This window comes from Nomascus leucogenys, chromosome 22a, assembly GCF_006542625.1.
Source record: "Nomascus leucogenys isolate Asia chromosome 22a, Asia_NLE_v1, whole genome shotgun sequence".
NCBI classification, from domain to species: domain Eukaryota; kingdom Metazoa; phylum Chordata; class Mammalia; order Primates; family Hylobatidae; genus Nomascus; species Nomascus leucogenys.
Window position 1 is genome coordinate 92,138,707 of NC_044402.1, and position 72,089 is coordinate 92,210,795.

At 38.2% G+C, this 72,089-nt stretch overlaps 1 protein-coding gene and 1 long non-coding RNA gene across 2 annotated transcripts in view; one reads left to right on the top strand and one right to left on the bottom strand.

Moving 5' to 3' along the window:
- The first annotated feature begins 22,424 nt into the window (after positions 1 to 22,424).
- LOC115832446 lies at positions 22,425 to 50,052 on the top strand. The gene is made up of 5 exons (XR_004027953.1): positions 22,425 to 22,506; positions 22,859 to 23,043; positions 41,376 to 41,493; positions 44,204 to 44,301; positions 49,782 to 50,052. It is a non-coding gene; the product is annotated as an uncharacterized LOC115832446 (long non-coding RNA).
- Positions 50,053 to 66,852: 16,800 nt separating this feature from the next.
- Positions 66,853 to 72,089, bottom strand: part of CAVIN2 (caveolae associated protein 2) — a 12,936-nt gene continuing 7,699 nt past the window's right edge. Inside the window, exon 2 of the mRNA XM_003253870.4 lies at positions 66,853 to 69,248. Within this exon, the coding sequence (XP_003253918.1) occupies positions 68,454 to 69,248 (795 nt within the window). The 3' untranslated portion in view covers positions 66,853 to 68,453. The remainder of the gene's footprint in view (positions 69,249 to 72,089) is intronic.

Consider the following 72,089-nt stretch of genomic DNA (forward strand, 5'->3'; position numbering starts at 1 on the left):
AATGTAGTTTCTCTTAAACACAGCATAATATTCTTTCTCTAGAAATCTTTCTTATTAGGCTCAATTTTGTTCTCTGATATGGTTTGGCTGTGTCCCCACCCAAATCTCATCTTGAATTTCCACGTGTTGTGGGAGGGACCCGGTGGGTTGTAATTGAATCATGGGGCAGGTCTTTCCTGTGCTGTTCTTGTGATAGCGAGTAAATCTCACAAGATTTGGTGGTTATTATAAGGGGAAGTTTTCCTGCACAAGCTCTCTTTGCCTGTTGAAATCCACGTAAGATGTGACTTGTTCCTCCTTGCCTTCTGCCGTTATTGTGAGGCCTCCTCAGCCATATGGAACGGTAAGTCCGATTAAACCTTTTTCTTTTGTAAATTGGACAGTCTTGGGTATATCTTTATCAGGAGCATGAAAAAGGACTAATACAGTAAATTGGCACGAGTAGAGTGGTGCGCTGCTGAAAAGATACCTGAAAATGTGGAAGCGATTTTGGAACTGGGTAACAGGCAGAGGTTGGAACAATTTGGAAGGCTCAGAAGAAGAGAGAAAAATGTGGGAAAGTTTGGAACTTCCTAGAGACTTGTTAAATGTCTTTGACCAAAAGCCTGATAGCAATATAGACAATAAAGTCCAGGCTGAGGTGGTCTCAGATGGAGATGAGGAACTTGTTGGGAAATAGAGCAAAGGTGACTCTTGTTATGTTTTAGCAAAGACACTGGCAGCATTTTGCCCCTGCCCTAGAGATTTGTGGAACTTTGAACTTGAGAGAGATGATTTAGGGTATCTGGCAGAAGAAATTTCTAAGCAGCAAAGCATTCAAGAAGTGACTTGGGCGCTGCTAAAGGCATTCAGTTTTATACGGGAATCAGAGCATCGAAGTTCGGAAAATTTGTAGCCTGAAAATGTGATAGAAAACAAAAACCCATTTTCTCAGGAGAAATTCAAGCTGGCTGCAGAAATTTGCGTAAGTAACAAGGAGCAAAATATTAATTGCCAAGACAATGTAGAAAATGTTTCCAGGGCATGTCAGAGGTCTTCATGGCAGCCCCTCCCATCACAGGTCCAGGGGCCTAGAAGAAAATGGTTTCATGGGCCCCGCCTAGGGTCCCCGTGCTGTGTGCAGTTTAGGGACTTGGTACTCTGTGTTCCAGCCACTCCAGCCATGACTAAAAGGGGCCAAGGTACAGCTTGGGCTGTTACTTCAGAGGTAGAAGCCCTAAGCCTTGGCAGCTTCCACATGGTGTTGAGCCTGCTGGTGCACAGAAGTCAAGAATGGAGGTTTGGGAACCTCCTCCTAGATTTCAGAAGATGTATGGAAATGCCTGGATGCCCAGACAAAAGTTTGCTGCAGGGGTGGGGCCCTCATGGAGAACCTCTTCTAGGGCAGTGCAGAAGGGAAATATGGGGTTGGAGCCCCCACACAGGGTTCCTACTGAGGTGCTGCCTAATGGAGCTGTGAGAAGAGGACCACTGTCCTCCAGACCCCAGAATGGTAGATCCACTGACAGCTTGCACCATGTGCCTGGAAAAGCTGCAGACACTCAATGAAAGCAGCTGGGAGAGAGGATGTACCCTGCACACCCACAGGGATGGAGCTGCCCAAGACCATGGGAACCAACCTCTTGCATCAGTGTGACCTGGATGTGAGACATGGAGTCAAAGATCATTTTGGAGCTTTAGGATTTGACAGCCCCAGTGGATTTTGGGCTTGCATGGGGCCTGTAACCTCTTTGTTTTGGCCAGTGTCTCCCATTTGGAATGGCTGTATTTTATCCAATGCCTGTACCCCCATTATATCTAGAAAGTAACTAACTTGCTTTTGATTTTACAGGCTTATAGGTGGAAGGTACTTGCCTTGTCTCAGATGAGACTTTGGACTGTGGACTTCTGAGTTAATGCTGAAATGAGTTAAGACTTTGGGGGATTGTTGGGAAGGCATGACTGGTTTTGAAATATGAGGACATGAGATTTGGGGGGGGCAAGGGGTGGAACGATATGGTTTGGCTCTGTCCCCACCCAAATCTCATCCTGAATTCCCATGTCTTGTGGGAGAGGCCTGGTGGGAGGTAATTGAATCATGGGGGCAGGTCTTTCCCATGATGTTCTCATGATAGTGAGTAAGTCGCATGAGATCTGATGGTTATTATAAAGAGGAGTTTTCCTGCACAAGCTCTCTTTGCCTGCTGCCATCCACAGAAGATGTGAATTGCTCCTCCTTGCCTTCTGCCATGATTGTGAGGCTTCTCCAGCCATGTGGAACTGTGAGTTCTCCATTAAACCTTTTTCTTTTGTAAATTGCCCAGTCTCAGCATGTCTTTATCAGTAGTGAGAAAATGGACTAATACACTCTCCAATCTGGAAATAGTCCTTACAGAAAAGAGTGATTTCATTGGGCCTGTCCAGATTCATTTTTTTTTCGTTTTCTCAGAGGAGCCCAGATTAAAACACAAGAGCCTGTCTCGATGCAGACTGGCTTCCTATGCTGCTGGAAGTTGTTTAGAATAAGACTGAGGAAACTTGGGGCATATATGCTATGCTGCTCCTCCATTTGTGGGATGTTCTCAAGTGAACCAAGTTTTGCGGTTCACTGCCAATGTAGTTCCCAAGGGTCATGTAGCAGAAGAGAAAGATGTTTTCTGTCACCTTTGAAATTTTGCAGTGAACTTTCTTCTATGGGCTTAGCAAATCCATTATCTTGACTGTGAAAAGACCTAGGCTTGCTTTAGGTAAATTAGATATTTTGGAAAAATTATAGAACAAACTGGAGAGGAAGGACAGTGAAATGGTTAGGGTGTGGAATCTGGAGTCAGACTAACTGGATTCACCTCCCAGAGCTACCACTAACCAGCTGGGTGACCTTGGACAAGGGCTGAACCTTTCTGTACCTCATTTCCTCATCCATTAAATGGAGATGATGATAATGTGATAATATCTATCCCATAATGTAATATATGATATTACTAAAATAATAATAAAATAGTAATAATATTTATAATTTTTTGGCTGATTAAATGAATTGGTATATGTACAAAAATCAGCTCAAGATGGATCAAAGACTTCAATGTAAAACCTAAGACTATAAAAACTCTGGAAGACAACCTAGGCAATACCAATCTGGACATAGGAATGGGCAAAGATTCCATGTCAGAGACACTAAAAGCAGTTGTAACTAAAGCAAAAATTGACAAATGAGATCTAATTAAAGGGCTTCTTCACAGTAAAATAAACTATCAACAGAGTAAACAGACAACCTACAGAATGGGAGAAAATTTTTGCAAACTATGCATCTGACAAAGGTCTAATATCCAGCATCTATAAGGAACTTAAATCTACAAGAAAACCCCAAACAACCCCATTAAAAAGTGGGCAAGGAAATGCACAGACAATTTTCAAAAGAAGAGATATGTGGCCAACAAGCATATAAAAAAAAGCTCAACATAATTGATCATTAGAGAAATGAAAATCAAAACCACAATGAGATACCATCTTACACTGATCAGAATGGCTATTATGAAAAAGTCAAAAAACAACAGATGCTGGCAAGGTTTCAGAGAAAAAGGAATGCTTATACACTGTTGGTGGAGTGTAAATTGGTTCAATCATTGTGGAAGACAGTGTGGCAATTCCTCAAAGTCCTAAAGACAGAATTACTCAAAGGAATATAAATCATTCTATTATAAAGACACATGCATATGCATGTTCATTGCAGCACTATTCACAATAGCAAAGACATGGAATCAACATATATGCCCATTAATGGTAGACTGGATAAAGAAAGTGTGACACATATACACCATGGAATACTATGCAGCTATAAAAAATTGAACTCATGTCCTTTGCAGGAACACTGATGGAGTTAGAGGCCATTATCCCTAGCAAACTAATGCAGTAAACAGAAAACCAAATACTGCATGTTCTCCCTTATAAGTAGGAGCTAAATAATGAAAATACATGAACACAGAAGATGGAGGATGGGAGGAGGGAGAGGATCAGGAAGAATGAATAATGGGTACTAGTCTTAATACCTGGGTGACAACAAACTCCCATGACATGAATTTACCTATAAAACAAACCCGCACATGCTGAACTTAAAATAAAAGTTAAAAAATAATGAATTGGTATATATAAAGAAGAACTTTGATCTGTGCCTGATGCATACAAAGCAATTCATAATTTAGTTGTTGTTATTATTAAATATTAAATTCAAAAGCATCAGAGACTGATTCCATACTTGCTGTTTTCTGTAACATGTGGTTTACATGAGGTCAACATTATCTTATAAAGTATTCCTCATTCCCCTAATATTTCCCATGTTTCTGTAGAAACCTAATTTTACTTTTCCTATTTGAAAATGACAACAATGTTGTTTACTTGCCATCTGGATATTGTGTTCCACATTTTTGTTCTTGTGCCAAGATAGAAATGAAGATCTTTGACTAACTACTTCAATATAGCTCAACTGATTTAGTCAGTAACTTGCTCCTGGCAACATTCACGCAGGCGGCTCTGCAAGTTGTTGTTGTTGTTGTTTATTGGCATTTCTGAGAGTCACTTGCTAATTTTTTTAAAAAGAATTTCTTTATTGGAGTTGGGACACAAAACTTGTTGGCTTCTAAGGGACTAAAAATTATGAATAAGATTACTAAAGTCAGTGATAGAAAAAATCTGAAGGAAATTGTTTATTTTCTCTGTCTTTCAAAAAACTGGTGATGATTGAACATCTTCAAAGACCATGAAGTTTAGGTACCTTTTTCATTTCTCATAGGGTTATGTCTCTAGGAGTAGAATTTATCCATCCATTCAACTTATTTATTATGAAACCTTTACTGAGTGTCTACTCTGAGTAAGGCAAACCACTGTCCTAGGTGCTAGGGATACAAAGATAAATGAGACAAATGGTTAAACATTTTGAGGTGGGAATAAAATGCTATATGCATAATTAAAATATATGACATAATTTACTAAATGGTACATCAAAAAGATAAGAGGAGTGCCATAAAGATTTAGAGAAGGGAGGCAGCAAAACTAGTTTAAAGAGTTAGCACAATTTTCATGAATTAAATGATATTTAAGTTAAGTCTTGAAGGACTCGAAGAATTTAGACAATGAGAGAAATTGGCAAAGGGAAGTTTTGGCTAATGGAGAAGCATGAGTAAATAAATGCAGAGAGATGGGAAATAGTAGGGAAATTTTTACGGAAAAAACATATTATTCAGTTTGGTGAACAAGGTGTAAGGTGCAAACTTTAAACAACGAGCATCTATTATATGCCTGGGCTGCTCTAGGCTCCGGAGATACAGAGCCGAACCAGCAGACTAGGCACCTAAGCCTAGCACGCATTTTAGAGAGTGGACACAGGTAATACGTAAGTACACAAATAAGATAATGGTGAGAGGTGCTATAAAATAAAAATGAAATAATGAATGAAATAAGAAGTGACAGGATTGGGAGAAGTTACCTTAAAATGGATAGGTCAGGGAAGATTTCTCTGAAGTGAAATTTGATGTGAAACCAGAAGAAGGAGAAGGATCTAGCCATGAGATGGCCTAGGAAGAGGGAGCTGCAAGGCCATTGATAAAACAGGCTTGCTGGATGGACAGGAAGGCCAGTGTGGCAGAATAGTCATGGCCAGCGGCGAGAATGATAATAGTTGAGGGCAGAGACAGATGGAAGTAAGATCACATGGGTAGTTGAAGACTATGGCTACATTTTGGATTTTATTCTAAATGCAGTGGGACACTATTGGGGGGTTTTATTATTATCTACATTACATTTCAGAAAGAACACCTAGGCTGCTGTGTGGAGAAGAACTGTTGAGTATGGAGGGAAAATACACAAATTCGGGAGAGCTTTTGGAATTTACTGCAGCTAATCAGGACTAGGATGGTAGCAGCGGAGATGGAAGTTAATTCTCGAGTGACAGCAAGTCACAGGTGAAGGGCTTTGCATTCCCTCAGTCTGAGGATTTGAAATTTATTCTGGAGGCTGAAAAGAAAGTAAAAAGTATTTACAGATTTAGATTTTTCCAGCATTCACCCCCTTTTTTCCCTGTGGAAGATGCATTTGTTTCAACATACATTAGCAAATGTTTGGTACATCACATAATAACTACTTCTGTGGTAATCCAGTGATTTGACAAAATAAGTGTGTGTTATTCAATCATCGTGGAAGACCTTGGGAAGGTCTTCAGAAAGGCAGAGTAGAGACAGGGATTTTTTAAAAAACATAATGAGTCCATATTATGCTAGGAGAGGGGGTCACTAATAATGAAGTTTTATTTATCTCACAGATGCTCTAGTCTGAGGAATCAAAAAAGCATATATCCATCTAAAGGTTAGCTGTCGACTTTCTTGTTGGAATGTGGATATTCTAATAAAAAAAGAAGCTGAATATTTCCTGATTTTTAAAGATGGCAACTAATTTAAAACAGTAACACACGGTGTAGGCCAACACAAAATGTATTAGCAGGCTGGTTTCATCCCTGGGGCCACCACCTTGCAACGTCTGAAATGAAGTATCCACCAGCAACCCACAGGAAGGCTTGCTTTGGCTAATCTATGGTCAAGACAGAAACAAAGTTTAATACCGTGAAAACTGGGACTCATTGGAGACGGCATAGAGGCAGAAAAGACTGAGCGAGTTGTGGAAAAGGCTGAGCAGGAAGAGGAAGCAGAAGAATGGAAGAAGGATGTTCAGTGAGGTACGTGGTATAGGCTGATGATGATGGGCTGAAAAAAGTAGAGAAACATTCTACACACTGTTATCGGGACCCCATGAGTGTTTGTGGTGATCTGACAGTAAGGCCATTTTCTTTCCGGTAACAAATTGTACCTGCATCTTTCCAAACACTACAGGTAAATCTAAGGGGTTGTACAATGTGGAAGTGATACAGATATAAGTTAACTTTGAAACTTAAAAAAAAAATTTAGTTTCCCAATTGAAATCTCTTCCTCATTTAAACTGGACTTCCCATTGGTCTGCTAGCCCATACTGCTGGACACATCAGTTTATAGTGGTGCTCCCATCAGCTGAGTATACAGTTTTGATTATGGATAATATTTAGAAATCAGTCTGTTAGGTGCTCTTTTGTGACATCTTTGCATTATAATATTTGACAACGATAAATTAACTTCAGTTTTTTATATATTTATTTTGTCTTCCTAAATACCGAGTAATCTTGAAGGCTGAAGGCCTTAGCATATTCTTCTTTTATCCGCAGAGTTTAGCATGAAACCTTGTAGCTACCCCTAAAATGTTTCCTATCTACAAGATAAAAAAACACAAAGTTGAAAAGGAAATAGTCAAAGGTAGCCAACTGCATTGTCGAGTCCAAAAACCTATTTGATTTTTTTCCCCTACTGGATTGAGAATTGATTTTTTTTTTTCAAAAACTTAATTGATGGCTGTTTTGTCATTGCACAGACACAGCTTCTGTGTTATGGAGACCAAGAATACCTCTATCCAAAACAGAAGATGGTAGTAATTCACAATCCTGAAATTAACCCGTGACACTTAATTAGCAAGTATTTAATGAAAACTTTTTTTTTTTTTTTCGCCAACCGATCTCTATAATTGTGGTTGCTTTGTGGCTCTGTGTCTACTATAGATGCAGCATCACCGTTTGGATCAAGGATCATCAGAGAGAGACATAGCCAAGGAAATATGCAGTTGCAGAGCACAGAGAAAAGAGACATTGTCTTTCTTTTTCTTCCTCACAGTACATTACTGGCTAAAAGAGAACTGCCTTGCAATCTAGTCAGAGAAATGATGAAAAAAACCTCTAGCAGGTGTTTGAAACTAAATCTTAATATGACATAGAAAACAATGATGTAGACTTTTTTAATCTTTTAATTTTTATTAATTTAATCTAAATTAAATAAGTATAAATTAATCTATTATAATTTAAGTTCTAGGGTACCTGTGCACAAACAGTAGTTTTGTTACATATATAAACATCTGCCATGTTGGTTTGCTGCACCCAACAACTTGACATTTACATCAGGTATTTCTCCTATTGCTATCCTTCCCCCAGACCCCCAACCCCCAGCAGGCCCCGGTGTGTGATGTTCCCTGCCCTGTGTCCATGTGCTCTCATTGTTCAACTCCCACCTATGAGTGAGAACATGCGGTGTTTGGCTTTTCTGTCCTTGTGATAGTTTACTGAGAATCATGGTTTCCAGCTTCATCCATGTCCCCGCAAAGGACATGAACTTGTCCTTTTTTTATGGCTGCATAGTATTCCATGGTGTATATGTGCCACGTTTTCTTTATCCAGTCTACCATTGATGGACATTTGGGTTAGTTCCAAGTCTTTGCTATTGTGAATAGTGCTGCAATAAACATACGTGTGCATGTGTCTTTATAGTAGAGTGATTTATAATCCTTTGGCTATATACCCAGTGATGGGATTGCTGGGTCAAATGGTATTTCTAGTTCTAGATCCTTGAGGAATTGCCACACTGTTTTCCACAATGGTCGAACTAATTTACACTCCCACCAAAAGTGTAAAAGCATTCCTATTTCTCCACAACAATGATGTAGAGTTTCAACAAGAATAGGCAACATACCAGGTACTACTTTGTCAAGGTCCTATTGGAAAGCATCTACTGTGTATCATAAATCTGTCTTGGGAGTTATTTAGTCATAAGCCTCTTGGAACCGTGGGAAACATAAGGAAAAAACCATGTAATCCCTACTCTTAAGGTCTTCAAAATTTAGTGGGGGAAAATGACTCCCTAAGTAATATAAGTAATAGTAATATAAGATGTTATGTAATATAAGTAATGTAAGTAATAGTAATAGAAGATGTTATGATTTCAATGACACTAAATACACAGTGAAGAAATGTGGGGGAGGATTAATCTAGTTGGGAAAATCTGAGAATCTAATAGAGAATTTAGGATTTGATCAGAGCTGGAAGAGTGAGTGCTCACAGGAAGGAGGTGGAGGGAAAAACTTCCAGATGAAGAGGACTAGATGAACGAAGGCGCAGAGTAGGAAAGTGCTGTGTACCTTTAAGGATTGCAGATTGGACCAGATGGCTTGAGGGGAGCATTTCTGTCTATGGTGTGTTGGGGACAAGAGGGTGGAATATAAGTGGGCATTAAGGCCAAGAGTAGAAGCAGCCTCTTCTTCGTGCTACTCCATGGTGCTCTACAGAATTTGTTATGTGTCTTCACTAAATTGTAGCATGGTGTTTGTTGATGTGTCTGCCTTCCAGCTAGGTGAGAACTTTTTCTGGGAAAATCATATTTTATTCTTTTTCCCCCTTAATACCAATAAATACTTAATATTCTTAGTACTTTTTGTAACCTTGGTATTTACATGAATGCCTAGAAAATGAGACCCTTTATAAATGTTAAATCTGATAAGCAGGGAACCCAGCTACGTACGGTTTTGTAAGCTAGGCAAGGGAGTTTGGGTTTGGTCCTGTATGCAGTGAGGAGCCTTTGAAACTTTTTAAGATGGGAAATTATATGATCAGAGCCGTGCTTTGTGAAGATAACATAAGCAACAGCATGGAGGAGAACAAATCAGAGAGAAGAAAAGCCCAAGGCAAGGACACCTGTCAGCAGTTGTCACGAGCATCTCAGTGAGGGGTGCAGAGCCTGGACAAAGAGGGCAGAGGCTGTGGGAGTAGAAAGGGGAATAAACTCATTTAGATCTGGCAACATTTGGATGCAGACAATGTAGAAAATGAAAGCGAGGGCTTGGAGTTGCAGTCATCTATCAAACTCAGGTTACTTGAAAACCTTTCAGCCAATTTGCCACTTCTATGTAATTAAATAGGCTGCCTTGATTCTCTGATATCTCTCTCGTTAATGAAGTCTGGCATGAAACGTGAGCCTTCAGAAAAAAAAGGTAGACAAAACCAACAGCTTGATATTATCCCCAAATTATTGTAATTAATAAAAACATTTTTTAAAACAGAGACAGGGTCTCTCTACATTGCCCAGTTTGAGGCTAGATTAAAACTCCTGGCTGAAGCAATCCTCTACCTCAGCCTTCCTTCCAGGTATCTGGGAATGCAGGCACGCGCTGCCACAGCCCGCTGATGAAAACTTATGAAGAATCTTGAATACTGGAGCCATTTGTATGAATAATGAAGGTCCCCAAAGAGAGGATTAGGGGTTAGTAAACACAATGGCTCCTGTCAAATTTTTCAGATAAGAAATTAAACTATCAATTATGTCTAGAAATTCTGCTTACTGGTTTGGGGTTTGTCTTCAAAATAACAAGTTCACACACCTAGATTCAATAATGTCTTTAAAGTATTTGCCTATTTGAGGTTTGTGATGATGAGGAGGCATATGCTGACTGCTTTAAAGGCATTCTATTTTTTTCTCGACTTGAAAAGTTTTGTATGAAATCAGTGAAATGTACTTCACAATAAATTGTTTTCCTCTAGTGAGGAAATATTTTGGCTGCTGTCATCAGCATCGTGCTTACATGAACTGAAAGGGAGCATTCATAGCACATATAAACTGTAACTTGTCAAATTGGGAATGACTTCCAAAATAATAAATATAAAGAAACTCAGGACTTTACCAAGGATTTCACATCTGTTCGTAAAATGGTAAAATTTCAAGAAAGCAACTCTGGCAGCCTTTGAAGGCTATGTAGGATTATTCAGTACCCACAGGTGAGCTATTATTTAAAGGAATTGCCCCAAATGTCAACATCCAAGGGATCAAAACAACAATATCAATTACTTATGGAGTGTCAGAATTCAGTGATGTCAGCAAAAGGGAATTATGCAATTTACCACTTACAAAGTGGTTAAAAAGGAAAATAAAAAGGATGAATTAAAATACATGTATGAGATGCATCATTGTGGACCCCTAAAATGAAATATACTGTAGCAAAGTAGCAGGCACTTTCTAACGAGTAGAGAAAAATATCTATTCCAAGTTCTTAGTGTTGTAGCAATAAGCCTGAAATGAGGATGTGACCACTCTCTTGGACTGAATATAAAGAAGATTGTGGAGGAGGAACTGGCATAAAAATGTTAAGAATCAATATCCATTAGATAAAAGATGTTTTATTATCAGATAAGCAATAGGAATTAATTTATTCAAATGACATCTACTGAACATTTACTTTGTAAAGAATTACAATAATACACAAAAGGAGTAAAACTTTCCGAGAGTCACCAGTAATAACTAAGTCATTATTGATTAGAGGTGGGGCCCTCCTTTGGCAAAATTGGGATGAGATGGCTTTCAATGCCCTTTGTTTCCTGCTGTTTTTCTCTGCTTATTCTTCTCTTTCGGATTTCCTCTTTTTCTTGGCCTGCACCTGTCTTCTTTCTCAGACCGTTTCTGTGCTGGAGGAATGTGAGAGGAGAAACTAAACCACCCTATGGCAGTGGTTCTTAACCCTGGCTGCCTGTTAATTTCATGAGGGTGGGCAGGATGGGGGAGGGTGTTGCTTCTGGAGATTCCCACTTCATTTTTCATGAAGTCTGGGGTCTGGGCATTCATGGCTTTGATTCAGGCAAGGTTGAGAACCAAGTGGTCTTCAAACTTTCCCCCTCGTATACACTCTAATGTAATTTAGAAAAATTCTGTTTCACTTTGCGCATTTTTAAGTTGACATCTAAAATGTTCCAACATAAGTTTAAGTGGTTTCAAATAATGTAATTTTCTACGTATTACATATATTGATACTTAAAATAAAGCTAGTAAATTATTAAATAAGTGCAATGAAACCAGAGACGATGGGACTTGATGCCTACCTACCATTATCCACTGAAGAAATAAACAAACTCTCTTCTAGCAGTTGGACATTTTACATTATTCCTTCTTCTTCTTGAACTCTTACTTTCATTTTATTTCTTTCACCTAATTTTAGGTTTATCGATTACCTTTTTATATTTTTCTGCAACAAAAGCATGTTTATTAATTAAAATTCAACATTTTGAAAAATTTCCATAAGGCTCCAAATTAAAATGACCCTCCCCTCCAGTGGAACTACCATTAAAAGTATTATTGTCATGGACTTGACATAAATATATTACAAATTTTGGTAACTATTAAACATAAACATTATAATTTTATTTGAAATGCATTTTAAAAGGAGATGTATGGGGCTTTAGTTTCTTTTAATGTATAGCACTTAATGGCAAAATGGCACAGGGTTTAGCATCAATAATACTCAATTTTTCACTTTATAGATGGAAATGCTGACAAACCTTGTTCACATAAACAAAGAGACTGGCATTGGAAAGAATATTGTTATGACAATGTCACTGAATTTTTTGAACAACTTTTGAATTATATGCAAAAAATTACTCAGTGATTTTTCCTTAAAAACATTTAAAAATAAATCCTCAGTGAGAAACAAGTTTTTCCTTCAATTTTGTTGGAAGCAAAAAAACCACCTGAACGATTTGCTAAGAAATGTCTTATCCATATATTGAATGAACCATTATCTTTCTCAACACCAGCACCAAATAGATTCATTATTAGATATCACCCTAATGCTACCACAGGAATGTACCATTGTAGTATCTGTGAAGGGTGAGAAATACCTCTTTTTAAAAAAGTGGCTGGAGAAATATCACAAAAAGAGAAGTGAGAACCTGACACTGGGTCAACATGTTGACTGTAGTTGGTCTTGGCCAGATGAATTTTTCCTTTTTTTATTTTTTATTTTTATTTTAGGAAAGGGAACAAATAAAAAACAGATCTTGGAAAGTCTTTTCTCATTCCCAGTTTATGTATACTTAATATATTAGTCTTCTTCTCATGAGTACATTTACATATTAGGTGAAGATAGTTAGGGAAATGTGGTTAATTTAAATATGTTAACTTTTGAAGGTAATAACTTGTGGATGGAGTGTTTTCCCACCAGAATCTCTCAGATCCTATGTCATGGGCACATAGACAACTGCAAATTTCACCTATATTTTTAAAAACTTGCCTGATTGGTATTTGAAAAACGTTTCATGAATTAATTGAAATAAATTTACAAATCAAAGACATAAACTATGAGTGCTGCTTAATAGAAATGTAGTGCAAATTACACATGTAATTTAAAATGTTCTAGTAGCCACGGTGAAAAGGTAAAAAGAACAAAGGTGAAATTAATTTTAATGATATAGTTTATTTAACTCAATAAATCACAATATTGTCATTTCAACATGTTATTAATATAGAAATCGTTAATGATGTCTCTGATAGTCTTATTTTTGTATTACGCCTTTGAAATCCAGTATGTATTTTATGCTTAGAGCAAGTCTCAGTTCATACTAGTTAGATTTCAAGTGCTCAGTAGCCATCTGTGCTTAGTGGCTACTGTATTGGGCAGCATAGCTATGGATGATTGGAAATTCAACTTTGTGCATTCTCTAATAATGTGTGGCAGAAGTAAAACTAATTCTTCATCAGTAGAGTGAGACACAAGACCACTAATTTGCATTTAACTAAATGACATTCTTTTTTCTTTTTTTTTTTTTCATTATACTTTAGGTTTTAGGGTACATGTGCACAATGTGCAGGTTTGTTACATGTGTATCCATGTGCCATGTTGATTTCCTGCACCCATTAACTCGTCATTTAGCATTAGGTATATCTCCTAATGCTGTCCCTCCCCCCTCCCCCCACCCCACAACAGTCCCTGGAGTGTGATGTTCCCCTTCCTGTGTCCATGAGTTCTCATTGTTCAATTCCCACCTACGAGTGAGAACATGCGGTATTTGGTTTTTTGTCCTTGCGATAGTTTACTGAGAATGATGTTTTCCAGTTTCATCCATGTCCCTACAAAGGACATGAACTCATCATTTTTTATGGCTGCATAGTATTCCATGTTGTATATGTGCCACATTTTCTTAATCCAGTCTATCATTGTTGGACATTTGGGTTGGTTCCAAGTCTTTGCTATTGTGAATAGTGCCGCAATAAACATACGTGTGCATGTCTTTATAGCAGCATGATTTATAGTCCTTTGGGTATATACCCAGTAATGAGATGGCTGGGTCAAATGGTATTTCTAGTTCTAGATCCCTGAGGAATTGCCACACTGACTTCCACAATGGTTGAACTAGTTTACAGTCCCACCAACAGTGTAAAGGTGTTCCTATTTCTCCACATCCTCTCAACTAAATGACATTCTTTACCCCACCTCATACTCACACTGTATGAAATCTGACACTTTACTGACGTTCTAACTAGCTACTGCTTTTTGAAAAGTTTATCACCTTTTGGTAAATGTGTTATGGTATAGTATTTATCATATTCTTAAATTACATTTGAAGTGAATAATCAAGTCTATTTTTCATTAGAACACTGATTTTCTCCAGCACTTTATTAGTTCCATTAGCTCCCTATAATCTGCAAAACTCAGCAATTTTTTAGATGTTCCTCAAGCAACAGGCTCAGATTGAGTTAAGATCTGCTTCTAGTTCCCATTACCATGATAATTTTGGCTCCCTCCTCCTATTTCTCTTTCTACTCTTGCTCCTTTTCTTTTTGTTTCACGGCCAGTCCTCACTGCTGCTCTCCTCTTCTCCCTTTATGGCCATCGAAAGCCCAATTTTAACTTAGGCAATAATGTGCCCAGTTCCACTGGGATGAATAATGATTGGTCCAAGCCAGTTATTATGATACGATTCTACTTTGTCAGAGATTGGGACAGAGGCTCTCAAAACTTAGTGTGCATCAGAATCACCTGGAGAACTTGTTGCAATCCAGAATTCTAGGCCCTAACTCTGGAGTCTCTAATTCAGTATGTTTGGGTCGGATCTGATAATTTGCATTTTAATCAAATTTCCAGGTGAGGATGATGCTGGTTTGGGAACCGCACTTTAACAACCACTGGTGTAGGGTATAGACATGTGGTTCATTTTGGTCAGTGAGTTGTAAGAGATACTTGGCAAAGTTTGTCCTTCCTGATAAGAAGGCATCTAGATAATAAAGACATTATTTCCTTCTCTCTCTCTCCTTCCTTCCTGCTTTAGATGTTGCCATGCAAGGGCAAGGTTATTAGAGCTGCTGCAGCCATCTTGTGAAAATAAAAGAGAACCAAGAGGATTTCAGAGATACCATCCCACATCCTGACATTATGTAGCTCCTGAACCATCTATCTCTATGGATCTTGCTATGTGAGGTAATTTGAAAAATCTTTTTTTTTAATTATTATACTTTAAGTTCTGGGGTAAATGTGCAGAACGTGAGGTTTGTTACATAGGTATACACGTGCCATGGTGGTTTGCTGCACCCATCAACCGTCATTTACATTAGGTATTTCTCCTAATGCTATCCCTCCCCTAGCCCCTCACTCCCCGACAGGCCCTCATGTGTGATATTCCCCTCCCTGTGTCCATGTGTTCTCATTGTTCAACTCCCACTTATGAGTGAGAACTTAGTGTGTTTGGTTTTCTCTTCTTGTGTTAATTTGCTGAGAATGATGGTTTCCAGCTTCATCTGTGTCCCTGCAAAGGACATGAACTCATCCTTTTTTATGGCTGCATAGTATTCCATGGTGTGTATGTGCCACATTTTCTTTATCCAGTCTTTCATTGATGGGCATTTGGGTTGGTTCCAAGTGTTTGCTATTGTGAATAGTGCCACGATAAACATACGTGTGCATGTGTCTTTATAGTAGAACGATTTGTAATCCTTTGGGTGGCCACCATGTCTTACTATTTTCTGTTGTTTGCAGCCAAAGTGTTCACTACAGATACAGTGACCAACTGTCTGAAACCACCATGCCACCTTCTTGCGTGATTGAAATGGTGACATAGACTTAATGTCTTCACAGAATTGTGGTACTTAAATCATAATGCCTTTCCTTAAAATAATGTGAAGTGTTTTTCTGATATACTGCCATATCTGTGTATGGTATACCAAGGCTAAGAAGTTACAGAAAGCTGTGTAAACAGAATGCTTCTGTGAGTGGGCTGAATCTCAGCAAGCTGACATAGTGTACCTAGATTGCTGTTTCATGGTCTAGAGTTAAAATATGGAGGACATGCTAATCACGTGTGCTGATGACACATAACTGGAAAGACTAGAGAATGTGTGAAGTATCCAGGATTCTCTAGTGGGACGGAAATATTGCTTATTCCAGGTACTTCAGAGAAAAGAACTGGTACTAATTGGCAGAATTTATAAAGAGGCACATTTTTGCTTCCTATAAGGAGACACATTTTCCAGCAACTAGAGCATGTGCCTAAGCTTTCACCATGAAATGGTAAGCTCTGCATTACTTTACTGTTCATTGGGAAATTGAGAGCACACTTGCAGCTCTTGTGGTTTTATCTTTCAGCAAAAAGCATCACAACAAACTAAAAATTTCCCATAACATATATTAGGTTTAACCGTATGAAAATGCTGCTATTCAATCATTTTTGACTTACAAAAATGGCAATTTCATGTGATTCAATCTAATGGAAATAGAATAATACCCTGGAGTAGAATATGGAAATCTATTTCAGATCACTGATTGGAAGGGCAACACTTAAGCTGTTGCCATCCATCTTTATGTAGGCAGCGTGGGTTGTATAAACCACAAAGTTGTATTTTGTTCCTGGAAACTGCTAAGAAGACTTGATAAGAGCTGCTATTCTAAGAATGAGCTTTTCTTCCAACTCGATCAGTTTATTTTTTTTTTCTTTTTGGGGTTGGGGGAGGTGGCACCTCCTTCAAAAGTAAGGATATATCTCCAGAATACCTTAGATTTTTTTTTCCAGGAAGCCACTGTTTATTTTGAATCTGTGTTACTTCATTGGGAAATTAGCTTCCTACTTTTACAATCAGGGAAGTGGCTGCACTTTCTTCTATTGGCTCTATTTACTCTTTCAAGTATCTAGGGGATCTTCTAAATTTTAGCATTTTGGGATATTATTCTGTTTTATCCATGATGTTTATAGTTTCCTACACTATTAATATGTATGTTCTTGACCTCTAGCTTTCTGGAATTTGAAAGTCCCAATCTTTTTAATTTGGTCCCTACTGTTGTCCTGATATTTTTAGTTGTCTTTCTTGGGCATTTTAAGTTCTAGCTATACAGACACCACTCTATTCTCTTTACTTTCACTCTGTAGTGGCTACCCTTGCTCCTTCAGATCCAAAGAGCATCCTTGACTTCTCCTACACTAGGTTAGGCATACTTGCAATGAACTCCCAGAGCAAAATATACTTCCCAGATCATAACACTTTCCTACTATCTGTTTTTTTTTAAATTTTACAAATAGTTGATAGCACTTTTTTTTTATGTGCTGGACACTGCTTTAAGGGCATTACAGTATTAAGTTATTTGACCTTCACAACAAATATTTGAGGTAGAACAATTACTGTCTCGATCTTATCAATGAGGCTAATGAGGTATAGTGAGGTTAATCAACTTTCCTAAGGTTTCAGCTAATCAATGAGGGGGCAGGATTTGAACCAGGGTGTCTGGCCCCTGATGTCCTCTTTCCCAGCCTGTTTGCCACCACATCCAGCTGGCTCTTACTTTATGCTGATTGCCTGTTTAATGGTAATGTCATAGACCCCCTTTCTCTCTCTAGCCATCATATCTATCTCAACCACTGTATGTCTCCATGAGATGGAGGCTTTGTTCCTTGTTGAATTCTAGCACCTTCTAAGATGATGTTTAACACATAGTTGGTGGTCAAAAACCATTTTTTTGAATAAATGAACACATATGTTTCTGTAAACAGTCAAGTATGGTAATATTTCTAAGAAGAATGAAATAACTGCAACATCTTTTAAGTGCAAGTCAAATGTGAACCAGCTATACTGGAGGAAAAGGGAACTTACCCTGACAAGCAGTATTTTGAAAATTTCAAATGTCTAAAAAAGATTAAAGCTAAAGGGGATTTCATGGTTGGTATCAGACAGTTCAATTTGAAGCAAAGCTGTTGCTATTCAAACTCTCACCACTCCCAGCCACAAGAAAAAGCAGACAGTTGTGAAAGCTTGCAGGCTAGAAGGAAATTCTAATTTTTTGGAATGCCCTGAAGAAGGAGGTAGAGTTGTAGACTCTGACTACTTTACTGTAAGACTGATAACCCTGAAAAAATATAAAAAACACATAAAAGAGGGCACGAGCCAGATTAGAGGACCAAGTTGGAGCTGTGTTATCACAGGTCCTCAAGAAATCAGCAGGGCCAGAAATGAGGCAGGCTGCAGGCAATTACAGATTGTCATTAAAGTTAAAAACATGACCCACAGCACTGTTGCTGTATTGCTTTAGGCTACTAAAGCTCCATGCTGTCAGTTATGACACAAAGCATGGGACAGGACAGTCAAAATTCTATGCTATTTCTGCATTTTTTTACAAAAGTAAAAATGTATACAATTCTATACAATTAAAATAAGTAAGCATAGACTGATTTTTAGAGAAAGACAGGAAACAGAGAAGAGGTATTATATCTACTTGAAAAATCACATTTAAAGACTACTTCCTCATTGTTTGGGTTCGGGTAGTAATATAATCAGCAACAAGGATGATTTTGTCCAACTGGTTCTTCTTTGACAGTTTTCTAAGTCAAGAATTGCAGAAAATAGACAATGTCGGTATTGTGTCTGATGAATTAAAAAATGAGTGAGGATTATAACCAAGTAAATAACACTTCAAGTAGGTGTTTAAAGTAATGTGTGGAAAAAAATCACAACAATAGAAAGGCTTAGATGAAAGAAGATTGAATTCTGAATGAGGGCAGAAGGATTAAGTGAATGTCAAGAAGAACATCCCAGTATGGATCCATTTCTTGTACAACAATTGAACCCCTTACTTCACAATGTGGTAGAGCATAATTTAACTTAAGAGGGGTAAACGTGCTACGTGGAAATGATTTGGTAAAGAAGGAAGGATTTTTAATGTCAAGGACAAAGCGATTTGTAATTTGATTTTTAATCTGCAGACAGTAGGTAGTATCAAGTCATCAAATAGTGCAAAGAATAGGCCACTAATTGAAACAGAACGTGGAGACATTAATGAAATTGATTAGAAGTGACAAAGCAGCTGGATTTGTCAGCATTTCAGCAGATGGAATAGCTCTGATTGATGAAATAACAAGGCTCTGAAACAAAACTGAAAATTAAATGTACAGCCAGATAGTCCTGGCACCAAAAATGTACAATTGCATAAAATTTCAGGAACAAACTATAAAGAGATCTTGAGAAATGCACCCAAATGGTTTATGGAATACAATTATTTATCACTTGGCTCAAATCTGCAACTTCAGATGACTGGTAGAAGTTTGAGAGTTGGTGTAGCAAAGTACTTGATGCCATTGCTTGGGTTAGATGGCAATATCACATGTAACAGGACTGCTTTAGAATGACTGTCACTTCATTCTAATTTTGCAACCACTACTCCATAGTCTTGGTTATATTACACGAATGCCATGTTTTCCGAACTGTGTTCCTTAAAGCACTAGGGACCCCATGAGACGCTAAAAGACTCCGTGAAAAGATTTTTTGGTCAAATAAGTATGTTGTAAGTATGATTCACTCTTAGAGAGTCTCAACACACATTAGCATAGCAAAGGCAAAGTCTGTGGTAAAGTGGGAATTTCCTAAGCTCCCATGCCTACTTAAATGAATTTTTAGGAAGTATCTATAGTATTTCAGAAGGACTATTGCTCTTTGGAGTGAAGTTTGGAAAATATTACCTTGGTAGCTCAAAAGCACTTATTGGCCAAGCCCTTTACTAATTGCATTCTGGAAGAATGACTTCAGCCCTGAAAAGAATCCACCCTTCCATGAAACAGTTTGCATTACAGTTGAGACTTCAAATATGTTTGGATGTATTTGGAAAGATGTTGCCTTGCTCTTTCTGCTTATGTTTGTGCAGATCACAGACTCATTTCCTGTCGATGATCATAGACAGGCTGCAGTTCTGTTATGCTGAGAGTGTTTGTCTAGTGCCTAGTTTCTATTTCAGGTGGAAATTCTGGGTAAGGAAAATGACTCTAGTCACAAGTGCAAGTTGTGTGGTACACAGGAGCATCTCTTTAAGTTCTCTTTTAAAAAAATGAGACATCAGATTACATCGAATGTAATTTCTTTCTTCTCTTTACATTATTATTTTTAAAGTTAAAGCACTGGTCTGAAAGGAAGCTGGGAATATTTCCCTGTATTCATAGAATAAAGCCAATTTTGAATTACTTTAATTTAGATAGTAACAACGTATGTGCCACAGGACATTTTTGGAGGGTGGGTCTCGAGGGATGAAATTAAGCAATGATTGTTTCAGACATATTTTTAAAACGTTGGGAATTCAGTGGGCACTGAAACAGTTCTCAAGAGAACCATTTCAGAATTTAAAGGAATGTTCTACAACTCAGTTAAAACCACTGCATTTTCTGTCTCCTTAACTCTCTGTGGCCCATTTACACAAGGCAACCCTGAAAGTCATGTTTTTGTGAAATATTTAGCTAAGGGTACATCTTTTACAACTCTTTATTTGGGCATTTTAACCATGACTGTTTACAGACTTGTGACACAGTCTCGTAGAAGACCGCACTGTTTGGATTCCTAGGATCTCTGTATTCTGTCTGCGTCAGCCTGATTGCAGCATATCTTCTCCTATTTCATAGCAAACTCACTCACTGTCCTAGTTTTAGACATTTTATCTATAAGTGAACACTCTGTTTTTGAAGTGATTACTTCTGCTGTCCTGATTTTTCCCAAGGCTTTAATCTCAACAATTAAAGTTGAGATTGAGAGTAAAGCAATCAGAAGTATACCCCTAAGAAAGAATATCTCATGAATGGGATTTAGTTAATGAAATATTTTCTTTGGTTTCAATTTCCTTATAAAAGAGAGTTTTTCCTGTAATTCTTATAATTAGGGTAGATCTTATCTTTCCCATATGACTGGATTTAGTTTATAGAATGTCAGCAGTATCTTTTATTGGTGGTTTTATTTATTGATGAAGTTTTGCTGGCAGAACCAAGAAGAATGCTTCACCTTGGGCTTGGTTGGACTAACTCATGGATAGCCATTTGGAGGGAATAAGAACACTGAAATTTTGGATACTTATACTACTTAAATTTGTGCTCATTTCAACTCTGTCTTCTGGGCAGGAGTGAGACAAGCACAGTTTGATCAAGTTGTTCATATGTTTCATATTCCTTTTTCTTATAAGAGAGCAAGAAGGAAAGTGGAAGGGAGATGAAAGGCAGACATTTGAACACTAATTTACATGCATTTCCAAGATCTTTAAATTTCTAAAGCTGAGCTGTGATTTACGTATAAATCAAAGTTCGAGACATTGCTTGGCTTTAAGAAGCACAGATTGTCATGGGCTAAAATGGCAAGAAAAGTGGACCCAATTTAGGATAGAATCTGGGTTATACTCTGGAGGGCAAGTCTTCACCAGGCTTTCCCCTGAGGCTTGGGGAACAGAATTGTAGCACACTATTGGTTCCTGCCTCCAGAGACTGTAGGATCCTCATTGAGACTCCAGTAACTGTAGCATGTCATTGGTTACTGCCGCCAAGAAATGTTGGATGTCCGTTGCAGTGATCCTGTTGGGGACTGACCCTTTGGGGATGGTCAGTTGTTTTCATTTGTCTTGGGAAATTACACACTCTGGATGGCTTAATAAATATTATAAAGATCACAATAGAATATATGTCTCTACAAATACAGTTTTCCAAAACCCAGAACTGAATGACTTTAGAGTTGTAGGGCATGTCAGGACAGAGTCAGTATCTGGTGTCCTGAGACTGCCTAAGCAGGGACATTTCTCTTGGTATGTGACAAGCTGTCACTAGAAAGTGAACCGTTCTCCTTTATTGGTTTCTAAGAGTTGGCCCTTTAGAGAGTTTCCTTATCTAATTGAGCTTTTGGTGACATATTTTATTCTCTCAACAACTTTCACAGGATGAAATATTATCTTAACTAGGTCAGCCAGACCTTCCATGAACTAACTCTTTCTTGCTGGATACTTTTATCTTAGGGAATGACTGGAATCCTGAAAGCTGATTCTGCTCTGTTGTGGAAAGAATGAGCACCTCATATATACCATCATCACATGCTGGGCAGCGGGTTGCTAAAAATCATAGTTGTGTGCCATGTAAAAACTTGAGGCATGGTGAAGTAGAACCACCAGTTTTGGAGTATTTTGGAAAGACTGGTTCACTTGATTTCTGTACAAGTCTTCCTCACTTTCTTTAACCATAGGGACTGCATATTTTCAGATTTGGAAGATCTTTAAATCAGCTTATATGATGAAGACTAACTGCCTGTTGGAAAATCCCTTCCCTCTTTCCTGAAGATGCACTTAACGGTTTCTCCCCCATTCTCTTTTCTTTCAGCATTTCTTTGTTCATTATTTTTTCCCCATGCCAGCCACCTTAAATTCCTTTATAATTAATTCTTTATAGAATTAGAATTCTTTTCTGGATTATGACAATGGGAGTAGAAAACAGTGTTATTCAGTGGACTTTTATCCAGAGAACAGGCAAGAGAGGAGACAGATTGGGTAGCAGGGAGAAGGATATGGAAGAATCACAGGCATCTAGCCTCGACCTGGAAGAAAGGCAGGGTAACAGACCACGTAGGATAGTCTGGGAGAGGAATCATAGTTGGGAAGAGGATGATGAGCTTAGTATTGGATGTGTTGCATTGGGATTGTCAGGGGTAAACTGAAATAGAGACACAAACAGCCTAATGTCAGAAGCTCAGGTTCACAAGGCAAAATTTGTGAGTGTATTAGTTTCCTACAGCTGCTGTAAAAAAATTATCAAAAATGTAGTGGCTTGAAACAATACACATTATCCTCTTATAGCTTTGGAGATCAGAAATCTCAAATGAGTCTCACTGAAATTAAGTTGTCAGCTGGGCTGCATTCCTTCTGGAGCCTCCAGGGAAATAATTTGTCTCCGTGTCTTTTCCAGCTTCTCTATGCCACCTGAATTCTTTGGCTTGCAGCCCCTTCCTCCATCTTCAAAGCGAGTAGTTGAGTGTCTTCAAATATTTCTGATTGTTACTCTCCTGCCTCCTTCTTTCACTTATAAGGATTTTTGTGATTACATTGGTCCCACCAGGAAAATCTACACAGCTGCAAAGTCCCTTTTGCCATGTAAGACAACTTATTCTCAGGTTCCAGGGGTTAGGACATACACACCTTTGTGGGGGTGGGGAGCAGTATTCTGTCTACCACAGGAAGCATTTATATAGAGGTAATAATTAAATTTAACTTTTTATTATTTTCTATGCCCAAGAGAATGTGGGTAAAAAGAGAAGTCCAGAGTGCTAAAGAACAAGACTTTCTCATCGTGTTTTCCTATATCCTCTTCCTGTTTCTCTTTTCAGTATCAGTGTTAATTCTTGTCACCCACTGTATTTCCCTCCCCACTCTTTAAACTGCTCTCCGGTGTCTTATCAACAAAGGCTTCAACTCTGGTGCTAAAGAGAGTGATTTTATTTTTTTAAGTTAATTTTTACCTGCAGCCTTGCAAAGCACTAGAATTTTCTTTTAAATGCAAAAGGAGTCCTTATTCTTATTTTTCTAGTCTTAGTGTTATCTTTAGTCATATCTGCTTAGGTTGAATTTCATACAATAACATTGTAGTTGCACTACTGCTAAGTCACTCATATATAGTTCATCCTTTTCCTCCACTTAAATAATGAGAAACTAATTATGTTTTCAATAGTAGGACTAAATTGCTGTGCTATTGACAAAGTCTTGATTCATTTGAAATATGAGAAAGCTGATGCCCTTCACTGAAATAATTGGCTTAGACTCTGGGGAGTCTACCTGAATTTAACTGTTGAAAATGCTTATTGAGTGCTGGCTTCCCAGTGGGTCCTGTGCTCGGTGCTGCTACACACTTGATCTAAGAGGCGGTGTGCTGTAGTCTGAGATACCACTTAACCTGTGGCAGCAGGGTGTGTGAGCTTCGGAGTCTGCATCCATTCATTTGACCATTGATTTTTTTCTTCAGTAAACATTGGACCCTCTGATGTGCTAGGCATCATGTTAAACCTGAGGGAATAGAATATTGAATAGACCGTAGTCCCTAGTAATCAAGATACTTCAGTGATTGGGGTGAGTGGAAGAGACCCACAAGGAAATAGGAAACCATATTATACCATGATAAGTGCAGCGCTGTGACAGAGGGTGGTATACCTAGAGTATCATGGGGACAGATACAGGAAGAATCCAATCCAGATGTGGGGTTCCAGGGAAGGCTTCCTATAGAAGGTAAAATCTAAGCTAGTCCTCCAAGGCCAGTAAGAGTTATTCAAGCAAATACAGAGATGTGGAGAGGGCATTATGATCCTTCCCGAGAGAAGTGCTTTCAGGTGGAAAAGAAGAGGCAAGAGAGGAGGTTTGAAATTCTTACTCAACTATTCTGGATATCCTTAAGAAATTACTTAAGCTGTCCAAGATTGAGTTCCTTCATTCTGTAAAATGAGCCTAATAATGTCTCAAGGAATTGTCAACGACATGGTGGAGCTGGGATTTAAAATATTGTCTAAGAATAATGTGTTTCTTTTTTTCTTTTTTTTTTTGTCTTTATAAAACATTTGTTATATAGTAAAACACCAGTGAGCCTTACTGTGTTAGTCCATTCTCATACTACTGTAAAGAACTGCCGGAGACTGAATAATTTATAAAAGACAGAGATTTAACTGACTCACAGTTCCGCATGGCTGGGAGGCCTCAGGAAACTTATAGTCATGGCGGAAGGGGAAGCAAACACATCCTTCTCCACATGGTGGCAAGAAGGAGAATTGCCAAGCAAAGATGGAAAAGCCCTTTATAAAATCATCAGATCTTATGAGACCTCACTCTCTAGCATGAGACCAGCAGTACGGGGGTAACTGCCCCCATGATTCAATTACCTCCCACTGGGTCCCTCCCACGACACATGGGGATTATGGGAACTACAATTCAAGATGAGATTTGGATGTGGACACAGCAAAACCCTGTCACTTATCACTTCACAAAAGAACTAAAACACAAAATAACAAAAACACAAAATAACAAAAATAAAATTCCAACCTGAATACATTCTAAACCTAGCATGAATCAGGGTTACCTGTTCTGATAGCATCAATGTAATTTAGATTATTAAATAATTAACTATAATTCTATTTTGCCAATCACAGTTGAAGGACTTTTATCCTTAGTCCAATATATATGTATACACACACACACACACACATATATACACATATATGTGTATATATATACGTCTATATATGTGTGTGTATATATACATATATATGTGTATATATAGGTATATACACATATATATGTGTATATATAGGTATATACACATATATATGTGTATATATAGGTATATACACATATATATGTGTATATATGTGTATATATAGGTATATATACATATATACGTATATATGTGTATATATAGGTATATACACATATATACGTATATATGTGTATATATAGGTATGTATATAGGTATATATACACATATATACATATTATATATGTATATATTATATATGTATATAGGTATATATATACACGTATATGTATATTATATACATATACGTGTATATATATACACATATATATGTGTGTGTGTGCTAAATAAAGCCTGTTGATAAAGCCTTATCATTTATTTTTCAAGACATTTTGACAAATCAGATGAATACACACCCACATGGCTTAAAATAGACCAATCATGGGCCTAAAATATAGCATGTGTTTTCTTTGATTTTTGTAATGTATTTTGATAGGAAGTTTTCTTCCAGGGAAACCGTGAGTTTATTAAACAGGAGGTTCTCTTTCTGTTGTTGGTAGCAGCTGGGGACAGTGGTCATGACTAAGAGGGAATAAGAAGCATTATTTTAAGTGAGGACAGTTTAATCATGCTGACTGATGAACGCATCCTGCAATTTAGAACAATTTGTCCTTTCTATGCAAGTCTGCATCATCATTTGCTGTTGCTCTTGTTATAAATATATTAAGGACATAAGGATACTGGGAACTACTTATTTTGGGGGAGCAGTCTTATAAAAATTATTTATTGTTTGGCATCATTAATTCATAGAAAATTGAAAAGTGGACATGGCATAGTGAGTCATAGAGTGTCAATGACAAGGTTAAGAATAAGAGCTTTAATGTCAGAGAGACCTTGCTTTGAATTTAGCCCACACTAGATAGGCCTGAAAAATTATCATTACCTTCATGCCTCAGTTTTCTCATCTGTAAAATAGAGATATGAATAGTATTTTCCTCAAAGGGTACTTACAGAAATGAAATGAAATAATCCACTAGAAGTAATTATGTTTGATATAGTATTCCATGACAGATCAATACTATTAGATATCATTATCAAAGAATGTTTTTTGTTTTTTAAGAGATGAGCTCGTTTCATGATTGAATGGCCTTTTGAAAGTATAAGAGGAAGTAAAAAGAAATACCTATTAGGTATGTGGAAGTAATCTCTGTACTGAATGTACAGTCAAGAGATAGGAGGGAATACATAACTCTAGAAATCTTTTCCAATGAGACCATCAAAGGAAAGCAGTAGTATATGGGCCAGAGTGGGAAAGAACATGAAACCTGAGATCTCAGGTGTGAATTTTTGTAGGCTGGCTTCGTACATGCATACATAGGTCCTGCATAATTTGTTTGAATAATTATAAGGGTAATGAGATGTCAGTAAAATGAGTCAAGAAAGGTTCAAGTTAAAGTGATATGATCTTGAAAGCAGGCCCCTAAAGATTTTTTAAATTGTTGCCTTCTGAATATGATTTTATTCTAATAAGCTAATTAAATCTAAAAGTGTAAAAATGAGCCTGAACATAGACTTAGTTTGACTCTTGTCTTATTTTTAAAAAATAAGTGCAGTGCTTTCTATTCCTCCCTCTTAAGATATAATTCCCAGCTAGGACACTTCAGGATAGATTGGTCAGGCTACCTCCATTAGCACGGCGATTCTTCCCATTGCAGGTGTGGGCCTGATCTATACACCTCTGAATTAATGGAGCCTCACTCCAAGTCACACAGGCAACTTGCCAAGTGGACTTCTTCTCTCCCTCAGCTCTTCAGAGGGCACGGCTGAATGTCTGTGAGTAGGCATGCTTAATTAAGTAGGGGTCCTTACTTTTAATAATGTTCTATTTTTAATTCTGAAATATTCTTAATTCTAAGGACAAGTCCACTCTTAAAAGGACCTGGACTGCAGGCTAAAAATGGTTTTTGGTGAATTTATGAGCCATTATTTAGGCTGAAAATAATCTGTTTTGTAAATCAGGAGAACTTGAACAATTGCCCAGAGGTACCCTGAGCAAGTATCACATTGGGTCTGAACAGATTGCTGCTTTTTCTTTTTCTCCCCAGTGCTTCATATTACCTTTATGCCTCTAAGAGTGTGCTTAACTATAAAAGAGGCAATATAAACATGAATCTATGCGACAATGTGCTGCATGACCCAGATCAAAGGCACTCTGGCTTTCCCTGAATAAAGGCTTCATGACAAGCCATTGCAAGAAATACTTCAGGGCTTTATAAGCCTAATTAGAATTTCATTAACTTAATCATAAATTACCACTGGCTCAGGTCGGCTTGTTACCTTTTCCCTCTCAGTTCAGATTTTGACCCATGGGTTTCCTGTCTAATGTGGCAGCTGCTGAGATTCTATGTGAAGGATAGTCTTGAAATGCACGCAGTAAAGGGGCTATCTTTCTCAGTCTGTTTGAAGTGCACCTGGAAATTGCAGGCTTAGCAGGAAGAGAAAAAGCTCAAATGCCCACAGATACTGCAGCTTGAAGTGGTAAATGGACCGCACTCTAAGGGAACATGGAGATATGCTGCCGCTGCACCAAGGCCGCTTTGGTCTTAGACGAATTCAGATCTCATTTAAAAAGACTTCATGTTCCTGATCTAAGTTTTAAGATTCACTTAGAATTTAAATCAGGCAACAGATAAAAATCAAAAGTTTGAAATGTCACACACAAACTTATCAGCTTGTGGAAATGGAAGAATGCTGAGGAAGCTACAGCTGGACCGTTGTCCAGTAGCTGTGAGAGTTATGTGCTGCTCAAAGTCATGAATCCTGTATCACTTAAGACAATCTGCTGGCTGCTGTAAGTTTGACAGTTCATGGCACATTGTAAATTCACCTGAATCTGATTTGTGTGCGTGCAAACACTATAATGAGAAAAATTACTACAACTGTTGGTGGGAGATGCTATCTGAATGGGTGCCAAGATGTTGGCTGATTGTTGGTGCAATGCCAAGCTTTTTTTATATATATCTATGTATTCTTTCAAATCACAACATTGCTTTGCCTGAGGGGCAATTTATAAATGCCTATGGAGTATTTTTTATGTAATGTAGATAGATCATTCTGCATTTTAAACTGCTCACGGTTTTAATTGGCAATATATGTGACATCTTGTTTGGTTTGATCTGGTTTTCTTTGCAGCCAAGGGCACAAGAGTTGACTGTCTCTGATAACAGTTATAAAAATGCCTTGATACTTATCTATACATTGCCTTAAAAAATACAATAGTATTTTTTAAGTTGTTGGGGCAAGTAACTGAAATTCTTGAAAGATTTTTATTTCCTTTAGTGTTCATATCTTGATGACTTCAGTTGGAATTCTAATTGCACTTAATTTCTGCCTCTTCACCCATCTGGAACATATCATGGCCCTAGACCAAGAGTTCTTACACTACTTAATTTCTTTAGCTCTTGAAGGAAAAGCCCATTTACTTTTACAATTCTCTTATGAGGTTATGGGAATGGGTTCTTTAAAAATAAAGATTTTCAACAAAATCTTTAAACTTTTTTGAAAAAAAAAATACAGTTTATTTTAACTTTGGAAAACCTGAGGGAAATCTTGTTGAAATCTAGATGCAACTCAATCCAGGATGGTGAGAGCTACCTGGCCATCTCTGGAGTGTTTTCTTTTTAGAGCCAAATAAGTGCTTGCTCAAGGTAGGGGAGAGAGTCTATCACTTCCAGTCTCATGAGTCCTGAGATTACTTTTTGTAATTATCTCAAACTAGCATTATAGTTCAGCATCAGGCCATTTCTCTCTGTCCTACAATATCACCCTGATAGGTCCAGCTAAACCCAGAGGCCCGAAATGTTCCTCTTCTTCTAATGTAAGCATGGCTGGGAAGAAGGGCAAACAACTGGGGCCTCAGACAAAGAAAAAGAATAATAAGGCAACTGGCATTCCAAACCCGTTTAATGTAATCAGGCCAGAATTGATCTTTCAATCCAGCATTCAAACCCCAAATTTATGCTGAGTGCATACTACGTTCAAGATACTATATGAGGTATTGTATTGTCAGGAAAAATTCTGAGAGACTGAATGGGCCCAAAAAGTGGGGGAGGGTTGAGTGGGAGAGGGAGAAAGAGAATTTGCTGTGTGTAGCATGATCTTCTGGGGTATCTCTGATTTTCATTGTCTTTCTGCTATTTTATGATGCTCTAAGTTGTATAAAAAAAAGGATAATAATGCAAATGATTCTTGTCCATGGAAATGTAAATTAATGGTGTCTGGTCGGAAGAAATTGATTATAGCTCAGTGAATAGACCTGTTAGGCATCTACTTGTAAATTTATTTCAGAATTCCTTAACCGATTATATGGTTGGTACTTTAAATTATCCTCTGAATGGGTTATACCATCTTACTAGTCCCCTCACTCATTATTGTACTAAATAAAATATTTGACATGTGTTCATTTTGCATTTGTATAAAGGTCATGATTATCCCTCTTTTAAACATTGTCTTTGGCAATTAAAAAAATGACTTATACTTGCTCTTTAATTATTTGATTTTTAATTGGGAAAATAAGACATATAACTACAAACAGATACATTGTTCTGAGCTCTATCAGTCAATGAGGTTGGTGTTACTATATTTTTTCAGAGGGAGGGGAGATCGTCATAATCAATAACTATTGTACTTATTATTCTTTCATTTCCTTTGACTAGTTGATTACTATTTGCAAGCAAGAAAATTCATGTGAAAAGATAAAAGAATAAAATTACAGGCTACTTCAGCCCAGAGAATGTTTTAAAAACACATTTTTGACAAGATTTTTTATTATCAAAATAATAATATTATTTGGGAAATAATAAATCATAGAAAATAATAAAATTTGGAAACTATGGAAAAGTAGAGAAAATAAAAACAATAACCCACAATTTTACTAAGCAATGCGACCAATGTGGTATATTTTCATCCAGATTTTCTATGCTTAGTTTTGTTGTTACTTGTTTTTGTTTCAGCTCAGTTTGGTTGGTTGGTTTATTTCTCTTGCACAGTACATGTAGGCTGAATAATCCCCCTTCCCCTGCTTAGATATCCACATCCTAATCCCTAATCCATGGAATTTGTGAATATATACAATTACATGGCAAAGTAGAATTAAGGCTGCAGATGAAATAAAGGTTGCTATCAGCTGACTTTAAAATAGGGAGAGTATCGTGGATTATTCAGGTGGGCCCAATGTAGTCATAAGAAAATGTGGCACATATACACCATGGAATACTCTGCAGCCATTAAGAAAGGATGAGTTCATGTCCTTTGCAGGGACATGGATGAAGCTGGAAACCATTATTCTCAGCAAACTATCACAAGGACGGAAAACCAAACACCACATGTTCTCATTCATAGGTGGGAATTGAACAGTGAGATCACTTGGACACAGGCCAGGGAACATCACACACGGAGGCCTGTTGTGGGTGGGAGTCTGGGGGAGGGATAGCATTAGGAGAAATACCTAATGTAAATGATGAGTTGATGGGTGCAACAAACCAACATGGCACATGTATACCTACATATCGAACCTGCACGTTGTGCACATGTACCCTAGAACTTAAAGTATAACTTAAAAAAAAGTGGAAGAGAGAGACAGAAAAGGGAGAACCAGACAGATGGCTGCACAAGAAGGACTCCATCTGTTCCTAGAGAAGAGAGCCACAAGCCAAGGAATGTAGACAGCTTCTAAAAGCTGGAAGAAGCAAGAAATTTGGGTTTTCCCCTAGAGCATGCAGGAGGAATGTAGTTTTGCTACATCTTGATTTTAGCTCACTGAGATGCATTTCAGACTTCTGACCTCCAGGACTGTGAAATAATAGTTAATATTGTTTAAGCCTCTGAGTTTGTGGTAGTTTTTTTATAGCAGCAGTAGGAAACTAATGCAGTGCATGTATGTAGATTTTTTATCTATAAAATTATATGCACCTACATGTTATTTAAAACATTTTTCAAACATAATTTGTAATGATACCTAATCATTTACTTAATTGTCCTTTTATTATTTCTATTATTAAAATGATACTCCAATTAGTATCTTTGGGCATAAAGCTTTTTCTATATTTTACATTATTTTCCTAGGGTAGAATTACTGTGTCAAAAGGTAGAAGTATGTTTAGAGCAAAAGGGTTGTGAAGAAAAGGCAGATTAAAGGTTATAGAATTCATATTTCTGACCCATGAAGGATGTATTTTCAACTTTTACCAAACTCATTCAAAAGAACTGAGTAAATAATCCTTCCTGCCGCCTTGTCTACCTCCCTTAGTTGTCTAGTGTGTTACAGCCCAAAAAGAAGATGAGGCAAATTCCAGAGATCTGGAATGATCTGGGTGAACATCCTGCAGACTCAGGTATAGAAAACTGCAAAGTGGTGTCATTAATCTTAGAAATAAGTTAACTGGCTAAGGTCCAGAATTTAGCAGAGCGCAATGAAGAAGAAAACATTTCCTTCAAATACATTAAGAGTGACAGTTTTATGCAATCAGGATTCATACATGACAGTGACCATCTTGGGATGGGGCCTCAGAGGCCAATGAGTACAACCTTCAGAATGCAAGAAGGTATTTTGAGGATAAACAAGAGATGCTTTATTTGGTACCATGGTTCAAGTGTTTGCTAATTTCTTACAATGAATAATGTAAGCTAAATGTTAGAACCAACTGTATTATTTTAAATACGTTATTATAATCAGCTGCAGTGTAACCCATCTGTAATTCTTACTCTATAGGGCAGGCTCAGTGTTTCCCAATAAATTCTTTTATTGTCTTCCAAGGGTTATAATAATGAACCTCTACAGGTATTTTTATAGCTAGAATCTGACAGTGTTGACACACTTGACAACTGCAGTCATAATGCCTGTATGTGGAGCATGCAAACCAAGTAAATAATGCTTTCTGCCTCTTTCTTCTCCCATGTTCATATTAAATATTGCCTTTGTCTGGATGTGCTACACAACACCCTATCACATCTTAAGCTTTGTACTTTCAGAGGCTAATTCTTGAACAAAGATAAAATGATGCAATCAGTTTGGGGGGAAAAAAGTGAAGCACTGTGTCAACTAGCTCTTTTCTGGATTCCCTAGATAACTAGCGGAAGGGAGGTTTTGAACTTTTAAGCCAAACAGTGAAGTGAAGAAGCCCTGATTTTCAGATATGCAGGAAAAAAGTGAAACTGGGGAATAGAAATGAACTCAAAGGTCCAAGCATAGTGTTAATTATTATATTTTAATCTTTCAATTTATGTAAAGTTTCTCAGCTATCACTTTATTATCTTTTTAACTTATTTTACAGGTTCTTTAATGTAATATGCTATGAGAAGGTAGATCAGGACAAGTTGGACTGTTTATTAGTGGGGTTTATGGGCTGGGAGACGATCTCTTGTGAGACATTCCCCCGGGAATGATGCTCATGGTTAAACAGCAAGAGGATAGCTGGATGGAAAATGTGTCATTCCAGGATGGAGTTGAACCTTAACTCTGCTGTGAAATGGTATAAAATTAGAAAAGGAGAGCATTAAGTGTTGACCTAGAAAGACTGAAGAAAGGTTATAACTTCATTAGAATACATTTTTTTTGAATGGGATAAGCTTTATATGGGATTACAAGGAGGGTGGGGACTATTATAGATATTTATTTAAACTATTGGGAGTAATAAGGAAGAACACTGAATAAAATGGCAACAATCGCCAGAAGTAGCTCTATTTATTTTCCCAGGGTAAAGACATTTGCTTGGAATAAAATGGATTTCTGAATAATCACTTTCATCCTAAATGAGTCTACCTGGGAAGAAAAAGCTATTAAGCTATCAAGGTACCCCCTCCTCCTTCTTCACCTAGGCATTAGAACAAAATGTTTGCAAACCAATGACCTCATTTTCAGGTAAGGATTGTAAGTTAACAACCTTGCTTATGGAACCTCAATTTGCAAACATATTTCAAATATTTACCTAAATACTTAAGTCCCTAAAATGTCAATTGTTTGAAGATGAGATTTTGAGGACCATGATGCTATATAAACAAGTACATTATAAGGCTACTTTGGAGATGTGAATTTGCAAAAAAAAAAAAATGAAGTGTCTGAATTTGCAGTTGTTTCAACATTCAATTGTGTGAATAAATTAAGTATTCTAATTTCTCGTTCTTGCTTTGCATATGTAAATATGGTATTTTGTACTTGTGGAATTATTTAGATAATTGGAGAGTTGGATGCTGAGCTCAAATATCAAATCTTTCAAAGGCACATTTGGTTGAAAAAAAGAGTCGGACAATTTTTCTTCTTTAGTTTTTTGAGTTTTGAGAAAAAGAAAGTCCTTTTGGTCAACTTATTTTGCTACCAACCTTTCAGAGAGAAATGGCAGTTTATGTGTGGAAATTAATGAGTCAAGGAGAAAACATAATTAGTGACTTAGAAAGGGAAAGTGAGATTAACGTGGAAAAACTCAAATGCATATGTGCCACACACTCTGCCACTGGGCAGCATCAGGGAACTGTGTGCTAAGGGGAAGTCTTAGGTCAGGTGTTGATTGACCATTGATTTATTCAATAAATATTTATTGAGCACCTAATATGTAGCAGGCAGTCTGTTAAGTGCTGGTGATTCAGGAGTGAGTGAGACAGATGAAACTAGGGTCCAATGGAGAAGACCCAGAAAAATGATCATTGAAGGGTGTGGGCCCAGTAGAGTGAATTGTAGTGTTGACCACGAGGGGAGCACACTTTTCATTTCTACCTCGTTGGCTCCCTATTAACTAGGGAAGTTTCTGAAAAGGTCTTATGGAACATTACATACCTCACAGTTTCCCTGGACCTTGCAAAGCAAGGGTTGGGTTGCAGACTATACTCAGAGAATGGCCCTTCTGAATACACAGCCACGTGCTGCATGATGACGTTTCTGTCGGTGATAGACCACATATATGATGGTGGTCCCATAAGATTATGATGGGGCTAAGAAATTCCTATCATCTAGTGATGTAGTCATAGTAATGTCATAGCACAATTACTTAATTTTAAAAATAAATTTAATGTATCCTAAGTGTACAGTGTTTGTAAAATCTATAGTAGTGTGCAGCAGTGTCTTAGGCCTTCACATTCACTTATCACTCACTGATTGACTCACCCAGAGCGACTTCCAGTCCTGCATACTTCATTCACGCTAAATGCTGTAGGCGGGCATATCATTTTTTATCTTTTACACTGTATTTTTACTGTATCTTTTCTATGTTTAGATATGTCTAAATACATGAATAATTATTGTGTTATAATTACCTACATTTTTCAGCACAGTAATAGGCTATACAGGTTTGTAGCCTAGGAGGAATAGGCTATGCCACCATAGAGCCTAGGTGTATAGTAGCTATCCCATCTAGGTTTCTGTAAGTACACTATATGTTGTAAGAATATTTCGTTCTCACAACAACGAAATACTAATGATGCATTCCTCAGAATGTATCCCTGTCATTAACTGATGCATGATTACTTTGGTGATCTAGGTTTTGTGTTTCTCAAGCAGGGTCAGACAATTCATGTTGTTAACAAAGAGTTATTTAGCTTCTTCTGGGTTCCAGGAATGGTAAGGATGCGATGGTGATGAATCATTCATAGACCCTGCTCTCATGGGTCTTCCAGGCTAGTGGGAGGGATAGATATTAATCAAATAGTCAAAGAAACAAAGATGTGATTACAAACTGCGATTCGAAGTACGAAGCTCTGCAAAAGCACAGAACGGAGTCTTTCATACCGTGCTGCAATCTGAAGGGATGGAGAGAGTTTAGCAGGGGAGCGGGAGGGAGATGCACATTCCGGAAAAAGGCCAGTTTATGACAATTCCTGGGATTGGGGAGGAATAATGCCATTACGGCTGGACTGCAGAGAGTTTAACAAAAGAGAAAAGATTATGATCAGGGAACATAGATACAAACAGATGGAATCCTGCTGATGCTAGCTGGGTGGGTGGAGATGTCTAGCAAGCACAGAGAAGCTCTTTGCTTCTAGTCAAGAAAGGGGCTATGTGGGAACATTAGATAACTTGTTTTTTCAAAATTAGGTTAACATTAGACAGATTTACTGAATGGGAGTATTTTGTTGTAACATTTTAAATCCAAATGGAGTATGATACTATTATGAAATACCAACATGTCATTTAGGAGTTCATCTACATCTAGTCATTTTCCCTATGTCATGGGCATTAAGGTGTGATCTGATAACATATTTCTTACAATCTAGCACAGTGCCTGCCTGGAGTATGCACTAAAACATTTTTCTGGTAGATTAAGTTTAATTTAATCACAATAATGATTACCCTGTAGTCTAAAACCTAATGAAAGCCTTTATATAAGGGGGACAGAATAAGGAAGACAAAAGGAGGCCATAACTAAATAATTTACATATGCATCCCAAAGGCTGAGTTGCACAAGTCCTGGAGAAAGGATTTTTTTTTAATTACTGAAATTTTTGGACAATTCAGAGGCATTTTCTTATGTTAAATCTTGAGACTTTATGATTGTGAGAATTTTATCTGCATAATCTACCTGCAAAAGGTGCATGTTATCTGACAAAAAACTTCGAACTCATTAGAAGAGGGGGTCCTATATGTTTTCATGAGTGTTTTGTACTCTAAGCTCTGGTATCAAGACTTGTATTCTGATTTAATAAATCCACTTCTAGTTTTGGTTGGATAGAATATTTCTGCTTATCTTGTTTGCATTTATAACAGCAATTTTCAAACAAGAGTCCATAGAAACCTGGAGGTACACAGACTTTCTAGGAGCTACAAGGTCATGGATGCCTTTAAGGGAACCAATGGCCAAATCCCCAGCTTGTATGTGTGCTATGGTTTAAATGTGTCCCCTCCAAAATTCAGGTGTTGCCAATATGACAGTATGGAGGGTTGAGACCACTAAAAGGTGATGAGGTCATGAGGGCTTTTCCTTCATTAATGGGATAAAGGCCCTTATGAAAGAGGCTTCAGGCAGTCCTCAGCTTGCTCTTCAGCTCTTCTGCCAGGTGAGCCCACAACATTCTGCCCCTCTGGAGGATGCGGTCTTGATCTTGGACCTCCCAGATTACAGAAGTGTGAGAAATAAATGCCTGTTCTTGTTAAATGACTCAATCTACAATATTTTGTTGTGGTAGCACAGACTAAGACAATGTGTATGTTTTCCTAACACTAATCTTCTGGAGAGGATGGCTGTGGTGGGCCAGTTTTCCTACCCCACTTCCCCTTTTATAATCACTCTCCTCTATTCTCTATAAGAAAATTACATCTCTCACCCATCTTTAGTCTTACCATGGTGTACAGTGCTGGTATTTGAGATTGAATCACTCCTATAAAAGTGAAAGCTTTGGTGAGAATTACTGAAACATGATACATCTTATTTTCATATCATTCTGGTAACAAACTCATGTCTTTCTGTCTCAGTCTATCTAAAAATGAATTTGAATTCATAGGTAAGGAAGTACAAGATGCAATTCAGTGATGTTTCTTAAAAATAAACAAGGAAGCCAGACATTTTCTGTTAGTAAGTCTGACTTGGTTGATTGGTTTGACAGTGAAGACAAGGTTTGCCAATTAGTTCTATTGACATTTTCTATAAACTTAATGAATGAAATTTTCAGCCCCAAGGTTTTTGAAAAATATACATTTGATGCATATGTTAATATGTAAATAATCATGATCATTTAAACTTACAGTAAAAGTTTCGGAAGTCAAACTTAACGATATGAGAAGGGATACATAGTTTTTCAAAAAGTCATGGATTTGAAATATTAGCTGATTGGAAGAAGAAAAAGTATGGTGGCCCAGTGAATGAAATGGTGTATTCCAAATATCTCACTAGGAAAATGACTTCGTGTTAATTAAATAATTTAAACATTAAGAAAACAGGTTTCCTGGAGAATGATTGTATATACATTTATAAATAAGTAAATATACACACACACACACACACACACACACACACACACTTCCCACAGTTGTTCTGAGGGCAAGTGTTGGATTTGTAGAGTTTTCTTCATTGACACTCTGCTTTTCTTATAGGGGAGCAGAGCTTATATTGATCAGCAAAGTTGTCTTCTAGACATTGAGAAACAAATCTGTCATTCCAATTTTTAAACACTCTGAAGTCAGGGCCAAGATGAAATAATGTTTTGACCCTAGATTTATTATTCAAAAATCTATTTTCTCATTACAAAATTAATATTTGTTTCAGAAAATTTTGAAAATAGCAAAAATTATAAGGAAAACAAAATCAAAACCAGCAATATATTATTGTTTAGTTGTATACAGATACTCATCAATTTATGATGGGGTTATTTCTGTAAGTTGAAGAGTATTTGCTTTGGGGAAATAACCTCATTGTAAGTTGAGAATATCATAAATTGAAAATGTATTTAACGTACCGAACCTACTGAACATTATAGCTTATCCAAAGCTACCTTAAATGTGTGCAGAACACATACATTAGCCTACAGTTGGACAAAATCATCTAATGCAAAGCCTATTTTATAATAAAGTGTTGACTATCTCATGTAAGAGTATTGTATTTCATACCATTAGCCTGAGAAAAGATCAAAATTCCGATTTCAAAATATGGTTTCTACTGAATACATATTAATTTTGTACCAATATAATGTCAAAAAATCATAAGTCAAACTATTACAAATTGGAGACCATCTGTATCTTTCTGTTCATTTTTCTATGTATAGAAATTTATTTCTTTTTTAACATTAGAACCTTACTGTAACAGTTTGTAACTACTTTTAAATTTTATCAACATATTCTGATCATTTCACCATTTCATTAAATGTTTTTTATCACATCATTCCTAATGATTGAATAGTATTCCATCAAGAGGAGCAACATAATTAATTAACTCTACATTTTTCATACTTGAGCAAATGTACGGATCCTTTTCAAAGGAAAGATAAATTGTCATGCTCCCTCCAGGCTTGATTTATGTTATTTTCATTATGTTTTTCTCCCGCTATGTAGAAATATAAAATTAGAATAAATTTTTTATGATGCTAACAACAACAAAACCAATACAAATTTATGTTTAAATTTTGATATAAAATTAATATAAGTGAAATGTCAACAGTTACTTAAAGTGATAGCTGATATTTAATAGTAGGATGATAAGCGTTTTATATTTTCTTGGCGTGCTTCATTTGATTTCAAGCCTGATGGACTTTCATTTCAGTCATCTTGAATATAATCATATTTTTCTTCTACAATAAACTTATTTTAAGCCAATGATTCATTGTTTTTATGGATCAATCAGTGTAACAGTGCACCTCAAAGTACAGTACCATCAAAAGTTTAAACAAAAATTCTTAACTACTAAACTTAATCTTGTTAGATTCAAAGATAGCTCCTCACAGTGTAAATATGACATTAACAGCTATTTTCTAAGTGATAATTCAGCTCTCCCACAACTGCTGTGGCCTCCTTGTTCTCTAGGAGATTTGCCCTTCCTTGGCACTATTGTGACTATAAGCACAAACACAAACTTGGCATCAAAATCATAGCAGAGCTGAGGTGGTCTACCAGATCATCCAGAATATCTTTACATTGACATTCTTTAGATTATTTTCAACATAAAGGCACTAGATTAAAAAAGGAAACCTAGGCAATACCATTCAGGACATAGGCATCAGCAAAAACTTCATGAATAAAAGACCAAAAGCAATGTCAACAAAAGGCAAAATAGACAAATGGGATCTGATTAAACTAAAGAGCTTCTGCACAGCAAAAGAAACTATCATCAGAGTGAACAGGCAACCTACAGAATGGGAGAAAATTTTTGCAATCTACCCATCTGACAAAGGGCTAATATCCAGAATCTACAAAGAACTTAAATTTACAAGAAAAAAAGAACCTCATCAAAAAGTGGGCACAGGATATGAACAGAGACTTCTGAAAAGAAGACATTAGTGCAGCCAACAAACATATGAAAAAAAGCCCATCATCACTGGTCATTAGAGAAATGCAACTCAAAACCACAGTGAGATACCATCTCACACCAGTTAGAATGGCGATCATTAAAAAGTCAGGAAACAACAGATGCTGGGGAGGATGTGGAGAAATAGGAATGCTTTTACATTGTTGGTGGGAGCGTAAATTAGTTCAACCATTGTGGAAGACAGTGTGGTGATTCCTCAAGGATCTAGAACTAGAAATATCATTTGACCCAGCAATCCCATTACTGGGTATATACCCAAGGATTATCAATCATTCTACTATAAAGACACATGCACATGTATGTTTATTGTGGCACTGTTCACAATAGCAAAGACTTGGAACCAACCCAAATGCCCATCAGTGAAAGACTGGATAAAGAAAATGTGGCACATATACACCATGGAATTCTATGCAGCCATAAAAAGGATGAGTTCATGTCCTTTGCAGGGACATGGATGAAGCTGGAAACCATCATTCTCAGCAAACTAACACAAGAACAGAAAACCAAACACCACATATTCTCACTCATAAGTGGGAGTTGAACAATGAGAACACCTGGACACAGGTAGGGGAACATCACACACCAGGGCCTGTCAGGGGTGCCGGGTTAGGGGAGGGATAGCATTAGGAGAAATACCTAATACAGGTGACGAGTTGATGGGTGAGGCAAACCACCATGGCACGTGTATACCTATGTAACAAACCTGCATGTTCTGCACATGTACACTAGAACTTAAAGTACAAAAAAAAAAATTAAAAAAATAAAAAAATAGAAAAGACTGTCTTTTATAACTCAGACCCTTAAGAATAAGGCTTTTGGAGTCCTCAGTTGCTTAAAACAATACAAAATGTATTATCTTATAGTTCTAGAGGTCAGAAGTCCTGAAATCAGTGTGTCCGTATGGCTGGCTGTATTCCTTTTAGAGTCTCTAGGGGGGAAAGCCTGTTTCCTTTTCCAACTTCTAGAGCCTGCTGCCTGCATTCCTTGGCACATGGGCCCTTCTTCCACCTTCAAAGAGCATCACATCAAACTCTGCTTCCATTGTCCCATCACCTTCTATGACTTAGACTCATTTGCCTTCCGCTTATAAGGACTCTGGTGATTTCACAGGGCCCACCCAGGTGGTTCAGCCTAATCCTTCCATCTCTAGATCCTTAGCTTAATCACATCTGCAAAGTACTTTCAACCAAGTAAGGTAACATATTCACAGGTTCCAGGGATAAGGACATGGACATCTTTGGGGAGGCCATTTTTCAGCCTACCACATCCGAATGCTAAAAACTTCTCTTATAAATAACGCTATGATGTTGTATATAAATTATATAAAAAAGCTGTGATGTCATATGTTGTATTCATTAGCTATGATTATTCTTTTAGGACAAAGGTCTAATGCTAGAATGTACAAACCACAAGATATATACATTAAAAAAAGACTTTTAATAAACAATGCCCCTCTAGAAGGGTTACTTTGAATTACACTTTTGATAGTAGTGCATAGTTGCTTGACCGCATTGGTATTATTTGTTAAAAATCCTTTGCTATTTGATAAGAAAAAATTCATTGTTATTTTACTTTAGGTAATTTGCTGTTAGTTATTTTGATGATATTGAACATTTAAAAATATATTCACTGGTTATTACAAACAAAAATAATTTAGATGGAAATTTTATTCAAGGCTGTATTGCTTTATAAGGGTTTACTTTGTAATGCAGAAATCTCCTAACCTGTAAGTGGTCTGCTTCTAAAATTACAGCATCAGGAGGAAAATGTAGAACGCCTTTGAACTAAAGTTCACATCTCAGAGTGTTTAGGAGAGTGAACTAATTGTTTAAACAGATGCAAGGATGATACTGTTCAGGATGAAATAACTGTTCAGTGTGTTTTGTGTATAGAGTCGCTATGCTCTTCTAACAGGGACAGCCTGTTCAATTATAGATGTGTGCCCAAGTTAGAGCATGTCACTTGTTTCTGCTACACTAGGCGTGGTCTTTCCAGGGAAAACATCTTACGATAAATTTACATTATTGTTAAATAAGAACTAAATATTTTATCTGAGAGCAATTATAATCTAATTCTTGTCATGAAAATATTAGCAGCAGGAAAATTTTCTTAACAGATAAAAATCGAAGGATTTTTATAAATTGTTTTATTACACCACTATTACATACTCATTCAATAAAGAATTTTCATTGCAGATAATCGGAAGAAACAAAAACAAGCTGTGAAGAAGGAACGTTTTCTAAAGCCTCTTTTACCCCCAGGATGGTTGAAAAGTCAGAGGCCTGCAATGCCAGGAAGAGAGGGTCTAAAATGGTAAGAGTGCACACATAATATAAAATGGGTAGGGGTGTATAGTTGGCTGTATTTTATTTGCTTATACTCTATCTTTTCTCCCTCCAAAGCATCACTTGTTGCTGAGTTAGGGAATCCAGAAACAATGCAAGGCAAGCCTTGAGAAAAATCATGCAAAATATTGCTTTCAGAGTTTGGAGAGGCAACAATATCCTTTCTTTCTTTGCTCAGTCCTGCTGGGGCTTTGCTTTCCTTGAAGAGGATGCGTCAGTGGTTTTCTTTCTTTAAGATATCTAGGAGGAGGCTGTTTTTAGCTGAGAGCTGCTGCTTTGCCTATCACTGCAGTGTCGTGTAGGATGCCTGGTAGAGAAGGCAGCTGGAGAGGAGGAAGTCGGAAAGTGAATGCCTGTAAAGAAAGAGCTTGGGAATAAAAAGAGAATATGCTAGGCTGTGCGCACCCAGCAGGTGCAGCTTTCACGCGTGGCAGAACACGGTGGGTGCCTTTGGCAATCTCTAGTCTCTTGGGATCTTTTATTTGTTTGGTATTCTAAGAAGATCTGACTTATTTGTACCATTTCAATGATATTGTGAGGTTAATATGTTTCCTGGTGCACAGTAATTAACATCAGGCTCTGCAGAATGGAATATTCCAGGACTTAGAGAATGCTGGACATTTTATGGGCTGCAGCCAGCAGATGGTGATAGCGTACCATAAAAAAGCCAATGAAGCGGGCTTGGTGAAGCTGGGAGATTCAGTTTTGTTTTGCTGTGTTATTTAAGCTTGACAATACCCATCTATATATCCTGTGGGTGCACAGTGTTTGAGCCCAGTCTGATCTTAAACTTGTTTTATGATGATATCATTATTTTTTACTGCTACAAATTAACTGTCGGTTTCAATCTACCTCATGTTTCAGCTGCCTTCAGGGATCATCTTGTCAGTTATGCAGCTTTCCAATTTTATGGCTGAGATCAAGAATGATTCCTTAAAGGCACATGGGAAGCACAGTGAAATGTGGGAGAGTGGATGTGAGCTCTGCTACATGGCTGATATTATAGGTGCACAGGAAAGATAGATAAGGGCAAACCACTAAGGCCCCAATTCAGTTTGAAATCTGACTGTTTTGACATTTACTTAGGTGCAATCATTTATCTAGATATTGATGGTGACCTACTATCACTGGAATACAATGGAGCTAGAGGAGTTCCAGTGTTATTTTACAGAGTTATGTTCAAACATGTGAGAATGTAAGGACTTGTGGGCACATCAATATTTTCAGGTCCACAGGAAATTCTTTCACTAGGACATAAAGTCATTCATTCATTCTTCCTTATGTCCAATGCTTCTTGAGTGCTTATTGGGTGCTTATCCTTGTTCCATGTGCTAGGAAGTCCTTGCAGACTTACCTCACGGGAACTCCTGGTTGCTGCTTATCTTTTCTTGAAGTGTAAGGGCAAAAGGAGGTTAGGATCCCCTTTATAGAGGGCTGGCAGAGCATCACTGATTGATGATAAACTTGAAGGAGAAAAGGGTCATTTTCTAGTTTGCTCCAGTCAAAGATTTCCATCAGCAATAGACTGCTGTACATCTGCTGCTGATTCTGCTAGTGGCTGGCATACTGTCCAAAGATGTACTGAGAGACACTGGGAAATCCCAAAAGTCAGTTAAAAAGGTCAGGCTATTCTTCAAATGTTAGATGGACACAGTAAGCATGGGTTCAAACCGCCTGTCAAATGATCTGCAGTCTACAAATAGCTTATTTTACCAGCTTCCTAACTAATGTGGTATCTTCTTCTAGAACTTGGAGAGTTTTATCAGAATTAAGTAATGGCGGCTTCTCTATAGCCTGCCCATTATGAGCCAGGTCTTTTCCAGGTATTATTTTAATCTTTATGACACGCATTCAAGCTGGGAATTTTTATACTGTTTTGATATATAAGATAACTGAAGCTTAAAGAAGTTTATTAATTTGCCAGGTACGTAGCCAAGTTGGGAATTAAACCAAGGTCTGTCCACGCCCCTCCAACTATGCCATACTCCCTCTCTTTTGAAGAACTGCTTGCTATAACATTGTTTCATTGGCCAGAGCAAGTATGGAAGGGAAATAAAGGAAGCAGTCCCAGGATTTGTGCTGAGAGAGGCTGACATCTGTAAGGGGATCAGGCAGAAGACATAATATACAGGAATCCAGAAGCATCCCATCATTTGGTCTGCAGGGCTTTGGAATATTGGGAAACAAAATCATCAGACTTTTCTGGGAGATGGGTGTTTAGCCTGCAGAAATAGGGTGTCTTGTTCCAAACAGAGGCTTCAGAGCATCAGACAGACTGTGGAGTTAAAAGACGAGAAGCAAAGTGCAATTAGAACTGCCATACCAGGAAAACCTTTGCTTGAATGCAGGCTATAAAAGATGGATAGCGATGCATTGGTCTTTTCAGCTCCACTCTCAGGCAGGGATAACAACATGACTGGCAGCAGCATTTTGAAACACAGACAGCCACCACCACTGATATTTATTTATAGAGAGAAAGTGCACGAGGTGGGATAAATGCACAGAAACACTTTGAACATTAAGCGCAGTGCAAATGGGCTCACTATTGATTCTTAGTGAAAATGTTCATGTCTGCCTCATGAACAAATATTACTCCTGAGACCATCTTTAACAAAATATTTAGTCTGACCTCTCCAGACTGCATTTACAAACTCATTTCTCTCTTCGTTATGTTTTAGTCCTTCTCACTGTGATGGAAGTAGGCTCTCCAGCACTCCCAGAAGACTTTCACAAGAAAAGTTTCAGACAATAGAAAATAAGCCTAAGTGATTGTGTGGTACGTCCATCATAAGGTATTGTGGAAATAATATAGAAGAAGAATGAGAAATTATAGGAAGTTAACATAAAGGGACACAAGGGCACATCAGGGTGTAACATCAGCTGGTGTGGCAGATCTTGGAATGCCAGGAAGCAAAATTGTCAGACACTGTCTGTGGGGTTTTTCACCCCCATCGTGGCTCCATTTCCACACGTGTGTCATTAAGTCCACTGTGACTGGACACAGCCAAGTGTGGAGAACCACTTAGGAAAGTTTGAGAATCCATTAGAATCATTAGATCTCTTCTGAGCTAGCCAGAATAATTAAATCTACGTCCAATTGGAGACTAGTGTAGCTGCCGATTTTACTTACCTTTCAAAAGAATTGAGAGGAAATTCTTATGCAAGATTCACTCACAAATGCCTCCTAATGCATCTTTAAAACATTCTACTCATCTCCAGTCAAAAATGGCTTCTTATTTATGTTGCTGAAGGGCATTTTTCAAAATGTACTGTGACTTTATTTTAGTAGTCTGTGAACTAAGGTTACCCATAGAATGGTTGGAAATTAAGCAGTTTGTGACTATAAGTGATGTAAAAAAAAATCAAACTAGATATTTATTTGATTGCTCAAGTTCTGAGTGCATTATCTAGATAGCTTGTCCATTTTTGTCTGGGTTAATGTCACAAGTTTTCAACTGCAAGTCCCTCCAGAGCAGGACTGATGCCATCTCCATCAGTTTAAGAGCCCCAGGTTCCTCATCCAATAAGCATGTCTTGAGTGCCTATGATGAGACACAAGTTCTTGACCGGCACAGGGTGCTCTTGTCTGGAGATGGCAGTGAAGACATTTTTTTCCTGCATAAATATGTGCACGAAATCGAAGCTTTTTCTTCTTGCAAACTTACCTTTTCCCTCTCCTGATCCTGTAGAAAGGGAAAATGAGGCCTTTTTTGTTTTTTATTATCATTTTTTAATTTTGAGCATTCAATTCAAAGCTAAAGTTGAGGTACGTATAAATGATAAATGGCTCTATGCTAAGGGGCTTGCCATTGTGTATACGGCTGTGTAGCAGACATTTGGCTGTGTTTGTTTTTTTTTCCCTTTTGCTTTAATCCCCTCATAGAAAACAAACATAGACTGGGCACGGTGGCTCATGCCTATAATCCCAGCACGTTGGGAGGCGGAGGCTGGTGGATCACCTGAGGTCGAAAGTTTGAGACCAGCCTGACCAACATGGTGAAACCCTGTCTCTACTAAAAATACAAAATTATCCAGGCATGGTGGTGCATGCCTGTAGTCCCAGCTACTCGGGAGGCTGAGGCAGAAAAATCGTTTGAACCCAGGAGGCAGAGGTTGCAGTGAGCTGAGATCGCACCATTGCACCCCAGCCTGGGCAACAAGAGCAAAACTCTGTCTCAAAACAAACAAACAAACAAACAAAAACAAACAAATACCGTAGTGCAATCTCCCAGTTACTACACTTTCTATACCATTGCTTCCCTTTTAACCTTTTAATTCTCCCACCAACAGCTGAGAGGCGCTTTTGGCCATCCAGCAGCCTGAAGCCTGCAAACCCCATAGTATTTGCAGTCTATCTAGGGCAACAGGATAGAATCCAAGGGCATCTATCAGTCTTGGGAGCCTCATATGTTCACAGACTTTCTCCATGGAAATGTTTTTTTTTTTTTTTTTTTTTTGAGACGGAGTCTTGCTCTATCACCCAGGCTGGAGTGCAATGGCACAATCTCGGCTCACTGGAACCTCTGCCTCCTGGGTTCAAGCGATTTTCCTGCCTCAGCCTCCTGAGTAGTTGGGACTACAGGCACATGCCACCACGCTGGGCTAATTTTTGTATTTTTAGTAGAGACAGGGTTTCAGGAAATGTTCTTGGTTCACCTCTATGGAATCTGAAGTATTTGCCTCTTGATACAAATTATTTATATTTATAGAAAATTTATTGTATTTCTATACCCTCTAATCACCTATTCTGGAAAATGTTTCCAAAGGTAGAGAATGAAGTGTAGGAAAAAGCCCAGGGGACTAGAGATAAGACGCTACTTCAAAACTTTAGGGCTGGAGCAAGTCACTTTTATAAGTCTCAGAATTCCCACCAGTTAAAGTGGGAGTAATAATGCCTTTCTCAGCTTTGCTTAATAGAAGAGAAGTACAAATCGTTTAAAATTCCAAAGTACGTTGCAAGTGTATGGTTAGAAGGAAAAAAATAAAAACATTTATTAGGTTTCTTCTATATGTAATAAGCCATGCTAAGGTCATACTATTGTATAAGGAGAGAGCCTTATCTAAATATTCCTTACTGTGATTTTTGTACATAAACAGATCACCACAACCACAAACAACAAGGCAGTATTGGTTTCACAGTTAAAACACTGAGTTTTAGGACGGGCAGACATGGGTCCAAATTCTAGCTCTGCCGTTTTGTGACCTTGGTATTTAACCTCTCTATTTTCTCATTCATAAAACAAAGCTAATAATTTCTACTTCATGGAGTTTCAATAGAGATGAAATGAGATATGGTATGATATAGTATTGGGCACAACATGAGGATAAAATGATTAGTTAGGAACATGGGTACCCTTCTACCACTAAAGGTAATTTCTCTTTGCTTTAAGTGAAATATTATGCCCCCACAAAAGCTGTAAATTCATTAAGTTTTTTTTATTTCATAATCATGCCTTAATTTCACATGAGAGAAATCTAGTTTTAGCCAAGAAACTTTCCCACATCAAGTTTTTTCATGGAGAAGTGAGGGTCTTCCTTCCCACTGTCTTCAAATTTGTGGCACCATCAGCCTTTGTAGTAGCTACTAATTCTTAGACTCATGGTCTGCCACAAGCTGTTGGCCAAAAGGAACCCATGGGCGTCTGATTGCTGTGCTGCTTCTGCCACATCAGGTAGGGCTGACTCCAATCACATTGAGTCCTTGGGGATGTGCTTGCCAGGGAGGTGTTAAGGTTTACCACAAAAACACATGGACTTTAAGCTAGACCACCTGCATTCAAATCTCAGCTTTGCCCATCTTTCCCTGTGTGACCTTGAACAAATTACCCTTTTAAACCTCCACTTTTTCATTTAATAAGTGGATCATAGTAATAACCAACATTTATGTAAGCTCTTTCCATGTGCCAGGTTCTGTGCCGGTGTTTTACATGCACTGATTTAACTTTATAGCATCTTGTGAAGTAGGGATTTAGTATTTTTCAGTTTTCAAAAAAAATTGTAGTAAAAAAATTTAAAATGAGATCTACCTCCTTAATACATTTTTAAGTGTACAACACATTATTGTTAACAATAGGCACAACACTGGAGGGCAGGTCTCTAGAAAGGATTCATTTTGCATAACTAAAACTCTATACCCATTGAACAATAATTCCTCATCCCTGAAGCTTTGGCAACCACTATTCTTCTCTCTGTTTCTAGTCTGAATGTGACTATTCTCGATACTTTATGTAAGTCAAATAATATAATGTTTCTCTTTCTATGACTAGTTTATTTCACTTAGGATAATGTCCTGAAGATTCATCCATGTTATCAGAAATGGCAGGATTTCCTTCTTTTCTTTTTATTTTAAAGGCTGAATACTATTTTTATTGTATGTATATACCACATTTTATAAAACCATTTATCCACGTATAGATGTTTAGTTTGTTTCTACATTTTGGCTTTGTGAATAATGCTGTAATGAAGTTGAGAATGTGGATATCTGTTCACGATCTTGAATTGAAATGAGGTGAGGATTATTTCTAACACCAATTGTACAGTTGAAAAAAAAACAACCAGAAGCATAGAGAGGTTAAATATATTTTTGCGGGACACACAGCTAGCAATTGTTACAGCTGGGCTTCAGTCCCACTGACTAGTGTAGAGATTGTGTCCTGGAAGTGATAACACTTCACAGTAGCATTGGACTCTTAACAGTACCTGGCACCTGCAAATACAAAATAAATGTCAGCTAATTTTATTAGCAAGGAGGATGTGCCTCTGGCTTTAGTGCTTTTGTCCACCTAGCTTGCATTTTTTTTCAATTATATTTCTGAAGAGATGAAACTCTTTGTTATGAGACTGAACTTAGGCTCATTAAAGAGGTAAATTTGTATTAATGTTAACTTAGAAAGTCAATTCTAATCTTAGACGTCTATAAATTCTGGCAAAATTCTAGTGGGAAGTTTTCTTCCACTTTTCATTTTCTACACCTTCTCTCTCCTTCTAACTGGCATTTCATAAATGTATTTACTGACCCCCACACCTAAATTCAAATATTAAAAGTAAAGCCTTACTCTCTTGTACCAAAAATAAAACCAAAAGCTACCATTCACTCTTTCAAACTAGAATTCTAATCCTAGAGATGATGTATTAACTCTATCCAGACATGAACAAAACCATCCTGACCCTCAGTATCCTCTCTGGAGAAGGTCAGAACACAATTGTGGCCACAAAAATCGCCACTGAGCCCTGATATAAATAGCAGTGAATTGGCCATGCAAAAACGGAGAGACTGAAGGGTCAGCGAAGCTAATTATAACTTGAGGGTCTTGCCTGGATTGTGGGAGGGCAGGGTCAGAAGCCTTGCAAAGCTGACATTTTACTCCCAGATGAGTCTACTTTTGGGAAACTATTTCTTTATGGTTGTGCATAGAGCCTAGGAATTAGAGACGGATGCCAGAGGGAGCCTTGTAAGAGCTTATGGCTATCCTGTAACCGGAAGTCAATCTGCCATTCTCCTCTTATCCTCTGGTTCCTGGTTTGTGATTTTTCACTGCAGCAAGTATTCTGCTTCTTCCCCGTCACAGAAAATGTGGCTTTTCTTATCTGTAAGGTGTCTCAATTTAGTGGAAAATAGAATTGAGTCCACTGCCCACTCCCTGTTCCAGGACTGTTTTTTCTCAAAATAGGAAATATATAATGTGTAGGCTGGGTGGCTAGAATTAGGTTGAATCAGTACGAAACAGGGAGATTTGTTTGCTTCAGAAGAAAATCTCCCACTGCCTTGGCTGGCTGCAGAATCCAGGACAAATATCAAGCTATAGAAATCAAATCATCCTGAGTGGATTATTATAATGATGACCCTCTCCATGGATTCCTACATGCCCTTTTAACAAAGCCTTTTGTGGCCAAACTGGCATTTCTAGTTAAGATTTTGAAACCATTATATCTAATGCCTTCTCATTGATTAGGTCAAAAAAGAAAGAAATCGACTTTCCTATGGAGATACGCAAATCTTTTCTTTCTTTTTCTGTTTTTATAATGGACTGAAATATAAAGCCATCTTGTTCTCTAGATATCCAGAGGAAATTAATCACCTCAAAATAGAGAAGGAGAAAGTTGGAAGTACAAAATGACATGTCTGAGTTTTTCTCTGGCTTCAAAATACCCACCTGGGTAAAGATACCACCAGATTTATTGTTATCCAGCCTTGGGTTCTTATTTCTGATCTACCTATTCAGTAATAAAAGATTCGATTTATTTTGATTGTTTCAGAACATCACAGAGCAACAGAAAACTCTAGCACAAGGTCGGGGAGGAAAAAAATCAGAGAGTTTGGAATTTCTAAGTGCTCGTGTTTGAGAAATGGGGAGCATCACAAACTAACAGCACAGGTGGACATTTTTTACAGGGTAAAGAATTCCCATGGAACAGCACTCGTCAAATGCAAATAAAAATTGTACAAAGAAGGTAGCTTCTTTCTCTGTCCCCACATCTCTCCATCTGAAACTTCATTCTTCCATTAAAAAAGAACTGTGCTTTGTGATATATAAAGTCTGTTTCTTTCTCTTCAAGTTGAATGTTAACGTTCTGCTTTGTGTCCTTAACTTAATGGATATTCTCAAAACTGGCAGCTTTTTCTTCATGCGGGAAGAAGAAATAATTCTGAATTAAGAACACCAAAATAGGTTAAGGATACATTATGTCAGAGGCTGTAGATTGTTAACAAGCAAAGGAAGCACAAAGCATGGAGTATAATACAATTAAGGGCACCCGGGTAAGATTGCCAGCCATTTCATCCCAATGACTTCACCTGTTGATGCCAGAGGTGACCCTTTCCAGTCTGTCTAACATTTTACAGAGCCCAGGTGGTTTTCCAATTTCTGAGTGATCTGCAATTAGCAAGTGTAGTAGATGCTGTGGTGCCCTGCCTGGATCCCTTACCTGGCCCGTCACTCCCTTCTCCAATTGCTGTGAGTGTAGGCTTCTAATGACCCACAGCTGCCCCCTTTTTTTAGAGAATTGTGAATGGCAGCTGCATCTCCTAGGAGGTCATGCTCCTCGCCCCAACTAAGGGCAGCCAATGACTGATGACTGTGGGGCTACAAATGGCCCCCTTACATCGAAGGAGAGGGCCATAATTAATTTTGTGGTGTGATCCCATGGATCAGGTCAAGACTGGCCTTTGTACAGGACCACATCCTTGCTGAGCTCTTTCCTCTCTCCTCTCCCGCTTTGCACCGCACTCTGCTGGCTTTCTCTGAAGAGCACGGCTTCACTAAACCTTATGCACCAGAACTACTGTCTGAGGCTCCGATTCTAGTGTGCCCAGAACTAAGAGAGTGAGTTTGCTCATATATCTTTCTTAATGGATTCAATAACATAATTTCATTGTTAACTAGAATTCTCTTGAAAAATAATAGACTATTCTCTCTGAATTGCTGAAGGCTTTTCTTCAGTAAGAAAAGTTCTTTCAGGTTCAGGTTGAAGTCTTTTCTTCAATAAGAAAAGTTCTTTCGGTTCAGCAGTGTTCTCTGTATAGCCTTTATCCATCAGCTTACGTGGAAAAATCATGGTTGGCAAAGGATCAAAGTCACAAAGGTTGAAAATTTGAACCCTATGACTGATTCCTACTTGCCTCTTTCTCATTTTGTTAGTTTGTCTAGTATTCAACTCTATTTACAGAACTCCTCTTAAAAGCTTGGCTTTTCAAGTTAGAACAGTGTTCTGCCACAATAGGAATAATTATGATGGCCTTAGTATATGGTAGTCATCTGGGTGACAAAATAAAAGATTTTTGCTTGGAATCAAATAGTCCATTCAAGTCTGAAATGATATGTATTTTCTGGGCCCTCTGTAATTAGAAATGTGATTGTATAAATGTCTGAAAATCTGTTCTGGTTTTAAAGAAATTGGCCTACAGCCTGTTCTAATCTGGACACAAAATTCACAGAATTTGAAGGTCTCCTTGTATCACTACCAGCTAGTGGTACGAGGGTGGGCTGATTCAGCAATTGGAAGAACGGTGATTCCAGCTGACAGGTGCAGTCCTCCAGGAAATGCCAGGTTGACCCTGCTGCTTAGAAAAGCAGAACAGAGAGGTGATGGCAAAGGATACAGGGAACGGAAATATTTGAAAGGCATTATTATTTCCGTTGGGTGGGGCAAGGATACATGATTGCACAGTGGAAGAGTTGGAATCCTTCACCCACTTCACAACTGTGCTTTGTATCAAACATAATGTCCAAACATGTTGACTGATGCACTGAATTGGATGTTACTGATTCTCAATACTATATTTTGCTCTAAACAAATTGGCTTTTTGTTTCTACCATGTTATTGCTTATTGATAATCAGCATCTTCTATCCTAAAACATTCCTAAAGCAAGCAGGTTCTTGCTGTTTTCTATTTAGACATTTGATGTTCATTTGGGTCAAATGTCTTCATGTTTACAAGTGATTTTTGCTGGATTTGTAGGATGTAAAGTTTTTGCCATTTGATCTTTGACTGGGATACATCCATTAGAAGGTCAGCGCTGAAAAGCCAGGAAATTGCTTTTAATTTTATATAATTTATGGTTTATTTGTAAAATTCACAGAATTTCACATCCTAATATTATTTTCCTGGGATTCTATGTCAAAAAGGCCACTGGATCTTAAGGAAAGATGAACTCATTTTGTTATTGTTGTTGAATTTCCAAACAAAAAGGCTTAAGGCTTGGAATTTGCCATTTATTACTGAGAAAGTAGAGGTAACTATTCTAGTTGCTAATGTCCTTGTTCAATAAATATCCTTTCTCTGCCTGCCACAGGATTGTCATCCCACTTTAAAGGGTTAGATCACAGAAGAGGCATCTCTCAAAGTTAGGTACTTCCTATCCCTCTTTGATAGGAGGAAAGCAATACTTGGTGAGTTAAAAGAAAAATACATCAGAAAATCTGAATTGTTCTATTCTCTTTCCTATGACCATAATGCACTTTATAACGGTCTTTATTGAAATGGAAACATATGTCGAATTTTTAAAAACAAGAATGGTGGCACTGACAGTATGCTTTTCTTTAAGCTTTCTTACCAAGCAGTAACTGGAAATACAAAAATTAACTTCAGATTTTATATTTCAATATACTGTGCTATTGGAATGTTTTGTTGTCTAACATAAATATTTTTTTTATTATTATACTTTAGGTTTTAGGGTACATGTGCACAATGTGCAGGTTTGTTACATATGTATCCATGTGCCATGTTGGTTTGCTGCACCCATTAACTCGTCATTTAGCATTAGGTATGTCTCCTAATGCTGTCCCTCCCCCCTCCCCCCACCCCACAACAGTCCCCGGAGTGTGATGTTCCCCTTCCTGTGTCCATGAGTTCTCATTGTTCAATTTCCACCTATGAGTGAGAACATGCGGTGTTTGGTTTTTTGTCCTTGCGATAGTTTACTGAGAATGATGGTTTCCAGTTTCATCCATGTCCCTACAAAGGACATGAACTCATCATTTTTTATGGCTGCATAGTATTCCATGGTGTATATGTGCCACATTTTCTTAATCCAGTCTATCGTTGTTGGACATTTGGGTTGGTTCCAAGTCTTTGCTGTTGTGAATAGTGCCGCAATAAACATACGTGTGCATGTGTCTTTATAGCAGCATGATTTATAGTCCTTTGGGTATATACCCAGTAATGGGATGGCTGGGTCAAATGGTATTTCTAGTTCTAGATCCCTGAGGAATCGCCACACTGACTTCCACAATGGTTGAACTAGTTTACAGTCCCACCAACAGTGTAAAAGTGTTCCTATTTCTCCACATCCTCTCCAGCACCTGTTGTTTCCTGACTTTTTGATGATGGCCATTCTAACTGGTGTGAGATGGTATCTCATTGTGGTTTTGATTTGCATTTCTCTGATGGCCAGTGATGATGAGCATTTTTTCATGTGTTTTTTGGCTGCATAAATGTCTTCTTTTGAGAAGTGACTGTTCATGTCCTTTGCCCACTTTTTGATGGGGTTGTTTGTTTTTTTCTTGTAAATTTGTTTGAGTTCATTGTAGATTCTGGATATTAGCCCTTTGTCAGATGAGTAGGTTGCGAAAATTTTCTCCCATTGTGTAGGTTGCCTGTTCACTCTGATGGTAGTTTCTTTTGCTGTGCAGAAGCTCTTTAGTTTAATTAGATCCCATTTGTCAATTTTGGCTTTTGTTGACATTGCTTTTGGTGTTTTAGACATGAAGTCCTTGCCCATGCCTATGTCCTGAATGGTATTGCCTAGGTTTTCTTCTAGGGTTTTTATGGCTTTAGGTCTAACATGTAAGTCTTTAATCCATCTTGAATTAATTTTTGTATAAGGTGTACGGAAGGGATCCAGTCTCAGCTTTCTACATATGGCTAGCCAGTTTTCCCAGCACCATTTATTAAATAGGGAATCCTTTCCCCATTTCTTGTTTTTGTCAGGTTTGTCAAATATCAGATAGTTGTAGATATGCGGCATTATTTCTGAGGGCTCTGTTCTGTTCCATTGATCTATGTCTCTGTTGTGGTACCAGTACCATGCTGTTTTGGTTACTGTAGCCTTGTAGTATAGTTTGAAGTCAGGTAGCATGATGCCTCCAGCTTTGTTCTTTTGGCTTAGGATTGACTTGGCGATGTGGGCTCTTTTTTGGTTCTATATGAACTTTAAAGTAGTTTTTTCCAATTCTGTGAAGAAAGTCACTGGTAGCTTGATGGGGATGGCATTGAATCTATAAATTACCTTGGGCAGTATGGCCATTTTCATGATACTGATTCTTCCAACCCATGAGCATGGAATGTTCTTCCGTTTGTTTGTATCCTCTTTTATTTCATTAAGCAGTGGTTTGTAGTTCTCCTTGAAGAGGTCCTTCACATCCCTTGTAAGTTGGATTCCTAGGTATTTTATTCTCTTTGAAGCAATTGTGAATGGGAGTTCACTCAGGATTTGGCTCTCTGTTTGTCTGTTATTGGTGTACAAGAATGCTTGTGATTTTTGTACATTGATGTTGTATCCAGAGACTTTGCTGAAGTTGCTAATCAGCTTAAGGAGATTTTGGGCTGAGATGATGGGGTTTTCTAGATATACAATCATGACATCTGCAAACAGGGACAATTTGACTTCCTCTTTTCCTAATTGAATACCCTTTATTTCCTTCTCCTGCCTGATTGCTCTGGCCAGAACTTCCAGCACTATGTTGAATAGGAGTGGTGAGAGAGGGCATCCCTGTCTTGTGCCAGTTTTCAAAGGGAATGCTTCCAGTTTTTGCCCATTCAGTATGATATTGGCTGTGGGTCTGTCATAGATAGCTTTTATTATTTTGAGATACGTCCCATCAATACCTAATTTATTGAGAGTTTTTAGCATGAAGGGTTGTTGAATTTTGTCAAAGGCCTTTTCTGCATCTATTGAGATAATCATGTGGGTTTTGTCTTTGGTTCTGTTTATATGCTGGATTACATTTATTGATTTGCGTATGTTGAACCAGCCTTGCATCCCAGGGATGAAGCCCACTTGATCATGGTGGATAAGCTTTTTGATGTGCTGCTGGATTCGGTTTGCCAGTATTTTATTGAGGATTTTTGCATCAATGTTCATCAAGGATATTGGTCTGAAATTCTCTTTTTTGGTTGTGTCTCTGCCAGGCTTTGGTATCAGGACGATGCTGGCTTCATAAAATGTGTTAGGGAGGATTCCCTCTTTTTCTATCAATTGGAATAGTTTCAGAAGGAATGGTACCAGTTCCTCCTTGTACCTCTGGTAGAATTCGGCTGTGAATCCATCAGGTCCTCGACTCTTTTTGGTTGGTAAGCTATTGATTATTGCCACAGTTTCAGAGCCTGTTATCTAACATATATTTGTAAGATTTATTGAAAAGAAATTCAATGGTATTTGAAATTTTAAAATCCTGTGGGAGTTAAAATTCTGACCTTGATTAGCTTAAGCATCTGTAATAGTAGTTTCTGCAATTAGAATCTGGCAAGGAGAAAAAAATCAGTGGATAAGAGGAAGGACACTTGGGGAGCCTGAGGCGGGTGGATCATGAGGTCAGGAGATAGAGACCATCCTGGCTAACACGGTGAAACCCCGTCTCCACTAAAAAATACAAAAAAAATTAGCCTGGTGCGGCGGCGGGCACCTGCAGGCCCAGCTACTTGGGAGGCTGAGGGAGGAGAATGGCATGAACCCGGGAGGTGGAGCTTACAGTGAGCCAAGATGGTGCCACCACACTCCAGCCTGAGAGACAGAGTGAGACTGCGTCTCAAAAAAAAAACAAAAACAAAAGAAAAAAAGAGGAAGGACACAAGGATACTTTCATATGCTTATAAATTGGCTATGTCACCGCTTTAAGTTGGTTTAATATGTTGGTTTAAAATTCAGTCTTCTTCTGTTTCGAATTATTTCTTGCCTACCTCTAGAAGTAAGCCAGGATTCCTTGAACTAGAACTGAAACTAGAAGTTCATTATTAGCCTTTCTTAGTTGTTTGGCTAGTAATTGCATGATTAGACTAACAATTTAAGTCATCAAGGCAGATTAATCACTTGTGAATAGGTAATTATTTTTGTAGATATGACTGGGAAAAACAGACCATTGGTAAAATGGAATCCTTAAAATATAGTTAATCCTTAATTAGCCATGTTCATAAAAAAGGAAAAGATCCAAGAGATATGTCAGCAATAACCTGTATATGTTATTAACATGTATTTATATGTTTTTAGAGCAGGTTTTCTTCTATAATTAAAATATTTAAGTCTAACCCGAAAATTACTTTACATTCTCTGAGTTTTTACCAATTAATGACAGTGATGTCATCCAAAAATACTCTGGGTGTTGAAGGTCAGTCTAGAAAGACCTCTTTTACTGCAGTTGATTGACTAAGTAAGTAAGCAAGCCGCATCTGAACACTTGAGAACCCTCTTCAAGCAGGAAAAAATGCAACAGAACAACAGCTACCAAAAAAAAAAAAAGGTGCAAAAGTCCCGACTGTGTCAGAGAGTCTTTGTATCACAGAGTGGTAATTATTTCGTTGCATATGTAAAATATTTGTTGCATTAAGTCATGAAGATTCCCAAACCATGTAACGTGAAATCTATATTGAGAAAGGATGAAACTGTATGTTGGAAGGTAAGCTGCTTCCTTTCCCCAAGAGTTTTCCTCAGGGTCATCCCAAAAATGTGCAGGGCCTCAGGTAAATATTTTTTGTGGGTCCTCTGTCTGTATAAACAATTTGATTTTAAAAGTGTTACAAAGTTTATTCTTCAGAATAATGAAGTGGAGCTACTTACACACTGGTTTATTGTCCAATCATTGCTTATAATGATTCCTCATATCAGCCGGTAGATTGGCATTGTATCTTCTGGTTCTTTATTGTCAAATGTGTGGTTCCTGGCTAATTTCATATCTTCCACCATGTGAGAAGCAGGTAGCAATGCTGTTATTATTCACAATGCAATGGCTTTTTAGATTCTGTTTGTACTGAAACAGTATAGATCTTCTTGCCTCTGCAGTTCTCTAATACCATTTATTTAATGCTGGTTCCATCATTACTCATGAGGCTGCAACATTCATCATGTCACCCATGACTACTGGTTTCTCATGACTGTCTCAAAGGCTGTTACTACGCTTTGCTGATGATGACCACAAATGCAAATCTTATCCAGCATATGCAGAAAAATGTGAATGATAAATCGTTTTCTGGTTATGTAAAATTTACTGTATAGAATTTTACAGCATGTAAACTTAGAATATTGTATTTTCCAGTATGTCTTCTCCTGAATGCTTTAGGTAGTGGCCACTGTATTCCTACAATGTGATCTCTTTTAGTGCTGGCTGTACGTTTGCCTTCCACCACTTCTACCAGTGGGGAAAATAAGTGAGGGACCTACAGAGGATAAGAAGAGTGGTCCCATTTGCACAAGAAATGTCCATCCCTTGTCTAGCATGGCTCAGGACCAGCCTGGCACAGTACAACATCAACACATGATGTAAGGCAAGAGAGGAAATGGATCTGAAGAGTCACGGGGGTAAAGGAGAGCAAAGATTTTGAAAGCTCTTGGTGCAGATGGGCAAGGCCACCCCAAAGCCTGACCCATGGTGTAGAGCCTGTGGAGGAAGTAGAATGACAGTTCTAGGTAGAGGATACCTTGTGCTATCCTGGTTCCTCCATACACTGGAGGTGGCACCGCAGTCTAAAGAGCTATTATACCCACTCACGTGTGTGGCTCAAGCCCAGGGATTGGCAGAGTCCTGAATTGTTCTGTGTCCCTCCAAAGTCAGGGTCACTGTCACCCTAAGTCAGCATGTCAGCACTATTCCAGAGGCCCAATTTTATACAATCTTTCACAGTCTCATATAAAAACTATTCTCCTGGACAGCAGTGCTTTCCTCCTAGAGGTTCTTTGGGGAATTTGGTTTACCTCATGCATGAGGCAGAGAATAATTTAATTTTTTTTTTTAGTGACAGGGTCTTGCTCTGTCACCCAGGCTGGAATGCAGTGGCACAAACATAGCTCAGTATAGTCTCGAACTCTTGGGCTTAAACAATCGTCCTGACTCAGCCTTGAGAAGCTAGGACTACAGGCACATGCCACCATACCCAGCTAATTTTTTAATTTTTTGTAGAGATGGGACCTTGCTATGTTTTCCAGTCTGGTCTCAAACTCCTGGCCTCAAGTGATCCTCCTGCTTTAGTCTCCCAAAGTGCTGGGATTACAGGCATGAACTACTACGGCTGGCCCGGGTAGAGGCTTAGTGAGTGCTCTGTGGAGGAGAAATGGAGACATAGGTCCTGATCTAGTTTGAGACTTCCTGACCAAATAGCAGAGGGGCTGGTCCCAGGCACCAGATGGGGACTTAGAACATTTCTTGGAAGGTGCTTTAAGGCATGGTGCTCCCTGAGGTGCAGGACCAGGTCAGTGTTCCTGCTTACCTGGATCAAAGGATGGTACTGGATCTCCTCTCAGCTTCTTTGTTTTTGCTTCATCGCTAACAATTGCCTCATACAATCTTGAGGTTTGTTCTTAAATTGTTGCCTAGTTACTACTAAGTGCCCTCCTTGATGTCCCGGTAGGTAATCTTCAGAGATGTGCTTTTAGGGTCTCTCTGCAGCAGAGGTGAGGAAGTTTAAGATTTTGAGAGCAAATTACCACATTCTTCAAGAATTAACATAAATTCATACGCATTAGCATTATATGTAATAGTTCATCTCCACTTCAGAACAGTGGACTGATCTCTGAAGAGAAACTTTCAGCTCATGGACTCTTCACACAGAGAAACAGCTCACAGAAATGGGGCCATTATTATTGCTTACTGTGTTTTCACTTAAATTGATGAAAGCAGAGCAACTTGTCACTTCAGTAGAAAAAAACAGAATATGTGAGTTTTGTGGAAGCTTCAGGAGTCACAAGTTATGACTAGCAATGTAAATCTATTTTTTAGTGTCTAGTCCCATTCAAAGAACAATGAAAGGTAGTGGAAGTCTCTTTGTCTTTTGGTGCTTAGAAGAAATAGATATGAAAAATTGGTATTCTAAAGTCATAGATCAAACATTGTAGTTTAAGAATTTTAGAATGACAATAATTAGAAAGAAATACATCTTTTATGGAAAAAGTAATACTTTTTATTTCTTTGGTGTTGCTGGGGAGAAAAGATGTGGTAATGTTCAGAGGGTAGAACTTTCTTCCTACTCTGAAGCATAGATGAACTCCAGACTTCAGTTTTAACTTTAATCTAATCCCTTCTGCTTTTCTGTTTTCTTTTTCTTATTCTTTATCTTCTCTTTTGTGGTGACATTTCTTCACAGGTAAGGACATACTGTTAAAAGCCTTTTGTGTCTAAAGGGATCACTTCCTTCAGAAGTTGTTATTTAAATTTGCCTTAGCGGAAAATTAGTTGACTCTATTCCAAAATAGAGACTCTTGGAGGACTCATCTGTTCTAAGAGAAGAAGGTGTTTCAGGTAGAACAATGGGTCTGATGCAAACTCTGTCCATAAATTCAAAAAGGAAATAATAAATAATTTGTCTCTGTTTTAGGGATGATTCATTGCTGATCTCTTTGCTTATTCTTATGTAACTATTAAAGAAATAAAAAGCTACTCTTATGCGTAATGAATAATGCTGATCCACATTTGTCACTAAGGAAGGAGCTCCAAGCAAGATTAAAAGAGAAAGGCAATTTGACTCCTTTTATTTAAATTCAAAGAGGAGATACAGAGACACATTTGCATTTTTTATATATCTATATATTTTTTCCTGGAAAGATGTGTAAGAAAACTGTTGACCATGATTATCACTGCGGTGTGGGGTTGGGAGAAGTGGGATAGGAGTAGCTTGTTTATATCCTGTTTAATACCTTTCTGCAGTATTTCAATTTCCTTACTCTGTTTCTTTATGTGGTAGGCAAAATTCTCAAATGGCTCCCAAGATTTCCTACCTCCTCAGTGGACATGCCCTATGTAATCCCCAGGTCTGTCACTATGATGGGTTTTACTCTTGTGATTTAATGATGTTGTGTGGCACTATTTACTTTAAGAGGGATGATCCAAGTGGGCCTGACCCAATCACAGGAGCCCTTTAATGGCAGAGGGTTTTCTCTAGCTGGTGGAAGCAGATGATGAAGAAGTCAGACATTTAAAGCATGAGATGGACTGGACTTGCCATTGCTGGCTTGAAGATGGAGGGCACTACACGGTGGGGAATATGGGCAGCCTCTAGGAGTTGAGAGCAGTCTCTAGCTGACAGCCAGCAAGGGAATGGCGACCCATTCCTATTACTGCTGGGAACTGAATTCTGCCAACAAGAATGAGCTTGGAAGTGAATTTTCCCAGATCCTCCAGACAAGAACTCAGTCCAACTGACACCTTGATCTCAGCCTTTAGCTACTCTGAGCAGAGAACTCAGATCAGGAAATTTATTATTTTCCAGTTATTTCTTATTTCCCACACTGGATTTCTGGCCTGCCAAATTGTGGGCTAAAAAATGAGTGCTGTTTAATGTCACTACATTTGTGGTAATTTGTTACACAACAATAGAAAACTACTATTACGGTTTGGGAGGCCGACGCGGGCAGATCACCTGAGGTAAGCAGTTCAAGGCCAGCCTGACCAATATGGAGAAACCTGGTCTCTACTAAAAATACAAAATTAGCCGGGCGTGGTGGGGCTTGCCTGTAATCTCAGCTACTTGGGAGGCTGAGGCAGGAGAATCGCTTGAACCCGGAGGTTGTGGAAGCTTCAGAAGTCACAAATTATGACAAGCAATGTAAATCTATTTTTTTGAATGTTGCGGTGAGCCGAGATTGCGCCATTGCACTCCAGCCTGGGCAATAAGAGTGAAACTCTGTCTCAAAAAAAAAAAAAAAAAAAAAGAAGAAAGAAAACTACTATTAGTTTTCCATAATATTTTAATGTAAGAAAGTAAATAATTACAGTAGGAATTATCTGGACAGTGAGATTATGGGTCATTTTTTCCCTACTTAATATTTTTTAAAATAAATAAAAAACCTTCATAAATATAATTAAAAAAACCAAGGATGAGTTGTTACTGTAAGGAGAATATGCCCTCTTTCAAAGTTGGATACAAAGTTACTATACCTAAAGGGAGCCATATTTTCTCATTGATTTCCATTTTATGTTTTCATTTATACATTCCTACCTCATCCTATAACATTATAAATTAGCAATGTGACTTCATGAGAGAAAATTTCCTTAAAACCAAAAAGCAAACCAATTCGAAAACTTTCATCAAGAGAGTGACTAAGCAAGCAGTTCATTGAGGGACACTAGGGCTATAGGATGGAAAAGGCATGTCAGTTTGCTTTTGCCAGTAAACCCAGCCCCTCTCACAGGTCTTGGCATACTGTCTGCTTTAACACTTATTTGTCAGTTAAAACGAATGTACTTGTTGCCAAACACATGTCATTTTAAAGACTCTATAAGGTTTCATTTCAAAGACTCTATAAGGCTCCTTCCACTCAGGGCTTCTCTTCCACCATTTTGTTTCCTGCTTTAGAGGCAGAAACTCGTATTCCTGTGTGATTGTATCATTAAGTCCAAACAACTTGGCTTCCACAGCTAAGTCACAGCTTAGCTTCCTGCCAGCTCTATCCTGGACATTTATGGTATCTGCTATGGTCTGAATGTTTATGTCCTCCCCTACTCCCTGCCAAATCCATTTGTTGACAACAAATCCCCAGTATGATGGTATTAGGATGGGTGGTCTTTGGGAGGTGATTAGATCATGGGGGCTCAGTCCTCCTAAACAGGATTCGTGCCTTGATAAAAGATGCCCTAGAGAGCTGCCTTGTCGTTTCCACCATGTGAAGATACAGTGAGAAAGTACCCTCTTTGATCCAGAAATTGGTGCTGTCACCAGACACTGAATCTGCTGGTGCCTTGATCTTGGAATTTCCAGCCTCCAGAATTGTGAGAAATACATTTCTGTTGTTTATAATCCATCCAGTTTATAATATTTTTATTACAGCAGCCTGAAAGGACTAAGACAATAACTTACAAAGCTAAGCTACAGTATCTCCATTTAACCATCTTGGGTGACTCTTTTACAAATTGTTTGTTTCCTATTGCTTTGCTACTATAAGTTTAAATTCTCTATATACAGGATTCTCAGCACTTTCACCTTCCTCAAAGATGGCGGATTTATAGATGGCAAAGACAATTCTTATTCCTCTGTTTTATCTACATACCCAGCACAGGGCCTGGCACATATAGCTGCCCAATAAATGTAATAAATGTTAATAAAACAAAATGAATATCTGTATTGGGGAAATGTTTTTTGAAGATAAAAACACCCTGCAGTTACTGGAAAATTTAGGCCAACTTCTTTTATTTAATCATTTAAAAGTCTAGCTATGAGATAGTTGGGAAGGACATTTTAGTCTCATAATAAAAAGAGTGATGGCAGAAAGAAAAAAAGAAAACGCTAAAGATTGTAGTGAAATTACAGCCAATGGGCATCAGTTTCCCTTTCTCTGGTTGATTTCAGGGGCAATCTCACAAGCTAAGAAACTGCTTTTCTCCATCCATCCTGGCAGGGAGGCCTTCCTTTTATTATGTAGGTAGGTAAAATTATGGATTTAAAGTCCCCAGGAAATTCAACTTTTCAAATAAGGGCACATTCACTGGAATATGCTGCCTTTCCCTGCATGCCGTTAGGGTCATAGAGACAATTAACATGCAGTGGACCTAAGAGAACACAGCTAATCCTCGTGCTTCCTTAGATCTTCAAGTGGTTGCCAACATAAAAAGTTTCTCCTTAACAGAGGACATCTTGACCCTTGTGCTAAATCTGTATCAGTTTTTTTTTTTTCCCCAACTCTGAGCTCTGAAGGCTCAATTTAGCATCCAAAGAAATTGAGCTGTGTCCTTTCTCTTTTGTACGTCATTACCAACAATAAAGAGTTGAAGAAGAACTGGAGTGTTGGCCAGCAATTTTGTGATGACACATGACACAGCAGAATACAGCCTTGCTTTTTGTCAACTATAGGGCCTCAGGTTATTGACAAGAGTAGGTATTTTTCAACTAGAGCACAGAAATGGGATGGTAACTTCATATGCTCAGCTTACCAAGAACACCAATCCCTTTGACACCTAGGGGCTGTGCAGGTGGCTAGCAATGTTGATAATAAGGGGTGGTGCTTTTCCGTTAGAGACCATACAACCACCCTCCAATGTGATTGACTACTTCTCCTTACACAGCATTAACAGCAATCTTTTCATAAATTCGGGAAGTGGCAAGAGGGAAACTTCTTGTAAGTACTGGCAAGGGTGTTTTTGCATTTTATATCCCCCTAAGAAGGCTTCTGTGTTTTTTCCTAAGGCAAATCCAATCCTGTCACAAACTTTCTCTTATTGTGTTTATGCCTCCAGGAGGGGAGGAAGCACCCAAGAGCCTTCATCTCTGTAGACCAGGAGTCCGAAATGGCTGGTCTATGCCTGGGCCACATCCAGCCAGCAGGCATTTACGTTTGGCTTGCACAACGTTTAAAATGATTTGAATCAGTTGCCAAAAACTAAAAGCCAGGAGATTTTCATGTAAAAAGAAATCTAAATTTTGGCTCATCTTAAAAGAGGCCTATGTTTTGGACCGGGAAGTCGTGGGACCCCATTTCTCACACAGCAAGTGGAACTGGGTAGTGATCGCCAGTTTACCACACGCAGGGTGGCTCCTAGAACGTACCTTCCCTGTGTGAGAATTAGAAAGAAGCACTGCCTCTGCACAGGTGGATTATAAGGGTGCCCCATTGGACAGGACACGGCCCATGTGTAGTAGCTTTGCCACAATTGCCACCATCTCCTTGGGCCAGTTTACTCATATCTGAGCTTTCAGGTATTTGAGTTTGTGACCCCTGCCAAAGCCTTTGGAGGAAGTAGCTGCCTGCAGGATACATCTTGATGAAAAAGGGCTGGCCTAGGGGGCTTTCTTTGATTGCTTGCACGCAGAGATGGAGACACCAGCATTTGTTTGACTTAGCTCCTGTGTTTTTCTGAGAACATAGCTGGATAATTTTGCAGGAATTATATTCATAGGCTAGGTCTCTGTATCCTCATGATTCACCCTACTTCCTGAACTTCCACAATCCCCCACCCCTGGCCGCATGCTGATTTGCCATTTGTTCCTTTTTTCAGCTTGTGAGAGGAAGTGTCCAGGGAGAATATAGCAAGTTCTCTCCTATGACACAGGGATTTAACTCCTTTAACTTAAAGAGTTTGAGGCAGACTTCATGAACCATTTTTGAATGAGCTGACTCTAGTATCTATCTCTGTTGACAGCTTGCTCTTATTAAACCCTTCCCCAAAGTGAACCTTGCAGCTACTGACAATGGATGAGGCCAAGGAGCTAAGGAGCCCCTCTGTGGCCTCAGCATACCTGAATAATAGTCTCTCTGTGGCTCTCCAAAAACAGTGAGGTTTTTTTTTTTTTTTTTTTTTTAGCACCGGAATGACATCAAAATCATTTACAAAGTGCAGTGTAAGTGATGCTGTATAAGGGGTGGTAAAATGAAGTTAATATTATACCATTTGAGAGCTTATAAACTGACTTATAATTAAGCAGAGTTGTAGGATAATTAAGTGTCTGTTTTGGCAGTGTCATGGATCTCAGATTGGAAATAAACACTGGCCTTGACACTAGTTATTTGAACTGGACTAGTCATTCAATTCTGTGACCCTTAATAGAAAAGTAGTTAAATTATAACATGAAGGGAGAAATCTTAGAGTAGTTAAGAACTCAGGAGTCCTTTCTCCATTCCATCTTACTAGTTGGATTCAGTAAACTTCAAAATTCTCTGCTTTTAAAATGGAGGTAAAAATCATACCTTCCAAATACGATTTTATATGATTAAATGAGATAATGCTTGTATCTAACATGTGATAGGTACACAGTATTGCTGGCATTGGAGTGCTCAGCAGGTATAAAGTAGGTTGTCAAAAATATTGGTTTCTTCCCTCTTTCTTGGGTCTCACTGCTTTGGTGCTAAAAATTTTAGCAAATAGGAGGAACTGAAGATTGCTTTGCTCAATAAATATTTAACAAATTGCTTTTTACAGTGAAAAGTGTATATATGTATGAAAATCAAGCTGCTTAGTTTAAAGGTGTGACTTCTTAACTAGGGCAGTTTATGTGGAGGGTTAAAAATAATTTTAGAGTTTCAAATACTGCAGGATAATGTAATGGTTAAAACAAAAATAAGAAAATATCTTTAATAATGCAAGTTACTGCCTGTTCCCTTTAGGGATGAGTTCCTGGCTACAGAAGTCTTTATCTAGACATCCAGATCAAGCAGAATACAAAGGTCATAATGCCAATTTCATCTGAAACTTGTTTTGCAGTGCTTGAGTCTTAGTTTTTAGGAAAAGACTTGTGGTTGCTATGGAACTGTTAATAATGATTGCTGCCTGTACCTCAATTCTTCATACTCCCAATCTTCAATATAAAATCACTTAGATTTGGGCTCCAGGGCAGTAAACAAACCTTTGAGCAGGAATTAACTGGACTTGGGCATTAGTGTCTTAATGTAGGAAATGACTTTCATTATAACCTTTACTTATACTGGCAGTTGGGCTATGTTGAGGTTTCCTAATAGTGGGCTTAATCGCATTAGTGTCAAACTTTGCTCTTCTGGGTGAGCACTGCTAAAAGCAGAAACATTTTGGGTTTTCATCAGACAATAAATATCAGAAGTCCTTGTTTTGTATAGAACTAGTCTTAGTGAGGGTCTTTTGTTTTCACATTTAAAAAGAACCAGTAATTCAGCCACATACTGGATTCCTAAGCAGAAAGAAGAAAATATTCCTGTTGAAATACATATCTATTTACTTTTAAATCTCACAGAAAAATGACTTCTTTTTTGCTATATTTCTGTGAGATTTGTGACCCATGTAATAGATGCTTCTTACTCCTGAATTATATTTGTAAGATATGGATCTCAGTCCTTATTAAAGTATAACTGATCTTTGGGGAAAACTAATCCAGTTCTTGAGCTCCAGGCATAGAAAGTTAGGGATGGGTTGTTGGATGGGTGGGGAGAAGACGTATCTAATTTGGGGACGTTGCTGCCTCACCAGTTTGCAAATAACTCAAGAATAATACAGAATAAATCGCTTAAATTTCCACAACTGTTTCTCTCTCTAATCCCTACAGTGTGTGATTTTCAACAATTATCTGGCCTTATTCTCTGTTTTATTGCTTAGGCTTTTAATGCTTCAAATGTGGAACACAGAATAAATGTGATTGCCAGCGAAACTTTAAAAAAATGCTCAAGTGCAGTTTTCAGCTGACATACAGCTAGTTTATAGGAACAAATGAAAAACACATTTTGAAAAGGAAATGTAAACATTACATTAGGTCTGGGTCCCCCAACTTCTCAGCTGCAGGAAGTAACAACAACTCCATAAAGGTTAAACAGGCTTGCTTTGGGCCCTGAGTAAAATTAAGTCTCCTACCAACTCTATGGCACTGCAGAAGACAAAGGATTATCTGTGTGAATAAATTGAATTTACAGGTCAATATATTCACGTTTGCAGGACTATTTAAGGTATTAGAAGTTCTGATATAATACAAGAAAAATGCAGATGTAACTATCAAACTCATCAAGCGGCTGCAATAAATTCAGATACTCTCCAGGGCTGGCAAGGTGATGTCAAAAAAGTTAAACTTGAGGAATGAGACTTAGATTTCTAAATGAGATTGGTTGGGGGAAGCAGAGTTAATAGGGGAAATCAAGACCGAAACAATCAACATTACTGCTACGTTTGGAGGAGAGTTTAAAAATCAATTCTTTCTGCTTGTTCTAAAACTGTTCTGCCAAAACAACTGACATTGTTACATGCTTTTTATTTTTTGGTTTATTTAATCTTCTTTAACACAGCCATTGTTGGTTCAACAATCCAATATTTGAGGTTACATTATTGCAAAAATAAGGACATAGCTGAATAGGTTATGCCATCAATACGTTTGTTAATCCTATCCCTTTTATTAAAGACAAAGCATAGTTTGTTAATATTGTCTTGGATTAACTCTATTTGTAAGGTTACTTATAGTGGTGCATACTAAAGGCAGGGGATTTGCTCCCTGGGCCAATTGTCTTTAAACTATAATTTAAGAAATCATTAGCATTTTGTAATTAAAAACAGATGAAGCAATATTTTAGTACAATGTTAGGCGGCAGTTAAAATTACCCTGTCTGAATATACGTGTACATATACATAAAACACTGGCATGCTTTAAGAAGTTAAGAAACATTAATATTCTGTGAAATTACTATATAAATAAAATCCAATCTGGAATGAAATTCCCATTATGTACAAAAAAGAAAAAATAGAATCTTTCACTTCCAAAACCTATAGATTTTAGCATCTTATAAGCCTAGATCACATCATATGGAATGTAAGGGTTAGTTTAAATTTGAAGAGCATTAAAGAATAGTATAAGTTTCCACAAAACAGTATATATTAATTGTATTTTGAAGATTTATATTCGTTCCAATGTTAACAACATCCTTTTGAACTTCCTTAAAGAAATATTTGTAATGTCTTTTATTTATTAAGAAATACAGCTTTAACACTATAAAATGTTTATTATTTAAAAATATTAGAAAATAAAAATATTTTGAAGATGACATGTTATTCCAGGATATATGAACTTCTTTAGTATTGTTATTTAAAGAGTGAAATAGTTAAGCTACTATTGTAAATGTTTTACTTTCAAGCACATACATTTTTTTCTCTGTTTTCATTCTTTTCGGCATTCTTTTTTTCCTGTTTCTCTCATTTTCCAAATTTTCTTTCTTATTTTTTGAACAGTCCTGACTTTACTACGTATCTTACATTAGCTGACTTTTATAATCTCTTCATTTTTCCTTCGTTTGCAATAAAACAATGGTTTCTATTAAGTAAACAACCAACTGAGCATCTCTTTTTACCTTTTGTAGATGCTTTCTTCTTAAAACATATAGTTACATGTTTAGCTTACATATTTATGTATATTATATATAAACACTTAAAGAATAATAATTAGATTCACAGAGTACGGTGGAAATGGAATATATTACTGGTACACTATTCAGCAAGCTTATGGAATGACAAAAAGGAATGAATCACTTTTCATAACTAGTATCTTAATTATCCTCTGTTTTTTTCTGACTAAGGCAAATAGATTAGCATTTTTCAACTGCTCAGTTTCTTCTTCAATCTTGGAGACATTCTACAGAGATAGAACCTAACAGCAGATTAAAAGTGGAGTCCGTGACAGGTCGCTTTCATGGTAAAGCCTGGTCTCGTGTGTCTTACTATGACTATGTGGTCAACGATTACTGCCTGGACAGGAACGCAGGAGTGGGTGGGTCGTGCTGGAGATGTGCAGGAGTTTGTTCTTCAGCCCTGGCTGCCTGCTTGAGCACAGCACAGGATGGCACAGTGGCTCTAAGCTCAGGAGGTCTGATGCACCTGGAGCACGGCGGGCTGCACGGGGTCCTCATCGGAGCACTCCGCCTCCTCGGGTGTTAGCGCATAGCTACCCTCATAGCGCACCTTCTGTGCCTGTTCCAGGGCCACTGACTCCTCCTCTTCATCTTCCACAATAGTCAAGTCGATGTTGCTGTCCATCCCCGAGTTACTCCCCCTGGAGGTCGCCTTCTCAGCAGCCTCCTCTGCAATTTCCCCTTCCACCAGGGCGCTGGCGAGGGACGCTTCGGAAAGAGCCTCTGCAAAGGACTCCTCTTCCTGGTCATTTGGCATCTGCTCACTGCTAGGCAGGTCTTCTGACTTGGTCTCATTTTCTGCATGGCTTTCTCCCTCTCGGACTTTCTTCCGCCCGAAAGTGAGGGGAGAAACCTTGAAGGGGGAGCTTTTTCCTGAGGATATTTTCTGGTGATTTGACGTGAGAGATTTCTTAATCTTCTCTCTCCTCTCTACAGATACGATCTTTGTCCCCAGCTTGTTCATCTTTTTCTCGATGTTCTGGCGAGAAAATGCTTTCTTAAGGCTATCCACTTTCTTGAGGCTGGATCTTTTTATTTTCTCTGCCCTACTTTCTTCCACCTTTTCCTCGGCACTGTCTTCCAGGGCCTCCTCATCGTGGGGCAAATCATCATCTGACGAGAGGTCCACGGTGTGCAGGGTTTCCTCCAGGGATTTGTTTTCATCCGGAAGCTCCTCCTTCCCTTCCACGGCGCCGGAAACAGGCTCTTTCACAAACACACTGGCAGGGATCTCATTTTCCTCCTGAAAAGACAGACAATGTAGGTTTCATGTTAATAACATATTTCACAAAGAGTCCTGAGCTGCTGTAATACGTGTGTCTGTTTTGGGGACACGGTGGTGATAAAAAACAAATGTTTGTGGCTTGAGTTTTCTAGAATAGGAAGAGTTAATTCTAAACTCGTCAAGTCATTCTCTTTAGGCTGGATAAGGCCAAGGGCAGCCTGTTGGGAATATCAGGAGGACAACCGGCAGAAACTCTATCAGTGACAGGCAGAGGGGAAGTGGGCAGTGACTGAGATAGACCAGGAAGCTGCTTAGATAACGGAGCTAAAGAACGTTACTGTGCTGTGAACCCAGAGGCCCTCTCTCTCCTATCCTCTTTTGAGGTCAGAGGGCTTGGGCCTGCCAAAATCCCACTGCAGAAGAGCCTGAAGATCAAGTTGGCAGATAAAAGATAGGGCAAGGGTGAGAACTGAGAAGTCTTCAAGTACCAGACACACATAAAGCCTTGACTGGGTTCCCTCTCCAACTAGAAGTCAGAAGTAAAGGTAGGGCCAGCCTTAGTATCTGTTCAAAGGTGCACACTAATTTTGCTGAGGACATCATTTTAGAGTGAGAGAAGCAAGGACTAGGCTTCCTGGGGGTGCACTCAGGAAGCCTGCTGGTTTAGAATATCCTTTGGGGAGTTAATAAGGGGAGGTGAGCTCTTAGGGTTATTTTTAGAGTAGTGAGGGGAAATTATGCTGCCAGCCATAGTTTATCAATTCTCTAGCGTTACACAGAGCTTCTTTGGGCAAGAATACTTTGGCCCTCACTTCCAGCGAAGAGTGAGGAGAGAAGCACAGAAAGCTGCCCCCTTCACCGTTGCCAGCACTCTCCTCCAGCTGCCGGGCACAAAGGCAAAGATGGCTCCTCTTGGCTCTCAAGGAACAGCACCTGAACACTCACCCCTAGAGTGGAAGGGGGATGGTGTTGCAACATTGCTCACTGGGGAGTTTTTGAATGCAGACAGACTCGGGTTACACAGCTAAAGAACTCTTGATTTTTAAATATTTTTCTTTGAATACTGGAAAAGGAGAGCCAGTCAGCAAAATGTCTTCACATCTTTTTTGAAAGAAATGGCACAGTAGTGAATGTGTGGCCAGAGGCCTGAGTCTCAGTCTTTGCTGTACTACTGAATAGCAGGACAGCTTTCAGCAAATAACTTAATCTCCTTGGGTCTCAGTTTCTTCCACATATGAACAAGAGATTTGACCTAGATTAGCAGCTTTCATACTGCACTCCCAGGGGCATCAGGGGTTCTGCTGGAATGCCAGAGGGGGGCAAGGCTTTAGACCCCCCTGCCACCTCTCCTGCAACCAGAGCCTCAGGATTGCCTGATTATATCTAAGGCTGTTCAGTAAACTTTCAGTTTGAAAAATAACTGGATTTAGTGGATTTTAAAGTCTACTTGGGACTTAAACGTCATACAAAGTTTATGTTAATGGAAAGAACTTCCCTTCTTGTTTTGTAATTTTGATTGACTGAAAAGGTGAAAACGTGCTTTAAGAGTGTCACTTTATATTTGATACAAAGACTAAATAAAGTTTAGATATTATACAGAAACTTAAAAAAACCCTCTCCTTGTTAACAACTGAATAGTAGAATTATGATATTCCTTGAAAAATACAACCCTGTGTCTCCCCTTATATACACTATACAGAGTCCTTTCCATAAATTGGTTAGAAACAAAGGATAATGTCTTGTGTCGAGGCAAAAAGCAGAAAAGTCCAGTTAAATAGAATTCTCGTTAGAGTGACGATATCATATATTGTGTTTCCCAAAACTCTCTCCACACTCTGCCATTTTGAATGTCATGGAAAGTGTCCAGGCCATAGTAAAAGACAAAGTAAATAAATAAATAAAAGGAGCATGGGACTGCCACAAGCTATGTAGAACATGGCCTTTTACAAGCACTGCTTTCCCGTGTTTCAAGTTGAGGTTGCCTCTAGTTCCCCGGAGTGTACTCCCCATGAGGGCAGGGATTTTTGTCTCTTGTCCATGCTGTGTCCCAGCACCTAGAGCTCAACAGCTGCTTGTTAAATGAGTGCATGTTGGGTGAGGTGGCTTTCTAATAAAGCCCTGAGAGTGGCTGGAATGGAGATTGCCCCTCTTTTGGGCAGGCTTGAGGACTATAAAAGAACAAGTTTAGCTCTGTGTCTAGAAGGAAGTTTGCTGACTGCTGGTGCCATTGGGAAATCAAGAGAACCTAAGTCCCAATGGGGGCAATGATCTCCATTTTTAAGGAAGGATTTTCTTCGCAGTGGATGGGTGTTACTAAAAGAGGGTTAGACAACTGAAATAGCTAAGGCTTGGATGCTTAGTCTGGAAGCAAAATTACTTCTGGGGTTTGACAAGAGGGTTGAGAAGGTTTGACAGGAGTTGCTTACAGGAAAGGAAGAAACCAAGAGATCAGTGAAATGTCATTAAAAGTCCTCAGTGAGGAAAGCAGAAATTCAGGCAGAAAACTGTAAAAATAATCCTTGGCTACCAGAGAAGAGGTACATTTTTTATAGTATAATCTCTCAGGGTAATCAAAGGTAGTAAGTTGTATAATTCCCTTTCTTTAATCCCAACAAAAGGTAGGCATGTTAACTGAACTTCTAAAGGAATTAAACTAATAATATTACAGTTTTTCCTTAAATATACATTTTATCATTACAAAAGCATAGTTGCTGTTGAGTTTTAGACTCTTTCGATTCTTTTATCATGTATCTTTTGAGGACAGCTTTGAGGAAAGTTATTATAAGGTGAATCATATGTGATCTGTGGTAGATACACACTGTGTATATGAATGGGTATTGAGGGAAGGTAGGAAACCCA